The sequence below is a fragment of the Gavia stellata genome, chromosome 4 (genome assembly GCF_030936135.1).
Source record: "Gavia stellata isolate bGavSte3 chromosome 4, bGavSte3.hap2, whole genome shotgun sequence".
In the NCBI taxonomy this organism is placed as follows: Eukaryota; Metazoa; Chordata; class Aves; order Gaviiformes; family Gaviidae; genus Gavia; species Gavia stellata.
The window spans coordinates 8,691,962-8,763,463 of record NC_082597.1 but is presented as its reverse complement, the minus strand read 5'-3'; the positions used below and the strand labels follow the sequence as shown (position 1 = coordinate 8,763,463).

Genomic DNA, 71,502 nt, shown 5'->3' with positions numbered 1-71,502 from the left:
TCCAGAGGAGGACCAGGCATCTCAGGATGGGACCAAAACAGCCAACACATTGCCATCCCAGACCGAAAACGTGGCAGAGCTGTGCCTCTGTTTTACCTGCATTTCATTACCTGCTGAGGGCTGGAAAGATTTTTTTAAACCCCTTGTGAGGCTATGCATTAACTCATCCCTAGATATTACCGAGAAATAGCGAAGGTGAGGGCAAGGTGAATCATTAGTACCTCTGGCTTTAAAAAATACAAACATTAACGTCATTAGAAACCCACAGACCTGCAAGAGATCAGACTGAGTGAATTTGAAATTAACCTTGCAAAGTGAATAGTGTGTTTGAATTAATCTCTAAAAACATGCTTTACCATGGAGGTAAGGTAAAATGTCAGCCTGAAGTTAAAAGCTTTGTCGAAGCAATCTCTGTTTTAAGACTCAAAGTGACCCTTGATATTTATCAAGGTAATGAAAATACTACAGGTCTTTTCAAAAGCTGATGAGAGGTTGTACTCAGCTCACCCATCGTAATAACTAGGTGTTTTTGCCATAGCTGGACAACTCAATTCTCTATCACTTTCCCACATGCAGGGGCAAATCCTGCAGACTGATTATTCTTATTTCCTATCATATTTCTCATAAACTTCAGTGTTAATTAAATATACATATATTTATTTTGTGTTTATATTATTCTTATTTCCTATCATATTTCTCCTAAACTTAAGTGATAATTAAATATAGATATATTTATTTTGTGTTTATATTTAATTAAATTTTATATATGCAATATATAACATATACCCATACATATTTCTGATGACTGAAGTGGCTAAACAGAGGTAACCCAGCTGACCCCCAAATGCTCCAGATGACCCGGGAGGCAAAGATGCTTTAAGAACCAGGGATAACAGAGGTGACTCAGCCCTGTTCCCACTGTGTCACAAGCAGCTGAGCAGAGACAGACGTCACCTCTGCACGCGTGGGCACAGGCAATGAGCTGGCCGGCTGAATGTCCAGGCTGCTGTTGTATAGGTAATCCATTAATGCCTGAGGCGGATGACAATAGGTCTTTGATTTGCTGAGCACAATACAAACACAGAAGACAAAAACTCGTGAAGCCAAACTGCAAAGAGGTCCCATGTCAAAAATATCAAATGAGTAAATTATAATTTCTTTCCAAATACAACACTTCCCTGTCTAGTCAATGCAGCTGGCTTATACTGCCAAGTACTTTTCTTTTCCTCTCCCCAGGAAATCACAACAAAACTTTCAACCCCCATTTGGAAGAAAACAAGGAGAACAAACCACATGCTTGTGTCCCTGATAGTGAGGCAAAATATAGACAGACATTTTGTTGGCACTTGTGTAAGATTAACTGGGTGCTTCATCCTTCTCCAGTTCCAGTTGTCCTCTCTACATGGGCACCTACATGAAGATCCATGTTCCCAAAAGGCTGCTCTCCGTGGGTACCCCTTTGCGTGTCTCCAGCAAACACAGGTGAATGGGATTTCACAAACAAAGTATCAACCAAAAGCGAATCATCTGGAGGCAGTGGAAGTACAACGGGGTCAAAAATCCCCCAAATCCTGAAGGTTTAAAAGTAGCACAGCTGCTGCGAAGTCTGATTCCGCTTTTTGCCACCCAATGCACTTGGGGGTTTGTGCTAATGGACTGTAAGCCTGGATGAAGCCAGCTGACCAGGACCTTCTCCATCTGTAGTACATTCACCACATAATTTTCAGACATCTCATTGCGAGTGCAGAGGTAACTATAAGGTATATTACCATTTATCTTTTGATATGTCACTCTAATAACTGATTTCTTATTTTGCATTTTAGTAAGTGATGCTCATTTTACTCTTACCTTAAAGCTTCCTTAATCGTTTCAGAGATTTGTAAAATTCTTGGCAGAGTGTCACCCAGGGAAGAGCAATATTAAAACAAAGCCAGCTCGCCGTGCCAAATATCCCAAAGTGGTGTCAGGAGTCCCCGAAGCTGGCAACTGCGGAGCTGCTGTGAAGCTGACAACTGAGTTTACAGAGAAGGGGCTCTCACCAGCAAGTGTTAACCAAAGCTGCTCTAATATTCAACAAGGCTGTGAGGGGAGAGATCATGGGGTCTCCATGCAACCATAGCATTGAGTTTATAACACATATTTAGTAAGTGAGCTAAGAATATGAATGTTTTGTACCAACCGCAGTTTTGATTGAAAAAGATTGTGGGATGATTGTTATGCATTGAGTTATCGAAGGATTTTGTCCTGTTACACTGATTTGCTAACAATAGACAAAAGCTGTCTCTGATTTTTAAGGTGGAGCAGGCAGAATATCAAGCGTTTCAGAGCCATCTGCTGCACATTTGGATTTAAATGGCTTATTTCAGACACCTGCACTAAAATAGGACGAATGACGTCCAATAGATACCTATTTCTCTCCACCGGCTAGAATGGTCTAGGCAGCTTCTTGAAATGCAGGTGTCTCTGCTGTAGATATACACTTGCTCAGCAGCATCCCAAACTAGTGCTAGTTTCAGAAGATAATTAAAAATCACTGACAATGCTAAGAATATTTCCACTTGTTACAATAAGGATTAAATGTGACGCTACAAAGCTCCTAGAAAGTATTTAAAAGACTGAGCCCATATCAAGATTGTTGTTTTCACCGAGATTGTGTCCAAACATGAGGTTATTTCTCCAAGCCAGGGTCCACAAGTCACAGCACGGTAATGGAGAAGCTGAACGGCCCCGGGTCCAGCTCTGAGTGGAATTCCTCATTCTCCAAAACTGTAAAAACCTGCAGCTTTTCCCACAATAAAACTGAATTTTAAATGCTTTACAAGTTTTAACAATGCTTTGATTTTGGGGCAGGAAAAAGGGTCCATTTTTTTGAGCAGAAATGCAAAGCTATCATGTACAATTTATGTTAAACTAACATGCTCCGTTGACGTGATACCATTATAGAGGATAACTGAAAGCAGAGCCCTTGCTAATCTTAGAAATACAGGTCTGGAAGCAATCTCCAGGGCAGTGGATACCTCATCCACATTCCAGGCACTGAAACACCCGGCCTCGTGCAGCGATTCTGGGACCTGCTTTTATGAAGATCATTATCTTTCTTAACCTCTATGCAAAATTCATAGAAATGGAGAATGCTGAGAGCCAGGATTCACTTTACATCAGTCATGGTAATAGTCTGACACTCCTGAAGTCCTTATTATTCCATACAGCAAAGAAAAATACACACAGTTTTCATTTTGATTTAGAACAGACAGGACAAATCCTGGCTTAGAGAACCAGTCCTGCCTGCTTAATTCATAACATTGTCCTGAGAGAATCCACTTTTGTCACCCAAAGAAGTTCTGCCTTTAATCACGTCATTAGGAGAATCACCTCTCAGATCTGCTGGAATGCAGAACTGCCCTGGATTGCCTCAGAGAGCAGTTTTGGGCAGAAAATAGCATAAACTGCTCTCTTAGTCTTCATTGTAACCCTGGAGCATAATAACAACATTTCTTCGTAAAATAAAGTAGAGGTAAACCCGCAGACTTACAAATTTACTGAGCTGTAATTCTGGGGCAAAGAATAAACAAAGCAGAAGCAAAGCTGATGAGGACGGAGCAATGTTCCTCCTGTGTTTGTTTGATAAAATAGAGTGGTTGTCAGGAGAAAAATACAGAAACAGTGATCTTAGGCCCCTTCACAGCCAACTGATTACATGAGCAGAACTTTAATTTTGGGTGGAGCCCCACCGTCATTTTCATGGGATAATTCAGCTTATACATAATTTCAGATTATTATTAAAATTATAAGAGAAGGGACTTCAATGTCACCCTGTTAACTGGGATTTGTTTCCTAGCTAAGCCCTGTCTATAGTGATGCTTAAGGACAGTCATGATTTCCTGCTCAAATTTTGTTGTAAGCGTAATATTGATGAATCAAAATATATAAATCACATGAAACCTGTTTATGCCCTAGTGTTTTAATCACGGGGAATCAGGGGCTTCCAAGTTCTGTTTTGGAAGGTGCAATAAAGACTGGTACAGAGATGGACAAGTTACCTCACTAGGAAGAGTTCTGTGAATCAAGCTAGTTTTTTATTTCTTTTTGGGGGATTTTTAGGAATTACATAAGAATTCATATGAATAGAATTCCCCCTAGATAAAACTGAAAGGAAAGAAATCTCAATGCTTTCACACAGCAAAATACCATCTGCTTCTATTTAAGAAATCCATGATAATGGAACCAAAACACTTTGATCAAATGTTTAATATGACTTTAAGAGTTTTGAATTAGTATTTCAGATCAGCCTCGCAAAAAGTTGTCAGCTCCAAAATTGCTTCTCAGCTCCTTCCCATGGTGACTGAGAAAGAAAAAACAGTATTTCATTCTCTGAGAACAATAAAAAAAGACTTCCCCACAAATTTGATGAGTTTGTTATAAGCACAGAAAAAAACCCTGACGTGTACTCAGAATGTACGCAGTTATAAACACCAGATTTGGGTCAGACCAAATGAAATGGCTCGTACTCTGAATCATCTACTTAAGGAGCATTTAAGAGTCTCTTCCTATAGACTGCAAATGGGAATTTAATATCCCAACATAGTAAGACTGCAAAATTAATGCCCCACAAAATGAAGATTGAGTAGAAAGTTAAAATGGCAGAAAGATGTCTCTCTAACCCCAAAAAAAGATTACGAACCTCAGATACAATTTCATGCATTTCAAAATAAATGGCTATGCCTGACTGCAGAGGCACTGCTGTGACCTTGCAGGGATTTCTTCAACTGTGGTAGGACATGGCCAGGGGAATGGAGAACAAAATCTGGTATTGCTTTAGGCTGGGTCAGAACATTAGACATGCTTAAGATTAACTCAGAAAGCTGAAACAGGGCTCAGTCAGAGGCAGGAAGGTGAGGCAGGCCACCATGAAGGAGCTCAACTAAGAGTGAAGCAGCTTCAGAGACCAACGGGCTGAGAGACCTGCAACAAGGGGCCAAGGCAAGGTCATGCTGTCAGGGCTAACACCGGTTTGTGGCAAAGGCAGGAAAGAGGAACCACCTTAAGATGATATCATCCTTAGGCAAGGACTCAGCAGGACCTTGTTTTGGGTAAAGCCCTCCTTCTCCAACATCACCACCGCATGCTGTTGCCCTTGGGCTGGTGTAGCCCAACCTTGCCCTTCTGTAAAGGGACTGTGCTCTTATTGGAGGTGTCCAAGCTTCTACAGATCTTCAAGATGGAAAGTCTCTATACAGTGTGGGCAAGCATATAGCATCATAGTATCATAGAATGGTTTGGAAGGGACCTTAAAGATCATCTAGTTCCAGCCCCCCTGCCATGGGCAGGGACACCTTCCACTAGACCAGGTTGCTCAAAGCCCCGTCCAACCTGGCCTTGAACACTTCCAGGGTTGGGGCATCCACCACTTCTCTGGGCAAGCTGCTCCAGTGCCTCACCACCCTCACAGTAAAGAATTGCTTCCTAATAACTAATCTAAATCTACCGTCTTACAGTCTAAAACCGTTACGCCTTGTCCTATCACTACACTCCCTGATAAAGAGTCCCTCCCCATCTTTCCTGTAGACACCCTTTAAGTACTGGAAGGCTGCTACAAGGTCCACCCAGAGCCTTCTCTTCTCCAGGCTAAACAACCCCAATTCTCTCAGCCTGTCCTCATAGGGGAGGTGCTCCAGCCCCCTGGTCATGGCCCTTCTCTGGACCCACTCGAGCAGGTCCATGTCCTTCTTACGCTGCGAGCCCCAGAGCTGAACACAGTACTGTAAGTGGGGTCTCACGAGAGCAGAGTAGAGGGGGAGTTTTGAAACAAGCAGATTTCCTTGACCTCTTTGGTGGGGAGGAATAGCCCTTTCATAGGAAAAACAGATTTTCTTGTATTTAAATATTCCATGGTCAGTTCTTCATGGTCATCTCTGGTGGTCACAGAGGTCACAGCAAGCTTTCTTTCCAAAGATTGTGAAACATGGGCTGGGTTGGGTAGATGAGAGTGGTCAATGGTTCTTCTTACCTGGGCAGGGATGGTGAGGGATCCAGGAGAGCATCAGAAACTCTGAAAGCATGGGGGATCCTGGAGGGGCCCCTGCATTTAGGACTGTTGGTTTCTCTAGCTTTTTCCTGATAGTATGGATGGATTTGACTTAGGGTCTGCATTACGGCAGAAATGTTTGCTGTTCCTTAGGATTTATAAGGAAATGAGAGATAGAACAGTGACAAAATCCATTACTTGTACCCCCAAAAGAAGAAAGCAATGGACCAAAAAGCTAACAAAATTGCAAAATACGAAAAAGTATTCCATAGTAAGTCATGGCACACATTCCTTTTCACCTTGTTTGTCTCAAATCTACCGGCAAGATACATATGTGCCCTTAAAAATATCCACTAAAAAATGCAAGCTTTGTATGTGTTCATGTGTTTCCCTGTATACATAAAAATATATCCAAAGCTGTAGTGTAACATAGAAGCTGGCAACATCCCTGTCCCCTTCCGTAAAAACAATTAATTCCTCTCTCTTGTTGTTGAAACAAGTTTTTTCCTTCAGTAAACTATGAAATTCTGGCTGTATCAGTCTTTATTATGTGACATTCAAAAAGACTTCAGAAAACATATTCTAAACTACAAAAATCCCAGGTTCCCAAAATGTTAATATTCAGATTTCACATATTTTTTCGGTAGTTGTCTGGAAAATAAGGGGTTAAAATCAAACATTTGTGAACTACCCAACTCTGGGACAAATAAACCTTTTAAAGGAAAAGAGCAGTTAATACAATTTATTCCCTTTACCCAGTTAAGGAAAAGCTAAATTAAATTCATTTTCTAGATGAGCTACAGTGAAAAGCAAATGCCATATGGTTTTCCCTAGGATTTGTTAACCTATATTAAGTGATAATTGAAATCAGATGACTTTTAGATTATTCAGCCTATGTTATTTTAAAAGCATGTGGATACGAGTACATTTTAAATCTTGGAAGATATTAGCAATCCTGCCCTTTCGCCTGTGCATGATGTGCATGATGAGGAAGAAATGGCCGCTTTAGATTACAATGGAAATGAGATGTCCAGCTCCTACCTTCAAATCTCATCTCCAGTACCATTTCTACCCCAAATACAGACATTTTCTGTCATAGTCGTTAATGGGATGCTCATAAGCTAACTAAAGCCCCAAAAAAACACTCTCTGAACCATCCAGCTGCTACAGCATTTAATACAGATATCAAAATATCACCGATCAGACCAGACTAGGTTTATTCCAATTCTTTCTGTCTTCCCCATTTAATTTGTACACTTGGCACTCTCTCAGTATTGCCCACTTTGCAGCTAGTTTGTACAGGAAAAATTACATGAGGTGTGCATTTCAGTGAACCAAGGCACCTGGATTGAAAAAGACTGTACCCTTGCCAAGACAAATAAGCTGATCAGATGTAATCATGAGGAAATTTAAGAATGTCATCTTTAATTCCTGTGAAATATACCTTTGGGTTTCCCGATACACTGAACGCCTTCCTATAAAAGCCTCAGGGAACAAATAGAAAATGGTGAGGTTATTTCAGCCTGTAAATAACTGTAGCCTCATGAAGACAAACTCACTCTTTTCATTTGCCCCGGCTGCAGAATTGCTTCCAAATCTGCCTAGAATCTAATAAATCATTCATATCATCTTTTTTTTTTTTTAATAGATGAATATTCATGGTGATGATTTGTAATTACAATTTGTAGGACGCTAAATATCTGGCAAAGTTTGCACAAAAATAACCAGTTCCTTTTTGATTTTAACTATCACACATCTTTAAGGCACTTGTTGAAACTGCCTATAGGAATTCAGAAGAGTACTGCCAAGTAGTGAAACTCAAAGTGTGCAGAGCGTGTTGCTAAGAAAGACTCAGGTGAAAGGTTTGATAGGAGAGAGAGAAAAGGTTAGAGGGGAACTCCCTCTTCTGTTTCTCATTTCTTTTTATCTTTCCTTTTGGATGTCCACAAAAATTGATGCAAGCAAAGTTTAGAAGCAGGCAGAGCTGCATTGTCATCTCTGGCCTCCTCGTGTGTCATTCTGGCATTCCCAGCTGTGTAAGCTTTCCCCCATTTGGCAAAATAAAGCCTGAGCCATTTTCTCCTCTGGGAATAAAGCAAGAAGCTGAACACCAGGCTTGAAATAGCTGCACACCAGGCATGAAATTTCTCTTTGGTATGAAAGCTAATTTGTGTAGAGGAAGCATCTGTTCAAAAAGCGATTCTGCCCATCTCTACTCATTGGAGTACTGATGATGCGAGTTGGGTGATTCAGCCCTTTGCAGATGAGGTCTCCAGTGGGGTGCTGGCTCTATAGACAACCTACAGCTTCCTCGAGGCCAGCTCTGCTGCAATCCTATTGAAGTTAGTGGAGGTGCACAACACTGAAAATGACCTTCTGGTGCAACCGTCCTGAAGAACCTCACCTGTTCCCATCTTGTTCTTATGTAGTTTTATTTAAGTGTAATCACATTTATTGTATTGGAAGCTTCCTCATTAAAAATTAAAAGAATGCAATAGTAAAACAAACACTTGTGCTTTTATTTGGGGCTGATTCTTAAATCTCAGGTCTCCTTGTACAGAGCTGAAGTATCTATCACAGGGCTTTTCATGTCAGCTCAGGTTCTCTGCAATTTTCTGAAGGCTAAATACTGAGATTTTATTAATATTTTGACCCTGTAAAACATCCCAATGGCATTAAAACACCCATGAAACTTAAACACAAGTTTTGAGTGAGTTTTCTTCCATTTATCCAGTATTGTCCTTTTGGGCATGGCAGGGCTCTTGCAGGATCCACATGGCTCCTACTCAAAGGTCAAGTTCAAACACAAACCTGCCTTTTTCTTCCCCCTTCTTTCCCTCCCCCTTCTTCCTCCCTTCATCTCCTTCTAAATCGTTAATACTCTAAATAGGATATAAATGCCTGGACTATAAGTGAGTGCTCACTCCAGGGTTTGCCAGAGAATTAAGCTATTTTGTCTCCTAGCAATAGAGTGACAATCCAGCCATTTTTGCAAAAATTTGTACTGCTGCTGTGGACTGATCCCATCTTCCTCCTTCTGAACCCAGCTCTGCTGCTCTTGCAGCCCTGCCTGACCCAGCCTGCAGCCCAGCCACAGCGCGGTTCAGCCAAATTAAGCCCAGGTCACATCGCATTGATTCAGCAAGTATCGATGAGAAAGAAGAGGAGAAGGGAGGAGAGAGGAGAGGAGAGGAGAGGAGAGGAGAGGAGAGGAGAGGAGAGGAGAGGAGAGGAGAGGAGAGGAGAGGAGAGGAGAGGAGAGGAGAGGAGAGGAGAGGAGAGGAGAGGAGAGGAGAGGAGAGGAGAGGAGAGGAGAGGAGAGGAGAGGAGAGGAGAGGAGAGGAGAGGAGAGGAGAGGAGAGGAGAGGAGAGGAGAGGAGAGGAGAGGAGAGGAGAGGAGAGGAGAGGAGAGGAGAGGAGAGGAGAGGAGAGGAGAGGAGAGGAGAGGAGAGGAGAGGAGAGGAGAGGAGAGGAGAGGAGCATCACGTCATTAACTCACATCAGCATGCAGAGGTATTGTTGGCTAGGAAAGCGGTTTTTAATGCCTAGAAGTTTGAAAGTTGAAGGAAGATTATGCATTTCCACACAGGCAGCTTGCAGGAGCTCATGACCATCTTTGCTGCAGATTCACAAGAAAAGACTGAGCATTTTCAATAGAAATCCCTTGCTGGATATGTGCCCTGGAAATGGAAACCAAATCACTGTCCCTCAGCCAGCAGGTAGGACTGGGTCGGGTCAGGATTGCCTGTGACTGGTGAAGGAAACAGAGGCAACTGTGCCTGAAAGATTGTCAGGGCAGAAATTAGCAGGGTATAGACAAAGCAACAAAGAGTCTTTGCGACTGCTTGTTTCCCATTTCTTTTTCTTGACTGTTTAATACTTCTCTGAAAGCCTACACTGACAGCACATTGAACTATCTAGCTGTTAGCTATTTGTTCACTTAACAAATGTATTGACTTAATGTGTTCTAGAAAATCTGCATTTTGGAGGAAGCAGTCGAGCTCTTTTATGGTCCTAAGTCAAACCATGGGCTGCTTGGAGCAAAAATTGATCCTGCAGGTCTCTTCAGATCTGTCGAAGAAAACAGAAATGTGCAGTTACATTCCAGCAAGGATATTCCTGATGAGATTGATTTCTCCATACACAATTAACAGAACTCTAATAAAAAAGGAGTGGCTTTCTGCAGCTCCTGAAATCACAGCTCTTCAAGTTAATTCTGATTCCGCATGGAGATTACTTCCGTAATCAAGATGATAAACATTTCATTCAATGCATGGAAACTGCAGTGCTAGGTGTCCCCGATTCTTCATGGCTATAAAAGATGTACGTGTAATGGTTTATACCTTTCCACAGAATATTTATAGGGTTAGACTGTCAGCTCAGCCATAAACAGGTATTTTCTGAGATTGTGAAATGGTGGAACTAAAATGCAGGCACCTGAGACCCCAATCCTGTCTGCAATTGAAAAAAATTAGACACATAATTAATCTAAGTAAGTCTGGAAAGTATGTCTCACAGAGAGAGGGAAAAGATACCCCTTTTGCCCCATTTATTCAAAGAATGTTAAAAGGTGCTTTGTGTACAGGTGTCTTGTTCACAGCCTGTACGAGAAACGTATTTTGGATTCTAGGTAGTTCCTTCCCCCAGAAAAGACATAATGAGAATCAGCTCCAGCTGGAAGCTGATGCTAAATATTTTCACATTAAAAATAAGATAAGGCATAGAAAGGTGACAGGAAAGGTGAGTCATGGAACAACGTGTGTAGGGTTGTGTGGGTTGTATATTACCAGAAATCTTTAGATCATGGCCAGATACTATTCTGAAAGGTCTGTTACAGCTGAAACAGAATTTCCTACTCCATGCAGAAATTACTAAGTGGGATTCAGAGGTTTGTGCTATGCAAGAGGTGAGTGAGTTAGAGGCAACAACAGACCCTTGTAGCTAAAACCTGATTCTGTGACACTGCTGAAAGTAGGTGTGAATGCAAAATGATACCGCTAACAACAGGCACATGAGGCCTCAAAATCTAATTCATAAACTCTCATTGAGCAGATGATGATACTCAGCATAGCACTCACACCTCCAGGAGCAAAAGGCTTGATGGGGAGAACAAGAAACCTGCCAGCAAAGGTTGTTTTCAGCACACTGGACACTGTATGTTATGGTGACTGTTTGCCTACATCCACTTTGTAAGTCAAGAAATTCTTTCTCTCTGCCCCTCTCTCCGAGTACTGTGGAAAGGGGAAGTTGATAAAACCTCCATTGCAACTATAACAGAAAAAGATCAAACAAGAGCCAAAGCAAACAGCAGCTGGCTCAACAAATATGAATTACAGGTAATGGTCATAAACAACAGGCTGGAACTGCGGATGCTAATAAAGTGAGAGCAAAGGTCAACTCTTTCTTTTTAACAACATGGTTTGGTTCAAAACAACAAATAAAATGAAAGCTTGGTCCACAAAAAAACCCATGTGATTCTGTGAGTAATGCAGACAACTCCTCCCCACCCCAGCAGCCCCTCAGTTCCTAGCATGTACAGGAGTGGTGCCTCCAAACAAACCAGCAACAAAAAGGCACCTGGGAGCCTGAAATTGCTGCCGATCCTGCTGACCGAACTCCCTGTTTTGTAGCATTCCTCAGTCTGTCGATTCGCATCCACCTGCCATCTCTTCTCTGATAAACAGACTGTAAACTGTTTGGAGAAAAACCATCTTTTTATTCTTTCTTTTTGTGGTGGGTCACACAAGGGGATTCTGGTCTTGGCTTTGACACTTTGGATCTATGGAAGCAGTTGTAAAAGTAATAGATAATATTTCATCCTTAATCACTAATGTACAAAGCCCCTGGAAATAAACAGAAGAACTCACACTGGTGTCCAAGCATTGATGTTTAGGGAAGAGATTCAGCAGTTACACCAATACCGAGGATATTCATTCATAGCAGGTCAAAACCCAGGGAAGGTCAATCTTGGTGAGGTCATTGCTGGAGCTGGTTTCTTCCCCATCTGCTTATGTGAGATTTAGGATACAGCTGTGCAGACACACCGGGGACAGGAAGCTGAGCTACACGCATGTCGATACTGATCCAGACTCTCAGCTCCTATGAGAAGCATTAGCTCTCAGATAACTGTAAGTAATAATAATCAGATTTCATGCCTATCACAAGAAAAATCCCGTAATTGTCCTAATAGCTCTATAAACAATTTATCCCTTTATTTATTTCTCTGTTTGCCAATGCAGTAACATGAACACAGATGGCCAGGAAATATTTTTTCCATCATGTGACATTTGGGGTCTATTATCAGCTTGCTTTCTGCACCGTGGAGCAAGCTCATTTGTGAAAAGGTAGAGGAAAAAAAACATCGGAATAGCCAAGAACTTCATATTAAATGTATTCACTTGGGCTAGGGGAATGTACCTCTGAGTCCAAACCATCCTGAAACCAGCTACTTCCAAGGCAGAGATATCTCTGACCGACCCAAGGAGTATTTAATTGAGTAGACAAAGTGTAAAAGATCTCACAGGAGAAACTAAGAATCACGCCAGGGAGCCAACAGCCATGGTGTCCTGGGTATTCAGGAGGCAGGCTGAGATCCGGGTCACTGCCCTGAGTCTGGATTCAAGCCTGGTGCTGTCACACACCTACTCCTTCATCTATTATTTTTCTCCTGTCTCTGCCACAGGGAAATTTTACTTTTGAAACTCAGAGGCAAAGACAGCCAGACATAAAGAAGCTCTCCTCCAGCTTCCCGTGCTCTAATGAGGATTGCGGCTCGCAAATTGTGATGGACAACTGGTCACACAGCCATACATCCTCCACAGAGTAACTCACATTATTCAGCCCTGAAAATGATCTCAGACTGGCAATGGCTATATAAGTGGCCATGTTAGAAGGCAAAATTAAAGAGGCAATTTCAAATTCAAGAAAGAAATTAATACAGATGTTTGCAAATTTTGTAGTTTGGGGATATTGCATCAATGTTAATCAAATTCCATGGCATTTTGAGACAGTAAATAATGTTCTCCCTATCTCAAAAATGGAAAACCTGCCAGGCTCACATTGATGAGAGAGAGGGGAAAAAGGTGCTAAAACACACCTGAATATGACAGTGCTTGGACTGCCATTTAAAATTGGTCTTGCACTTTGAGTGGAACTAAACTCTGCTATAACCATGTTATGAAACTGTGAAAACTTGTATAGGAGCCCAAACTGGGATATGTCACACCATGAGAACAGCTGTGTTACACCTGATGACCCAGAGACTAATGTATTTTAAAAGGACAGCTCAGACTTTTCCTTTTTAGAGAAAGGAAAATAATAATACATTTTTTTAAAAAGGGTATTTTTGTTTAGGGTTTTCTTACTGAAAATAGAGCTTAAAACTTTTATTTTTTGTGATCAAATAATGTTGTTACCAATAACAGTTTGATCAACAGCTTTTTTAGAGAAAAGCCTCATTTTTGGAAAAAGGGTGAATTGAAAATTGAGTAGTTCTAATTTTCAACCAGGATGAGGCATAAGTACTCCATGCAAGGTTAAGCAGCAATGCAGAAGCAAAATGAGGAGACAGAACTCCTGGCTCCCTGCTGTGTGTGTGGCCCTACCACTATACCACACTTCTTTCCATATATTTACAATAGTCAGGGATTTCCTACATACAGATGCAGGATGAAATGAATTTGCACAAAGCTGTTCAAATCAAAAGGTAATGATTACCTGCAATGAGCAAATAGAAAAAAGAGAAATTTCTAAAGAAATCTGTCTGTCTCTCATATATGCTGCTGGGCTGTTGGTGAAATTTTTCAGGTTTTTTTTCTCCTTGCGATAAATTTGACTCAGTTTTTTCTTCCTGCCAAAGCACAAAATAGATATTTTTGTTAATTTACTAAGAAGTACTAAGAAGTTAATTCTCTTTGCAATTTTTTGAGACTAACCAATGTAATGAAGTTGCATAGAAATAACTTCTGGGAAAATACATCATGCTTTTGTCACTTCTTCAGTGCTATATTCACATCTCTCTCAGCTCTTTGTGCACATAATGGAGTTATTACACACTGTGAGGTTAAAAAATAGCTGCACAGAAAAAACTGAACTTGACTGGCAGACTCCATCAAGGTCACAGAGCGAGACGGACTTCACACAATTTCACATGGCACTCAGGGAAAACATCTTATCCTACTAAATTTAGACAGGGGTCCACATCTAAATCCCTTGATCTGGGATCAAATCTGGGAGAAGGCTGGATGTAGATATAATCTCTACAAGTGGCCTTTGCTGCCTCTCAGCCTTGACTTCAGATATGAGCAGCTTCAAATTTAGGAAATATTCAGAGCCAAGTTTGGAGCACATTGAAAATCTGCACCCAAAACCTAGTTTTTAATGCCAGAGTCTGACTTTCTTGCTACCCATGAACAGCGTCTTAGAGCTAAGGCAATTCCATCAGCCTGAAAGAGCAGGATATAAAAGGCTAGATCCTCTCTAATGTCAATTAGAAGGACTTCTACAGCCAAATCATCATTAGAAAGGGAAAGACAGAGGAAAATGCCAGGACGCAGTGTGCAGCATCCTGCATCAGACCTGAAAGACTAACCGGCCTGACTCACAGCTGCTGCCGCAGCAGGCAGCAAACAGCTCTGAGATTAAAGGCACAGTACAGAAAAGCAAAAAAGCGAAAAAAAACCCTCAAACAACACTCAAATCACTGATTTCAGCCACATCACTGCATACATATCAACGGTATTTATTTGTTCTTTTATTGAATTAAAAACTGCAACATTTACTGTCAATTGAAACGTACTTCTCTTGCCTTTGTCTCCATATTTTTCCATTTACTCTTCACAACTGCATGTGACGTCTAATACACACTACAGGGATATATGAATTATTAAAAGCTATCTTTCCAAGAGGGTTGAGGTGCTATTAAATACCTGAAAGGGACAATGTTACAATTGACATTCTTTCAACCATATATTCAGTCCAGGCATTTTTCTAGATGTTTTCATATGTGTAACCAGAACTGATTTTTTTTCTGAAAGAATTAAGAGTTGCTAGGCTTTCTAATCGTAAGGCTGTTTGCCATAGATCTCTGAGACACAAGAGACAATATTTCTCAGCGGGAATTTGCAGAGAAAAGTCTAAAAGAGATTTGTAATATTTGTGCAAGGACCTCAAATTCAAGCTCTTTAAATTCTATGACTCCCTGGATTTCAGCCATTCTGAAAAGGGCCCTAAATACCCAAATATCGGTTAAAAAAATTGTGTAGCATTGGCTCCCAACATGTATGTTCCTGATGTAAATTCATAGAACCAGTCATGACTGAAGTTAAGAATATACTTAAGTATTTACACGCTGGGAATCCTGAAGGCTGATATTTTTCTCAGCAGGACTATGCTGAAAAAGATGAAGCTCCTGCAGATGCTGAATGCACATGTTTCCTCCTGCTCATGGAAACATAGAATCATAGAATCACAGAATGGTCTAGGTTGGAAGGGACCTTTGAAGAGCATCTAGTCCAACACCCCCTGCCATGGGCAGGGACACCTCCCACTAGACCAGGTTGCTCAAAGCCCCGTCCAACCTGGCCTTGAACACTTCCAGGGAGGGGACATCCACCACTTCTCTGGGCAACCTGTCCCAGTGTCTCACCACCCTCACAGTAAAGAATTGCTTCCTAATAACTAATCTAAATCTACCCTCTTACAGTTTAAAATGGTTACACCTTGTCCTATCGCTACACTCCCTGATAAAGAGTCCCTCCCCATCTTTCCTGTAGACCCCCTTTAAGTACGGGAAGGCTGCTATAAGGTCTCTCTGGAGCCTTCTCTTCTCCAGGCTGAACAACCCCAACTCTCTCAGCCTTTCCTCACAGGAGAGTTGTTCCAGCCCTCTGATCATTTTCATGGCCCTCCTCTGGACTCAGTACAACAGGTCCACGTCTTTCCTGTGCTGAGGACCCCCGAGCTGGACACAGTACTCCAGGTGGGGTCTCACCAGAGCAGAGTAGAGGGGCGGAATCACCTCCCTCGACCTGCTGGCCATGCTGCTTGTGATGCAGCCGACGATGCAACTGGCTTTCTAGGCTGCTAGCACACATTGCTGGCTCATATTCACTTTTTCATCCACCGATACCCCCAAGTCCTTCTCCTCAGGGCTGCTCTCAATCCACTCATCGCCCAGCCTGTATCTGTGTTTGGGATTGTCTTAAAGGGAAGAACATGCAAGAAGTGGATCTCAAGACTACAATCTTAACATTGATGACTTTCGTCTATCTTTCCAAACTAGCTGATTGATGACAGACTATTTTAATTGGCATATTGTTCATTTGAGCAAAAAATAAGTGATTTTCTAGTTCCTTTTTCTTCTTGTCAGTCCTGTGAGTAGAGGTGCCTTTTTTTCGTGAACACAGATTTTTCTGATCCCCGGTGACATGCCTCATCAACGGCAGAGATAAAAAAGAATTTCCTACGCAGATAACTCCGAATCACCTGTTAGAGGCAGACCAGGTGTACTTTCACCATTCATTAGATTGATGGCTAAAACTGGTTTTTTTAATTATATAATGCCTCATTTTCTGCCGGTAGCTTTGCCTTGTTATCAATGTTTGAAAAATCTGCGTTTCTGAGTTTCAGAAACATTTTGGATTTAGTGAGAGAGGGAGACAGAAATACAGATTCTGCTTCTAGCTGAAATGTCCCTTCCAAATTTCTTGGTGTCGCTGACTGACCTCTGTCATCACCAGCACCTCCTTCTCCTGTGTCCCACTCCTTCTAGATGACGACTTGCACTGAAAGGTGCCCTGCCAGCAACCACACACCACAGTTAAAGCTTTGTGCTCATTTAATTTGAGAACAAATTCATCTCAAAAACAAGTGAGCAGATGAAAAGAGAAATTATAACGGGAACCAGGAAGCAGGTTGCAGTATAGCAGTCACTGCTACAATACAGGAAACGAGCCATATGTTCGCGAGTGTAATATTTTGTGCTTTATTTTAATTCTGGTTGGCTCAAGATGGTTAGAAAGCTTTTACAAATGAGTTGAAGGAATGAGTCTTATATCTGAAACGTAAATCCTGCTCACTTCACTAGTAAGAGTGGTCCTACTGGCTAACTCCATCAGTTTAAACTGAAAATCTGTTGAAAAATACTGGACAGATTCTGACAAGAGTCAGCCAGGTGGGATAAATCCAGGTTTACAGCAGTATAAATCAGGAGGCTATGACCCACCTGGCATAAAAAAAAATAAATCACATAATGAAAAGATCTTCCAGATGCATTCAAATCCCTGAGAGGATCACTCCTTTCCACTCATAAAAGTGAGAGAATAATGTGTTTCAGTCCTACAGAGAGAAACTGCCACTATCAAAATGATCATAATGAAGAAACTCATAATAACACAAATCATTGTCATACTTGAAGCAAAGTTTTCTGCCTGGGTGTGATTCGATTTCCACTGCAGACAGCATGCTGACATTTACTAATGGATTAGCACATCATTCTGCGCCACATCAAATATACTGCAGCAGTATAACCTCTGGCCCCACACATATGGTTGCTATTTGATACCAATGTGACTTGCATGAACCCTGCAGCTGTGGCAGCCCTCGGTGAGCTGACATGTTTGTTAACGCCTACCAGAGGAGAAAGCTGACTTGTAACTCGGACTTGGAGGGGTCACTTGAGAGGTGGGTCATGACTGCATACCTTTCACCATAACCACAAGTCCCCAAATTGCTAAAAACATACATCATTGAGCTTAAAAAACAACAAACCAACACTGTGGGGTCAGAGTGCTCCACAAGGAAGCACAGCTACGTACCCATCTACAGGTACAGACTGGGCTGGGAACTAGAGGATAACCCATGATTAGGACAGTCCTTGGTCACCTAGCTGATCAAGATAGTAGGAGGGAGTGAGGTTGGAGTACCCACCATCCCTTTGGTGAACAGATCCCTGAAGTTGTTTTCATCTCACAGGGTGAGAGTAGCCCAGAGGTTGCTATCAGCAACCAAGCTGGATAAATCAGCACCCCGGGAATGAGGAATTTCTCTTGCAGCCTAAAGTCATTTGCACGACCATTTACCTGAGCTGGGGGATTATTGCTGGAGCACAAGCAAAGGGCAGGACTGAGATGTACTAAAGAGCTGAAAGGCTTTTTGTTGCCTAGAGCTGAATTCACGGTCCAGTTTCTCATTTGATAAATCCATAGCTGTCAGCTACAGACACTTCAGGGCAGATTCGTTGCGTAAGAGCACAACATGCCATACCCCCAACTCCGATCTTGGCAGATATAAACGTGAAGAGTCAATTTCTCGCTCCTTTGTTTGAAATGTGATTGTCTGTAAATTGGAAATGCTGATCATAAACTCATTTTCTGTGACATCCATGTCCTCATCCTTTCCCTCCACTATGTAGGAGAAAAGTATCTAAAATGCACCAGAGAGCAAAACTGGTCATATGGTAAAGGTGGGATGTACGTTGCATGATGATGGCATATGGGCAGTTCTTGCTCCATCGGAGCACAACCTAAACAACTCAGAAACGACGTCTGCAGTAAAGCAGAAAAGAGTGTGCAGACAGACAGCCTGCCTGCATCTGGATGGGACAATCTTCCTACTCATTTGCTCTATGTGGAGTCACATCATTAGCTGGTCTAAATCTGCACAGCTTGGCTGACTCCACTGCAGTGGAGTGGGTTTACAGCAGGTAATTATTCATCCCTAGAAAAGTAAAAGCTGTGGGGACCACGGAGGAGCAAGTCCATCTGTAGCCTGAAGAACTGGATTTATCCTTCTGACTTCTGCAGAAACTGCTAAAGCAAAAGGCTTAATGAAGAAAGGGAAAAATTAGGCACAAAGCATTGAATTAAGTGTGGGGAAAAGACCTGTTGCATCATGTAGTCCTCCCACCAAGGCAGCAACAGGTACCAAAATCAATTAGTTTTCCAGAGAATTCATTTCACCTTTCATTCAGAGGCAGAGAGCAGACAGCAGAGTGCAGACTAAAGGGATGAACAGCTGACAAGCACCTGCGAAGGATTTAGATCTGGTAGGTCTTGAACAATCCTTTGTGCCCTGGAACACATATTTTCAGCTGTGGGATTCTGGAAACTGTGCTAGAGACAGAAGAGAGGGGCTCCTGAAAATGCAGATGTGGAAGCCCAGTCTGCATTTTCATGTTGGGCTCAGGGCTCCCACTGGTGACTGAAGCTACTGATGGCAGTTTCACCGGTAGAATAAATTCAGGAATCGTGCCCCCAGCGAGCAGCTTTAAATTAACCTGATTATTTCATCCCAGCTCTTTGACAAATGAGTCTGATTTATTTAGCTCATTTGAAACAAGTTCATTTTAATGAAGTTATTTATATAGCTCTTTGATGCCATTAGCCAGATTACATGCTGTCCAAAGGGCATAATGCATGATCTCATTTACAACTTAAACCCCTTCTATTTCTTTCATCCTCTAACGTAAGTAGCAGGAGTTCAGAACATGTGTTCTTCCATTTTCTCTCTAGATGGCAAAAAGTCATTTGACAGCTGCCAGGTAGTATTATCAGCTCATTTGGTCACTTTTTCTCTAGCCTAGGAAATCAGATTAGAATGTGAAACATATTTCTGCATGGAAATACAGGCCTGTTTAAGGTCCAGAAACATATCACTCTGTCTCTTTTGGAAATAGATAGTATTATCCTGGCCACTGCCCTGTAAATTGCCAAATTTGATTTACTGCTTTGATTGCTTCTGAAGATTATTCTCACCAGTTTTTGCACATCTCTGATAGGAAAAAATAGATCAATTGTGGCTCGGGTTTCAACCCCTACCCTGGAATGAATTTTCCAAGAGATTAACTTCTTGCACTTGTATCCAACCTCCTCAACATCAGTGCATCAGCATATGGGCACAGAAGTCCACTCTATAGAGCATCTGGCATGTCTAAGCCTTGCTCTGAACACATCAGAGAGCCCAAGATGATGGATATGGGTACTTCAAATCACCACTGAAATTGGGCACAGGCACTAGGACTTGCACTGAGACTCCTCGATTATTTGTGACTTCAGATGGAATTGCAATCAGCAAAATAAATGTACCTGAAGAACTCAGTCATGCAGGATTGGACTGACATTATTGATGATATTTATGAAGTGTTGAGTTTGAAAACTACTACCTGAGGCCCAGATATGCTTGAACATCAGAGGCCTCTCCCTGGTCCTTCTGATGTAAATGCAGACATTTCTCGAGGTGTTGGAGGGGAGAGAAAAGTGCCTCTGGAGATTTTTGGAGGATGATCCTGTCCGCTTAAGTTAACCTCTGTCTCTTCTTGAGTGTGATGCCTCCACAGGACGCGTTAGGCACCTGCATCCTAAGAGGACTCATCCACCTGGCCATCACCTCAGAACAGGTCCCTAATGGACTGGTTTCTTATTAAAAGGGAAGAACATGAGAGGAGCACTGGTGCTCACTTCTTTTTGCATGAGAGCTGATGGCACAATCCCTGTCCCAGGAGCTGGCAGGCTTGTGTCAAGGCTCCTCTGCAACATGGGGCATGGGTCCATGGGCATGGTCTCCTCAACAGTGAAGCCATCTAAAGAGGTTTCTAAGGTACTCCTCCTGCAACCACTTCTGCTCACATGTCCTGCAGCCCTCTCCTGTGGCTTTGTAACAGCTTTGTGGATCTGTGCTGAAAACTGGGTCACTGAAAAGATCCAGGGCAAAGCAGGAAAACAACAAAAAAATACCTATTTTGGACTTTTTTCTTAACCCAGATCATTTCAGTCATGTTGCATTCTGGCAGGGATGGTGAAGGGGAGGTGGGGCTGCTCCCTCTCTTCTTACACAGAGCCTGACAATGAGCCCAGGGTAGCAAGCCTGATGCTCAGCTGGGCAGGACAAAATGGGGGTCTCACACCCAGCTCCCTGGAGTCTGTAGGACTTTTGCATTACAGCATCAGTGGAGAAATCTGAGGCTAGTGACAGAAATCCTTGTTTGGCTCCAAGTGTGCTGGCTGCTGGAATAGGATCTTTCTTTTTCTTGGTGCTTCTGGTCTTCAGCTCTAGCATTTTCAGCTGCTCTCCGAGAATATGGGTGCAGGGCTCCAGGGACCTCTCAAGCAAAGCAAGGAGACATGTGACGAGTTTAAGCAGCTTTTGGACAGCAGTTCTAGAAAGCAGATGAGGTCTATCACTGATTTTTCAGCAGCTTTTTAGACCTTTAAATTTAGAGATTAAGTAGGCTGATCCTACCCTGCACTAATTCCTCCAAATTTTCTTTTATTCAATAGAAAACAGGTTTGGGTTTGGTTTCTTTGTTGTTTCCCAGAAAGAAACCACTGAAAGAAACCTTTCATCACACTGTATGTTGCAAGAAAAACAAACAGCAATGGGCCACAGTATTAAGCAAGCGATATAAAAAGAAATATTAAAAACTGGGGCAGAAGTGACCCTCAGAGGCTGTTTAGGTTGTGTCTCTGGTGTATCTACTGACAGAAACTCCAGTCTACTGTTGAAGGGAGGCTGCAAGACCAGCATAGGCCCAAAAGGCAGGTTTTGTAAACACAAGAAAATCCTGCGTTGAGGGGAATAATGCCATGAATAGCTTTTCTTCCAATGGAAAGATTTGGGTTTGGAGTTGAGTTCTGCCTGCCAGCTCTGTGCTAATCCAAAGAGACAAAAATAAAACTGGCCGACCTGCTTAAATAGTTGAAGTTGGAAGCAGAAAAACAAAGAGGAGAGGAATTTCATTTTGTAGTAAAACAAATTCAGGAACAAACCAGAATAAAAATAAAAAGTAGATGCTGCTTGCTGACATCCCTTCTGAGTTGAAGAAGCTGGTTCCCAGTTCCTGGATATATCACAGCACCATCTGCCAGCAAAGAGTAGAATTACATGATAAATGGTACATTTTGCTTGAAGAAAACACTTTGTCCTCTTCAAATGCATGGGAGCTTTGTCATTGCTTTCATGGTAATCACCATCTGGCAAACTGTCAAAATGCTGAACCTACATGAAAGCTAAATCAACCTGTAGGTCCAAAACAGGATGCATTTTTCCAATGTGGAATACATTACTCTCCTCCCACAGCTCCTCGAAGAGTTCAAGACCATGACCATACAGCTCCAATTACTGGGATTTTATGGGTGACATAGGCCAAGGAATCAGCTCTTGTCCCCTGTATTGTCCATCCCTACCCTGCACAGCTGCCGCTCCCCTGCCCACCCAAAGCCCCTGCACACAGTCTGTGTACGATGCCATGCAGAAAGCACCTGTCCACTTTTGTCTGTCCCTCCTACAGCAAGAACTATATCTTGCCACCCTCTCCTCATGCCTCCCCCTGCCATCAGCATCTTTGATTTCGGTGGCACACTGTAAGTCGCTTTCCAACTGGGATCCATCTGCTCCTCCCATCTGCTCTGTCCTTTTCTCTCCCTTCTCTTCTGCCAGTGATTCTGTGAAGACTCTTTCCTTCTCCTCTTCTACTGTCCACACACCCATCCTACAGAAATCGGTTCCTCCTTCCTGGTCTCCTGGATATACCCTCCAGCCACCAAATCCTTTATGGATACTGTGAATTGCACAGCTCCCTTTCTGCTATGCTCACCAGCAGGATGGATGCATCATCCCAAAGCCACTGGCAGCTCAGACCCATGTAGATCTTGATGGCAACTTGCCCTCTTCTCACTGTCTCTGGGACTCTGTTCCTTTTTCTTCTTCATATTTAGCTGTATTGACACAAACATTGCTAGTCTCAGGTTAGGTTCAGTGGGATCGTTACTGCTATGGGCCCAGTCTATAAGGAGAGCTGGGCACCTCTAGATGGCAACCCAGGTGGTAAGGGTGCTTGCCTGTGCAGCCTAGGCTGACTGTGATCATAATTTAAGTGTCTCAGTAGAGGTTTCAGGAAAAAAAGAAAGGAAAATGCCCTCCTTCCCAGCTCCACAGACTGTGTATCGAGGCTCCTGAATACACTGACATTCTCTAATATTTTCCAGGATTCTAACAGAGGGTAAGATCCTAAAGGTCTTTTCCAACCTAAATTATTCTAAGTGACACAGCAGGCATTCAAAGCATATCACCAGAGGCTTTCAAGGTGGGTCAGTCCATTACAGCTTCACTCAGGTGTAAGTGAGGAAATATATGAGATTGTCACCAAAGACAAGGTCTCAAAATGAGTGACCACTTTCTATAGGATTCTTCCTAGGCCAGGCCCCAAGGTAATAATTTTTCTTACAGGAGATTGACTCTGCAGTGGAGAAGCCACACAAGCTCGCACCATGTCCTGTTACTCTTTCTCTGTCATTGCTCTCTTTTATGGCAGCTCTTCAGAGCCTGAGCAATCCTCTATAGCCAGCACCTACCAAATTACAAGCACATAAATGAACATGTGTTATATTAGATTGTTTTTATATAAAACTATATTTTTTCTATAAATAAGTAATGAATATATTTGCTATACCCATATGTAATTAGATACATATATATACAGATTGAAATCTATGTAAATATGAATCATCTCATAAACAAATAGGAATCAGACTGTTTGCAGGATGGTGCAGTGAGGAGAGGTGTCTTTCTCTCTGGGTTTGTTCCCTCCAGCTTGTGCCAACCACTACCTCCGCTCAGAAATTCCTTGCCCTAGAGAGTAACATCTCCATGTCTGCAACAGCAAGATATAGTTCCTTGGGAAAGGATGGAAAAACCCACGTACAAAGGCTTAGTCAGGGATAATCTGCAAGAGATAGTCCAGCCCTTCTCTGTGCACTTGCCTTTTGCTTGGAGAAAAATTTTTACGACTGACGTGAAGATGCATTTTTGGAATGCGAATCCCGAACTGCTGCTCAGCACCCCGACAAGAATAGAAAACCAGTCCAGGGTCTGAACTGGGACCAGTGCACCAGACTGCATTAAGCAAGGCACATCTTACATACATACCGAGGCAGAGCAGAAGGACCATTCCCCTGTGAGTACCAAAGCTCCTTCTCCTGCCAGTGCAGAGACATACAACCGAAGACCTCCCTGGTGAGATCCAGTCCACTGAAATTAGTAGTTCCTTCTGCACTTAATCATTTCACGTATAACATGAACTTCCAGAAGTCGAAACCCTTGAGATCCCCATCTTTTCTGCAGCATAGGGAGTGGAAAGCCATCTTGACTCAGAAGCAGGAGGCACAATGGGGCAGGGTTTGAGCAGCTGGGCTCTGCAGGTGCCCTGCATGGGAGGAGGCTATAGCCTGCACTGGGCCACTTGCAGGTGCTCCTGCTGACTCTGAAAGCACTGTAAATGAGCCGTTGTGTGCAAAAACACCAGCCAGCCAGGGGAGCATGTGGAGCCCCTGCTCAGGCAGATTTAAGCAGAGAGGGAGCCGCAAAAGGAGGAGATAGAGGTAAAGAGACACACGAAGGGAGAGACAGCTGAGGAGACATGTGGCTGGAGATATGCTCTTGGAAGGAGGTGTTCCATGCCAAAGGGGTGCACTCCCAAGGGACTATGGTCATAGGCAACCCACACCAGGGCAGGGACACACCTGAGGCACTGCAGCCCATCAGTGACCCAAGCTAGAGCAGAGGAAAATCATTAAGAAGCAAAAAAAGCAGCAGAAAGAAACTGTTACATACCCGGTAAGAGCCTGCTGCATTGTCACCTTACCAAAGGCACTGGGATGGCCTGAGCATACGTAACCCACGGGGCACCTAAGGGAAGTTGAGCCTGCAGAAGGGGGAGAAAACACGTTTAACTAAGTGTTTGTTTGATTGTTTATGTTCTTTTTTGATACCTGAATCAGTGATTAGAAGTTGGTGCTAACTGGTAGTAAATTAAGTAAAGTAAGAACTCCTCCAAATTCAAGCCTCTCTTTCCCACAACAACTAGGTCCTCTGAAGCTCCAGGGAATGGTCCTGTACCGGTCTACTGCAGGAGAGGGCTTACCTGTTGGGATGTTGGTGCTCTCTACACCAAAGGAAAGGAGCAGCTTTGCCCCCAATTTGTTTGTCTGAAAGTGCATCTCAGTGGAGCTGAGAACGAAAACACTTCACGTATCCCTGGGAAACTAAAGTCAGGAGCCTAAAGGACTTCCCAGACAGGGGTGCCCTAAGAAGTTAGGTTGATCTGAAGCATAAGCAGTCTGGACAGCCCACTGGCATCTGCAGGACTTCAATGTTTAAAGCAATTTACGTAGGTTTTGGGTATGCCAATCCCAGCCAGTTAACATGAGAGAGAAAGACAGAAATAAAAGAGTTGTGCAAAGTATCTCCTGCACGTCTGCTAATTGCTCAGACTTGACATCAGGGATATCCCTGTGTCAGTTATCCGTGCTACCTGCCCACCCCTGCAACTGCTCCACCAGCCTTTACTGCCCCTGGGCCCTTAGCTGCACATCACCTGGCATGCCAGTCACCCTAAGCCGCGAGGCAGAAGGCAGTAAGCGATGTATTCATACTCCAGCCCATGGATTTGATAATATAACCAAGATCTATGTTTTCCCTTCCAGCTACCTCAAAATCTGCCCCAGGGCTTCCTACATTGATTACTACACCTCTGTGTCACCTACATCATATTTAGACCACACACACTCTTACAGGTCCGTTCAAAAGCAAGCTGCTAAGGCCAGCCACACTGCTTCTCATCTTGCACATCATCCACCCTGCCCACTTCCCAGTATTTAATACATATAATTCAAGGCCTTCTCTAACTTCTACTTTTTGCTTTTCTTCTCTTGAATCTTGCAGATTAAAACTTTTTTTTTTCTATTAAGAAAAAGGATCTACACCAGGCTTTCAGTCTTCTATACTTCCTGTCACCGTCCACATAATCACATTTAGGATTATTAAGAGTTTATGCTTTGCTTTCGGGATTTCCTGAGCACCATGGTGAGTCATCAGTAAGTTGATGATCCTCCATCTCACATCTTCTTCTTATCAAGCAGTGCCATATTCTCACTTTTCCCCTAATGCCTGATGAGGAGTGAGCATACTGTACCTACAGAGCAATGCTAATTTAGCTTTAACTTCTTTGCAGCAAAGGGAGAAAAGTTCCATCTCTGGGATGCAGCAGGTGGGTCCAGAGCACGCTGCAGTAGAGACACCTGGTGGCTACCAGGAACATGGGCCCTCTGGAATAAAACTGTATGAATGAGTAAAAAACTAACCGCTACTTCAGAAAAGGGATTGTTAGGTCCATATCAAACTGCATGTTTGATTCTTTCATCAACAGAAGTAGGTATATATGCATGTAACTGTTCCCTTAACACGAGACAACTCAGGATGCATGAATCCCATTTGCTCCACAGAACAAGAGTCCATTACAGAGTAAGATTTTATCCTGTTAATGCAACACCAGAGAACTCCAGTCATCACTTTTTCCACACATACCTTGAACTTGATATAAAGTAAATGTTCCCGACTGTGGTTTTATCATGTATCTGTGAGGAAAGTGGTACTATTTCCACTGCACAAACAGCAAATGGGGCACATACAGGGGTCATAATCTCAAAACTATGCAAAAAGTCTTGCAGATCTGTGATTAAGACACAGGACGCTGGCATACGGTTCCCGGTGCCCCAGTCCACAAAGTGCTGCCGCATGATCTGGCAGCAGTGGTTTATCATCATTGTATCTCACTACAACACATCCTAGAATAACAATACTATGTAAAAGGAGGTACAGATTTTGCAGGTAAAATATTGTTTTCTACAAGGTACATCCAGATAAATAAGATAAAAAGGGAGTAAGGAGAAAGACTTTATACCCGGCATGAAAAATGCTCATAACTGAGGGCATAATATATGGGGAAAATAAGCATGGTATGGAAGGAGTCCTCTTCATGTTTGCTGCTTACTAGGTGAGGTCTTTCTAGAAATTTTCACATGGTGAAGACATATATGAAATGTCAAAATTGTTGCTTCCTGTACAGTCTGTACTCACCCTCCTGATGATGCATTTTGGTACAGCTCAACTAAATGATATCCTGTTATTTTTACAGCAAGATCACATCTGCCTTGAAAAAACAAAACAAAACAAAACAAACAAACAAAAAAACAAAACCAAAGCAGAGATGTACCTCAAAGAAGGCGAACGTAGGGTCCGTGCTTCATTTGCTGCAAAAATTCGGGGGAAAAAATCAGGGAGCTACAAGAGATCATGGGCTGGTAAGTCCAACAGCTGTATGCAATCCTAGAAAAGCGAATCATACCTCTACTTTGGCCAAGGAAAGCCTAAGTGCACTTAAAACAACCTTTTCCCTGCAAGTCAACTACTAGACATGGAACTTGAGATCCCTGAGGTTTGATGTCCAGAAAGACCAAGTACACAGACACCAGAGTTAATTTAAGTGTGCTTCAAATGAAACGGATGCTATAAATCCTGCTTTCAGCTCCTTATCCCAGCGACCTTCTTGTCCCAGCCATGCATTTCATCTCCATTCTTTCACCACCATAATTTTACGTGCAATGTCTCGTTCCTAGCCTGCTCTGTCTCCCCATTACAATTCTGAGTCTTAGCCCCTCTGTTCCCATGTCCCAGCTACAAGCCTTTGTTTTACAGGTGCAAATTCCCACCCTTTCCGCATGACTATGTTTTAATCTAGAACAAGAGACAGCAAAACCAAGCTTCATAGAATCATAGAATCACAGAATCATAGAATCGTTTAGGTTGGAAAAGACTTCTAAGACCATCAAGTCCAACTGTGAACGCAACACTGCCAAGTCCACCACTAAACCATGTCCCTAAGCACTTCATCCCCGCGTCTTTTAAACACCTCCAGGGATGGTGACTTGACCGCCTCCCCGTGCAGCCTGTTCCAATGTCTGACAACCCTTTCAGTGAAGAAATTTTTCCTAATATCCAGTCTAAACTTCTCCTGGTGCAACTTGTGGCCATTTACTCTTGTCCTTCGCTACACTCCTTTCCACAGAACCTCCCTGGGAAGAGCCATGCAGGCAGGACCCTGTTCGCCCCAGCATCTCTAAGCTGTAGCGTGCTCAGGGCAAACAGAGCAACCCGAAACCTTATGGGCAAGTTGCAGTTGCCTAACCATAGTCATCTAGCCCCATCTGAGATATCCTAAACTAGCTGGGGCACCTGTCCTGCCTTGCCTCCCTCCAGTTGCTGCTTCAGAAGCGCACAGGGCTCCCCTGGTCACGCTGACCAGTCCCCTGCAGGCACCTTCGACGCTTTTAGGGTTTTAAGGTATTAAAAGGCACCAGATCTTTAGGACAACTGAATCATGGCTGGTGAACAGATTCTACAAGCCTCTCCCAAGGCTTCGGGATGCTTACAGCCCGTGAGGAAGGTTTGCGGGGAAGCTGTTCACAGGGGATGAGGGCACATTTTAAAGCTCCCAAGGTTTGGGGGAGGACGCGGCTGGAGGTCCACTGCGTAAGTGAAGATGCCAAAAAAGGGGCTTTGCGGTAGAAGCGTAATGAGGTTTTTACACATAAAATTGCGCGTAGGTCATGCCACTTGCCCTCTTGCCCTTAGCTACCCCGTTTGTCTGTGAGGAAGCGCAGCGGGTGACTTTTTTTTGGCAAGGGTCAGCACGCCTGCAGGCACCCAGTCCATGAGGCAGCCACGCACCCCTAGACGCTTGTTTACCCGCGGTTTTAAGGCTCGTTTTTGATAATATGCAATCTTTTTTTCCGGTCGTTGGGCAGGAGGGAAATGAAGAGCGAGACATGAAGGAAGCGTGGATGGCAACAGAGGCTTTTCCTCAGGGCCGAGCCTGGGGGGGGGCCCTTCCCACCTCCCCAGCAGAGAGGAAAGGAAAGGCCCCGTGCACTTTGTGGCACCACCGCCGCGGCGGACCCCGCGCCGTGCGCTTTGTGGCGCCGCGGCAGGGCGGAAACGACGGGCCGGCGGGCGGCGGGCCCTTCCGGCGGGCTCGCGGGCTGCCTGCGCCTTGCCCCGCCGCTGCCTCCGCCTCCCCCACTCGCCGCTCGCTGCCGCTCGGCGCCTCCATCCTGGTACTTGGGAGTCTCCATCCTGGTTTCTCAAGTGCCCGGACCCAAAACAGGAAGTAAGTGCGCGGGGGCCTGCGGGCTGACAGGGCCGGGAGCGGCCGGGCAGCGGCGGCGGAGCGGAGCGGGGCGGGCTGAGGGGATCGGGAGGGGGAGGCGGCCATGTCCGGCCCCATGCCTCAGCCGCGGCCGGGCTGGGCTGGGCCGGGCCGGGTTGGGCTGGCAGCGGAGCTTGCAGCGGTCTCGGCCAGCGCCGCCGCCCGCCGAGAGGACGGGAAAATGGCGGCGGCGGCGGCCCGGGACCAAATGGCGGCGCTGGCGGCCGGGGGGCGGCGGGGGGGCTGAGGCGGGCCCTGAGGCGCGGAGCCGCCGCCTGCGGGGCGCTGCCCCCGCCCCGGGGGCAGTGCCGGGGGCTGGGGCAGGGCCGCTGCCTCCCGCCGGCCTTCTGCCCTGGGCCGTGGTCCGTTGTTCCCCGCCTTCCCGGGGTGCTGCCGGGCGTCGGGAGCGCTGCGCAGAAAGACATTTGGGAAGGGGGGGGGGGGGGGCGGCAAAATTGGGGAAAAACCTGGGAACTAGCAAGCCGCGGCTGCCTTGGGGGGGACAGAGGAAGGGGAGGGCGGCGTGCTATTTCTGTTTTAAACTCCCTTCCCCTTATCTTGATGTCTGTAATAAAAGGCCACCTGCACGAACACGTTTAAATCTCCCAATTTCCCCTCGCTGGGTCTGCGGTTGGGGTATCCTAAGCTTGTGGCTTTTATCTGTTTTGTTTCATAATCTTTTTTTCCAGCGAGAGTTGTGATTTGAGGTTGCTTGGGGCTTTATTTTTAAGTGGAGTCTGAAGTGAGTAACTTTGCCAAGATCAGGGGTTTCATCTAAAAGCAGTACCAGGCTTTTCTGCACTAGAGTTACACTCTGTGTCTTGCCAAAATAAAGGATTCTGGTCGCAGAAGTCTTTTTTTACTTCCTTTTTTTTTCTTTTTGAGGTCTCTTTGTTCTTGGTTGTGCACTTGGGCATGGTGAAGCGTATTACGCTTCTACTAGCTACCTCTTTAGCTGACAGATAGTATTTGTATGTATTTATTCACAAAGAGTTACCATTGTTCAGCCCCACCTGGCCATTGTAAGTTACGTGTTGAAGTAATCTAGAAAATGCTCTTTGCTTGCCAGCACTGCTCTGGCCATAGATGTAAGTTGGTTTCTTGACAGCATAGTTAAAATCCCTTTGCAAAAGCAGGAGATGTAGGTTTTGGAATGAGATTGACACATGTCATTCAAATTCTGATTTCCATCAACCTACATGACTATAATAATGGCAACAACTTCATGCTTGTTTTCTGGACACTTACTGAAACTTCCTAGATGATGTTTTATGACTTACTGAAAAGACTGAACATTAATTAAAACTCCTTAAATAGAATGCCTAAAAATACTGATTTTTGGCTTAACCACTCAAAATTATAAAAGGTGGCTGTACAAGCATGTCTGTACTGTACTTTACATTTTCTAATAGTCCCTTTTTTATGACCATTAGTTCTGTACTCATCTGTCCATCAGAAAGCAACAGAGCTGTGTCTTTGCTTATCAGTCTTATGCCTTGTACAGTTAGGATAATGATCAATTTTTCATAATTTATTGCGTGCTAAATTTCTGCCTCTTTTATAAAGGTGAAGAAGTTACTGGAATGCTTAGGATGAAACTGGATTTACATGAAAGAAAAAGAAAATTTATTTTAGTACATATCATATGTATCAAGATTTTTATCCATAGTCATAACCTTGTGCCTGAGAGCCATTTTCTGTTACTGAAAAAGAAAACTTGGAACTTTCTGTGTCTTTTCTTTTGAAAGAGCTAGGACTTAACTTTTTTTCCCCTTCTCCCCCTGCCCCTCCTCCCCATGTGACATTTAAAGCATGCTCAGTGCTTTTTATTAAAATATCAATGAATAGGCTAGAACCCATGGAGTTCTGCCAAATTTGGGTCAATGCAAATGAGAACAGTTTGTCCCATTGTGTCTCCCATATATTCCATTTCCGTGATGGCCCACTTCTCTAAATACCACTGACGAGTAGAATGTAACTGTTTCTAAAGGGCTGTAATCTCGTGCTGATAACAGTTGTATAAATCTTTGTCTGTCTTGAACTCAGGTCTTTGGGTCCTTCTGTTTGATATCTGTCCAGTTTGGTCCCCTCTTACGTCCATTGTTGTAGCTGTTAAAGACAATTTCTGTGTGGTGGATTTTTAGATTTGAGTGGAAACCATTTGGTGTGGAGAAAAAGTTTTTTTGTTGAATAATAGCATAAGAGAATTGGCGCTAGTTGAATAGTAAAATATCCTAAGTATTGACTACATAAGAGCCATGGTATGGAATACACTAAACGTTCAGGCTTCCTTAAATATGAGGTATATGGGGTCCTGTAATGACTTTGTTTCCTTTGTGTTACTCTTGAATGAATGCCTTGAAATCCCAGTGCATCCCGTGTGATTGTTCCAGTTAAACGCCTCAACAGCCAGAAGCCTCCCTTAATAAACTTAAATTTTTGCTTCTTACAGGATTTAGTGAAATACATTTTTACTTTTTGCCTAGTGCAGAGAATACACGCTTTAATACAGTTTCGTGTAGAAATTTTAAAAGATTGACGACAGTCCACAGAAGATGAGCCATAACATTCAGTTAATAACTAGGTGTAATGACAGAATTCTGTCTGCAAGGGTAAAAATACTATTTCTTAGAAGTGCTTAATTTTTATAGCCCACAGAATAATTGAGCCCATCTGCCTGATGAAGATGATTTAGAACTACAGGAATTTTGTATAAAAATGTTAAATTTTTTTTGCAACTTGGTATGAAATCAGCTTTGTGGGGGTTTTTCTGCCTAAATCTGCTGCATGTTTCCCAAATAAATAAGAACTGCTGTATTATGTGGCTTTAGTGGAAAATTTATGTTGGAATTCTATATTAAATGATTCTTGTAGGCAAAGTATTTTCCTATCTGTTTGGTTGCATGTTGGAACCTGTTCAGGATTGTAATGCAACTCTTAAAATGTTGGATTTGGTAAGTGCACCCAAAAATCTAACAAGCCAAAAAGCGCTTATTAAATTTACACTGATTTCTAAGCTGCTATCTTAGAAATTTAAGTTTATGCTATCTTCACTGCATTTTGTAATATGCATCCACACGTTAGTTTATGTGCATCCAACAGTGTTCCCTTCCCCTACAAGCTAACACTCTCCTCGTTCAAAACATAAAATATTAGTGGTAGATTGGTATCAGTATAAAGAATGTGTTTGAATGAAGGATTAAAGAAAAGTCTTGAGTCGTACATTTAAAATTAAAGCAAGCTTTTTGTTTTAAATAGAAAGCAGTGCATTTTCAAAAGCATACTTAGTGAAGTTACAAAAAGGAGGTGGTATATAGGAGGTGATGAGACTACTCATGTCGTAATTCTCACTAATTAAGAAACATTGGCTGTCATTAACTTTGTATTTAACTTCTTCAGGAGTGGACGTGTAGTGGATGTGCAGGTGTCTGTATTAAACAGAATTTGCATGGCACATCCTAAAAGACCTCTGTGGTGGTACGGCATTGTTTAGCATGGTTTCGGCTGTCATCCTGTGATAAATCAAGGACATTGGGCGAGTACAGTGTCCCTGCAGCCAGTATCAAGCCTGCATCAGAGGGCGTTGTCTCCTGCAGCAGCACTGTGCTTTCTCCACTGACCTCACCATAAACTCCAAGTGGTCCCGTCATATGTTGTATTTGATGTATCTTAAGCATACGTGGTAGTTCTGTTATTATTTAAATGTAAAGCACTGATTTTTGTAAGATCTGGAGATCGTTTCCTATTCACACAGAGGAACCACCGCAGTTACTTGAGATTATTTTTTTTTTTCTCACCTTTTGGTCACTAATTCACGTCTTTGTGGGTTAGCGCTCCCACCCTGGTGTAAATGTATGTTGAAAGAACAAGTTTGTTTGTTTCCTTCAGTTTTTCTGTATGTGTGTAGTCTAATGAATAAAGAACAATGTCCAAAATATGCATTTGACTTTGACTTGACTCCTCATGTTCTTTGCGGTCGGTTTTCAGTTGAGGTCCAAGGCCGTATCCGTTAAAGTTGATGGGGATTTTTTCCAGTCAAATCAAGGATTTGGTTCTTCCTAAGTTTTTATCAAAGCTTGGTTATGATTACTACCTTTAGTCAGAAAACTTGAGATACACTAAATCTCAGGTATCTGACACAGAACATTACTGGGTTTTTCTGGAGAGCCTGCACTTGCTGTTGGAATAAACCATTCTTGGGAGGTGGGCAAAAAGTTATAAAACCCTGCTCAATCCAGGAATTACATTGAGGAGTGCTTCTTAGGAAATCACAGTTCCTTGAACAACGTGCTGTGCACAGTTTTTGGTGCTTTGTAAGGAGTACCTGGCAGCTCAGGCAGGCAAGTGTAGACGTCTAACTTGATCAGAATAATCAGTGCTGCTGTTAGATGTGGTGCCTCAGCTATTGTCTATTTAGTCCTGTCACAGCTCTTTGCATGGAAGTGTTAGGGTAGCAGCTGTTGATCATGGTGTATCTTCCTCCCCACCTTTGACGGAGATGCCAGGTTTGGATGTACGGACCCCTTTATGCTGTATCCTTTTCTCCTCTAACATGGCAAACCAGGGAGGGAGAGAATGTAAATGGACAACCCTAGTTACTCTGTGTTTTTGACTTGGGAGCCTAATCCTATAAACATACTATTTGATTCTTAGCAAATCCTGAGTAACTGATGAGAATGGCCCAGCTTTGCTATTGCTGTATTGGCTTTTCAGTGTTCTTTGAATAAAAAAGGAGGAATGGTCTTCTGAGTCTTCTGCTGTGGATGGTGCTATAGTTTCCGCTGCTTCTAGATCAGCTTTAGGTGAAGTACATGATTGACATAATGTTTTATAGAAATAAATCTCATGTCTTTCAAGCCTTTATAGCGGTGAGAAGAAAAATAGGCACTTTCAGCTGATTATAAAGAAATAAGTGTTATCACTATCTGTTTGCGTAAAATTAAAGAAGAATCCTCCATGGCATTTCAAGTAACTTTGTGAATTTTTACTACAGCATTCCCTGCACTAAAAGTTATTCTGAAAGTACATATGAACATGAAAATGAGAATCTGTCTCTTTTGGCCCTCCAGAATTATCCAATTTGTTCACTCCCAAGAAGCTAAATGAGTAATTCTAAACTGGGTTGAAGAAGTTACAGTCTGCTAATTTAGCTGTAGCACTTTGGATTTCTTTTGTCATGTTTTAGAGTTAAGGATGCCTCTTTTGGTTCTTAAAAATCAATACTATAGCCATGCAGCAAACACTGCTTCTGGTAAAGGATAGGGCAGAGGCTGTAAAACTCAGAAGCAGATGAATCCCAAGGAATTTATTGCCTCCTACACTTGCATGTGGCAAGGAGCTGTTGCTGATGGTAGATATGAAAGTAAACTTGAGAACTCTCTGCTTTAAAATGTCAGTGGTATCTGAAATTTTTGACACATTCAGAACGGTAATATCACTTCATTCTAGGAATCAGTCACTACATGTGCTTAAAGATGTGCCAAATCTTCATCAAGCTTGAGAGGTGATAAGTAGTTTTATTGAAAGACTGGCAGTAGTTTTATCCTTCCAAGAAAACACTGCTCTTGGGAGTATTTAATACCAAAGAGCATGTTTTCTGATTAAAAATTAAATCATTTCCTGATTAACAACTTAAGTTAAAATCGTTGATAACAGTATTTTGGCTTTAAAATAAAAGTTACAAAGTAATTTTTTTCTGTTATTGACGTATGAGAAAACACATAAAAAGGGCTGAGTGCTTCAAGGAGAAATAGATGATATTTGCTTTTTACAAAGTTCTGCCAAAGACAGTCACCAAACCCAGGTGCTCAAAACTGATGAGATCATTGCAAAGCTTCTGGGTATTTTAGATGTGATTTCTATTTAGCTTCTGCGGCAGAAAAGGTTACATTTCTTTGTATTTGGTAGGTTAGAATGTTTTTGTGGGGTTTTGTTTTATTTCAAAATTAGTGCTACTTTACACTGAAATTCTTAGAAGCTTTGGGTTTCTTCTTAGTACTTTTATAGTGGAGATGAGATTATCAGAAGCACTTTGTATTGCCCAGGTTCACTGACTTCAGTGTACACTGCTTATCCTGGATAACTTATTTTCTGAGTAATTTTTTATACTGGTGATTGCCTGCACCCAATTTTTCTGTTGCTCATGTTGTTTCAATGGTAAAGAAAAAATACTAGCTTCACAAGTTAGGTATGTGCATGGAAGCAGAATAAAACTTTGCAACTTAGCAATCTATAAATAGTGCAGCTATGAGTAGTATGACACTACAAAAATATTTCTCAGTCCTGACTAGCTTTAGGTTATATAACAGTAAAATTATTAAATGAGCAGTGGAACAAATATTACTGAGACAAAAAATACCAGATGTGAAAAAGTAATAGCTTAGGTTTGTGTTTAAAAAAAAAATACTAGTAGATTGCAAATGCTCCTGAATGGGGAGTTTAGGTGCTATTTTTAACTGGAAAAGTAGTTTTGAAGCTATCTGATGTTACCTTCTGCGATGTGTAAGTATGCAGGAAAAGTAAAGGCAGGTGAATGTCTTAAACCATGGAATTGCATTGTTCATGTGGAAGAACAGACATTCGTCATTCCCTGTGGGAGTTTATGCTGGTTGTTTGAGATAAAGGAAGCAGCATTATGGTCGAAGTCTGACTGAAGGAAAGTAATCTGTGTATTGCTTTTTCAGGTTTGAGTATGAGCACAGTTGAAGAAGAGTCTGATACAGTGACAGTAGAAACCGTGAACTCTGTGACTCTGACTCAGGACACTGAAGGGAACCTTATACTTCATTGCCCTCAAAATGGTATAGAATTGTATTGCATAGTATTTTTTCTTCTTTTTTCATTGATCCAATCATCATACTTCCCTGCCCCCAAATTCTGTGAGCTACTTGGATTCAGCTTACTGTGCTACAATTTGTTCTGTTTCAGTTTAAAGGACAAAGTGTCAAATTAGGTGTAAATCACAAAATTATGTATTTATGTCACTAACAAGGATATAGCTGTTCTGATTTATTTCCGTGGAAATGGGTTCTTAGAGCCAAGCATGTACCCAAATTCCTGTAGACTTAAGGGGTTTGTTTGTGTGTAATGGACTGTGGATGGAATTTATAAAGAAAATCTTACAGAAAATGTTTGTTGAAGAATTCATGTGAACTGCTATTGCCCATAGCTTATGCCAAGTTCCTGGGGAGTAGTAAAGCACCAAACCAACCTATCACGTTTGCTTCTACCTTTTGTTTTGGTCCACTTTGTTAACAGAACTTGGTCCAAAGCTCCACTTTGTTAACAGAAAGTAACCTGTGTATGTTTTTGTTGTTAGAAACTGATGAAGTAGACTCTGAAGACAGTACTGAACCTCCACACAAGAGGCTTTGCTTATCAGAGGATGATCAAAGCCTTGATGATTCCACTCCGTGCATTTCTGTTGTTGCAGTTCCAAGTAAGTTGTTTTAAGTTTATGTACTCTTGTAGCAAATGTTTCTGTTAGTAAAAGTTAAAAGTGGACTCTTTGGATCACATTAGAATATTTTGCATGTTTTATTTTCAGATTTCATTAGTATACTTAGGTATCATCTTTACTTCTCAGAGCCTTGGATGGTTTCACAGCAATTGATGTTATCTATACAGTCTTGGCAAAATAAACCTGCCTTACAGATAGAGGACTGCAGGCACAGGTGCACTGAACAAGTTGAAGGATAAGTGAATGAACAACAAACTAGACACTCCTCCTGCAATGAGTGATTAGGTTTTTTTAATGATCAAACAGTATAGTTAGTATTTCTGTGATTTGTAATACTGACATGTATGGTCTTTTTAAGGTAGAGATTGTTGTACGAAAGGTAGGCTGAGTACTGAATTAGTCTTAAGGAAGTTGATTGAATATTAGATGGTTCCATATAATCTCCAAAGGGAGGCAAAACGAGATCTAGCAAGTTGAAATACCAATTTACAATACCTAGAGCAGCTGTTTATTTGGTGGAACTTAGTAGAAACTCCTTAGAAGTAAAGGCATTATCATGTTGAAGTTGAAGGAAAACTGGGGGAAAAGAATGCAGCTGAAAGATTTGAACGTTGTGCTTTAGTAACTGGAAAATACTGAAGATAGGGCTGGAAAGGAAGCATTAATACAGTACCAAATGTTTGCACAAAATCAAACGCCTTTTATTTATATGTTTTACATTAGGTCTTAATTATGGTCAAGTGTAAAACTGAATGTTTCAAACCCCATGTTTAATTTTTATGAAGAGGAACAGTTGATAATCATCTTGATGATTATCCTGTGTCAACAAATAAATACTGAATAAAGCCTCTTTAAAATTTTCAGTGCAAAGGTAGCAATTTATAAAACGGGTAGCATGCATAAAAAATGTTACAGGAGTAAGGTGTACAACTAACTTACCTGTTCTGAAGTTTCAGAAAATGATCAGAGCTTTGAGGTGACCATGACTGCTACCACAGAGGTAGCTGAAGATGAGATTAATGAAGGAACTGTTACTCAGATTCAGGTACAGTAATACTTCAAAATTGACCTATTTGATGTACATTTTTATTTAAATTGACATGAAAAGGGAAACAAATAGCAGAAAGGGCTTATTAAATGAATAAGATTATTTTTAGTATGAAATCAATGTATTTAAGTATGAATCTTGTTTGTAAAATGTTCTATAAAAGTGCAATTGAGTAATTTTATATATGAGGGAGGTTATTTGTAGTGTAACTTCCTGCCCAAAGAGCAACACAGTAAACAGTAATAGATGTAACCCTCCACTGATAATTACTTGCTCTGTGGTGATTGCATAGAAGACAAGTTTATCTGTTATTTCTGTCATTCTTTGATTATAAATTAAGCTTTATAACAGGCCTACATATGCTTTGTCTTGTCACCAGTCCTAACAGTTACGTACAGTTCTCATTGTGGGTGTACCATGTTTAAAAGTTCTAGATTGGAGATGCTGGACACAGTCCTCTTTCCACAAAAGGCAGTGAGACTCTTCGTATTCACTGTACATTAAACAGGATGAAGAATGTTATCTAATTAATTCTTACAAATTCTGTATGTTAAGGTACTAAATCTTACTCAGGCGTTTTAAGAAAGGTGAATGTACTTTTAATGCCGTATCTAAAAAGTGGCCCTTTCTGAGCAGTCAGCAAGGTAACTAGGTGTGCTGATTTCATTTTCCTTCAATTTATGCCTCCATGTTAAATGCAAGGTGATAGAAAGAACTGAAGATCTTACTGGATGATTTCATTTTGGTCTTTTCAAGATTCTTCAGAATGAACAGCTGGATGAAATCTCCCCAATGGGCAATGAAGAAGTGTCAGCTGTTAGTCAAGCCTGGTTCACAACCAAAGAGGATAAGGATTCTCTAACAAATAAAGGTAGGCTATTTCAAATGCAATTCTCCCACGCTATAAAAAGGTAAGCTATTCCAAATGTCTCAGAATGTTTTGCAGGTTGCATAAAGTAATCTCTGGTTTGGCGTTTTTAGTAAAGATATTTGAGAAGACTAATTCTAAAAATGCTGAGAGATTTAATGCATTAAGTCTTCACCATCCCTCTTACACTTTGTATGCAAGAAGGAAGTTGGAACTCCAGATACACTTGGAGAGAAGAAGGGGCCACGCTCGCAGTGGTGACAGTTGGGTCTAATGGCCGTGGTAGAGAACTGCTGTAGATAATGTGTGTTGGCACATTAGGCAGTTGTGTTTGCACGTCTACCTGGTTAGGAGATGGGAAACTGCAGTCAGGGGCGGGTACACCAGGAAAAAATGAATCTATGCTCAGGCTAATACATCTTCCTCTGAGTAGGGTTTATTAGTGTGGCTACTGTGTTGTGATTCTTATTTAACAGTTTCTGGAATGGAGTTGCTTCAGGAAGAACGGGGATTATGTAGAGAAGCATCTACTGAAATAATCACTGCTACTCCTAAAACTGCCACCCCATTGGCATTCCTCCCTTTCAAAATGTACCTGCACAATCATGTAGTAGTTGTGAACTTTAGAGGGGGCTTTTTTGTTTTGGGTTTTTTTTTTCAGGGCAAGTGCCTTTCTAAACCTAGAGTAACAACTTAGTGTGAAATGAAGACATGTTGTCTCTCCAGTTTCCTCAGTCTCTCCACTATTTTTCTTATCCTGACCTTACCTCTTCTTAAGGAAAAAAAAATAAAATCTCTTTCAGTCAGTCTAAAGCAACCACCTTTTTTATTAGAAAACTTTAGGGAAAAACGTAATGGTGTTCTCTCACAGAAGCAGATGATCTTTTACCCAGTGAGTTCTACTCCAGAGAGCTGAGTGTACTGCTGAGTCAGTGAAAAAATGTGGGTGGGGCACGCAGAACCTTGGTGTTGGATATGGATAATTCGGAGAAAGGGAGCTGAGCAACTCTGTCAATGACCATTCACTCACTGATCCCAAGTGTGCACTAACAGTTGCTTCTGATAGCCAATAAATAATTTCTCCATTTTTTCTGTGTCCTTATTTATTAGATTTATAGGGCTTCAAAGCTATTCAGTGTTCAGTCCAAGGTCTGGGGCAGAGATGGAATAGCAAAGAGATTCCTTTGCATCATGGCACTGAGGCCGCTGGGTAGGAGTAGCGAGAAGTGATGTTGCTACAGTTGCTGTGCTCTAGGGTGAGAAGAAGCACAGAGGCTGTGATCTTTCCAGTAGCTGGTGGTAAGGGACTTTGGCTGGGAGTAGCACGTTGTCAGCTGTGACGGGAGGAGTATGTACTGGTGATTTGGCAGAGAAATTACTGTCTTCCTGTGACTTGGTGGCCTCATGTTTGATGCGTGTCTTGTTAAATATATTAGAAACTTACTGCATTTGTAGCTGTCTCACAGGCATGTCAAGTGACTATCACAAGTGGCATTTACAGTTGTGAATGAATGAGTGCATTAAATCTGGAGATTCTAATTAAGAAATTAATCATTTGAGGAAGACATTTCCAATAAAATACGCTGAGAAGAATATTTGAGAATCCATACTAGCTGAACTTCCCTTGGGGTCTCCCTGTTTTGTCACAGAGATCAGCTGTGGAGGAATCTCAGTATGTGTCTCCTTTTACGGTAGCTAGGAGTTTGACATGTGTTGCCTGAGCTCATCATTTTATAGCAGTCTCCACCTGATAATGCTTTCTTTGAAGACCCATGGGCAGGTTATAATAATCTTGGCACTGAATATGCAAACACATGAAGTGCAAAATATACTGCCTTTGCTAAAATAGTTGGATATTAAAGGTTATTCCATGTAAAGAGTAGCAGTGTCCCTTTAAGTCAGTTCGGATGCTTGGATAGAGGTGTGAATCACAGCTACAGTAGTAGACTGTTCTGGCTCTGTAGCTTTGGAAGAAGAGATTGAAGCCATCAGGCACAAGGGAAGAGTTTTCTCTCATCAGTTCTGATGGAATTGGTAGTAATGCTTGTACTTTTCATTATAATTGGATTTGAGTAAACAGTCTCTTTGGTATGTTCTGCCTCTCAGCTCTGGTAATTAGCAGGCTGAGAAGGAAGTACCCTGATTTTTCTGAGCAGAGATGGGCAGGTAGCCAGCACACACCAGTATGTAAACTAGGTCACCAGCATAATCTTAATTACAAGTGATCGTTAATATTAAGTATGGTATAAGCATGAAGGGAAAAAAGAGGACTCTATATATAAATTTAGGGTAGGAATGTTTTAATGTTTTATTGATAGACCTAAAGTTTGAAATTTTCTCTCTGAACAAAGTTGATTGGCTTTGCTTTTAAAGTTTAGCTGGCACTGTAGTTACTAAGGGCATAGACAGAGACAAAGCACAATGTTTGTTTCTGTTGGTTTGCCACTTTTATCTGGGAAATAAAACACTTACCATGAGTCTTCATCTTGACCGTGACCACTGGGCATTATTCCCAATGCAAAAAAAAGAGAGAAAGGGGGACCAGATTGTCAAAAAAGACTAGGTAGAGCATTTACCTCTATGAAAAGCACTCACAGTAGGTAGCGCTACTCACATGTTGGGAAGTGATAAGGTGTATAAGAGAACCCCACATTGTTGCCAATTCCTCAAGTAATATTTTGAGTCACATTTTAAGTCCCAGCTTCTGGAATCATTTGAATGCATGGAAATTTTCAGTTTAAAGACAGAATTTTTCTAGTTGTGGCTGAAGAGAAAGCCTGAAAATGTGACTTGACAGCACATAGAGGAATCCATGTTCTGTTTTAAAAAAATTAATGTTTTTGAAGAGGGGTCTGACTCACATTATTTAAACATTAGTTGACAGTTACTAAGGATTGTTTGTCAGTTCTGAAATAACATCTGCTTAAAATTAATTCCAGTTAGTTTAAGTAGCTAAAATTACTACTCTCTTTTCTTTGTTAATTGCACTAATGAGGGTCGTGTTTTTCTGATACTTTTGTTGTTGTTGTTTTGCTGACTTTCACTTCGGTAATTAGTTTGTCATTTCTGTTTTCAGGCCATAAGTGGAAGCAAGGGATGTGGTCAAAGGAAGAAATTGACATTTTGATGAGTAACATTGAGCGTTATTTAAAGGTACGTGTTAGAGTGTGTTACCTGCTAGTTGGCGAGGTGATGCAGCCCCTGCTAGAAACCAACTTTATTTAGTACTTCCCAGAATGTGCAATAAGTGATTCTGATTGGTTCGTAGTAGAAATGGTCGTTACCCATTTGAAATACATAAGATAATTGTATGTATACACAGGATTTAAGACTACTGAATGTAACATTGCTTTTGATTTGTGTACTAAATATAACCATTTTAAAATTTCACATCAGGGTGCTCAAGTGGCTTAATCTCTTTCTCTGAATATACATCACTCGTGAAATCTTTGGTGAAGACAGAGGGAAAAATTGAACTAGGAATAGAGATAATTTTCCTTACAAAGCATTCAAATACAACTTCCATATTTCTTTGATGCCATATCTGTATTTGTTTACTACACTAACAGGATGCCTGTATCGGTTTTCTTCCATTTAACATATTGTTGTCAGAGTTCAGTGTAAAAATAGGCATGCAGTTAACACATTGACAGTGATAATTGCCCATAAGTCATATTGGTGGTAGGCTTACAGCTGAGAATGTTTGAGCTGAGTGCTTACAGCTGAGAATATATAGCCTGGATATTACAGGTTCACCATCCTTCATTTGTGAATCAAAAAAAGCCCTGAATTTAGTCTTCATTGGTATAAAAATCCTCAGTATTAGTTGTAGAAAGTGTGCCTGTCCACATGTGTATTAGAATTTCTGTCACAAAATCATTCATAGGTAATACTATTTTTTAAAACTAGAGAAGCTTTTTTAAGCTAGCTAAATCACTTTTTTGAGTTACTGATAACTCATCTGATTCATTATTTTCCCATTTATCTGCTTTCTTGTACTGCTTCAAATAATTGAAATATAGTGATTTTTAGTTTAAGCTGAAGTTAAACTAAAGCTTTCCTTTTATACTTAACTCCAGTGGTTTTGTACCAGATTTGCTTTTAGTTTCCATCAGAACGAGAAGAGTAGTTTAATTGAAAAGAATTGCTTTCTGATAAAGAGTATCTAAAATTATGTGATAAATTGATATGGCACTTTTTGACAACTTTCCACTGGATAACCGCAGGATATTTCCACCAGACTATATTTTCCATGATGTTCTAAATGGCGCTTCAGTTTTTGATCTTAAAATACACATTGGACAGATTTTTTTAAATGTAGATGAAAGTTAAAGCTTCCATGTCTACCTGGACTCCAATGTTAAAAAAAACAAAACAAAACAAAAAAAACCCCACAGTGTTCAAGGATTTGTATTTGAGGTAGCTAATTCATAAATACTCGGTTTAACTTTTGGACTGTAGTATTTCAGATACACAGAAAGTTGCATAGTAGTATGCTAGGCTTTAATTCTTCAGTGTTCTACTGCTTGATTTCTAGGAGACTTTATCTAAGGGGTTTTGTTTGTGGTTGTTTTTTTTTTTAAATGCTTTCTTCTAGGCCCGTGGAATAAAAGATGCCACTGAAATTATATTTGAAATGTCAAAAGATGAAAGAAAAGATTTCTACAGGACAATAGCTTGGGGTCTGAATCGGCCTCTCTTTGCTGTCTATAGAAGAGTTCTTCGCATGTATGATGACAGAAACCATGTTGGAAAGTATGAAAACCTCTAATGCTGCATGGTTTTATTGGTATGACTAGGGTCATGTATTTAATGTTTGACATGTTATATGTGAGACAAAAGATTCTAGCCAAACAGACCTAGCTTTTCTTAATCATAAGTCACCTCTGCTGAATTCTGGTAGATAACCTTCACAATAGTTGTGTTAAATTGACAGTATCCACAACTTTAAAAAAAAAAAAAACAAAACAAAGGTGAAGAGAGGATTCTGATAGACACAAGCACTGATCTGCTGAGATGTAGTTTCTTTCTGTAACTGTGACCTTGAGCTAATTGATCTTCATGCCTGTGGCCTTAGTTTGCCCATCTGTAAAGCAGCGAGTATGGCACCATCCAGAAGTGCTCAAAAGGATATTAGGTTTTAGTTTTTAAAGGCAGTTGAAAATAAAAAATACCATCTCAATGCTGGTTTTTGTTTTTTATGGAAAGTCAGCCTCATGGGGATTGTGAACTGAGACAGGAGGGAAAAAATAGCTGTTTATTTGAGAGATGAATACACAAAATTCTAATTCTGTTCTTAGCAGTAAGATCACAGAGAACGAGGAATTTGGCTGGCAAATGAGAGGAATGTTAGACCAGATAACCTTAGAAATGCACTAATGTGGAAAATGGCATTTGTTCTTCATGCTCTTTCGAAGCTTTCAGTCAGATTGTTTTTATAGCTGAAATTCTTTAATCTCTTGTAACTAAATGTGTACTGTGTGGTTAGTAAAGCAAAAATATTTATGCTATATGTTTTCTGTTTAAAATAATGTCTTTTTATTGACCTGTTGCTTAGGTATACTCCTGAGGAAATTGAAAAGCTTAAAGAGTAAGTCTTTTTATTAACAAGGTCACATTATCTTATTTATATTTAGTAGCTTGAGCAGTTTTTACAGGTTTTGTTATATGAAATCACTGAAAAGTTACAAGTAAATTTGACTGCTCCAACTCTGTCAGGAAATAGTGGTCACTAAATTAATTTGAAGAGAAATGAAACATTTGGATTATTTTTTTATATTTTCTAATGTGTATTCAGGACATAAACAGTATGCAACAAAGTTCTAAAGCAAGCCTTCTGTTGAAAGTAGTAATGTTTCAGATTTTTACAAGCACAGTCAACATTTGCAGTTACGTTTCTGAAAAACAGAAATTCCCTTTCTTTAGGAAACGTGAGCAAAGGTTATTTCTAAAGAAAGTGGCAGGTCAAGGGTAGGATCTCTCCTGTGAAGTATTAGAGAGATACATAAATTGTCAGTAAGGCTCCTTGATTTTGACTATGAACCTGATAGATCAAGGAGGAGGGGCTGCAGACTTTATCTCTTGCAGCTTTCCAGGGTTGAGCAGTTTGAAGAAACCATGTTGGCCTGAAGGAAGGAAGGGAGTATATTTCATTGTGTTGATGGATATGCTTGGATTAATTTAGCTGGTTTGTGTCATCTGCAAGGTGCCTGTGGTTCCAGATGTGTCAAAAGTAGCCATGGCTCAACATGTTAAGCAACCTGTTGTCATATGTGGGAGGAAAATAATAGTTAAAATTATGAACACGATTATGCAGTGATTTGCCTCATGTAAATTGTAGGATGCCTGGCTTTTCATCAGGCATCATTTAGATTTCTCAAGTGATCTCTATACCACCTGAAAATCCTTGAGGAACTTGTGCAGAATGGATGTTGGCTGTTTATCTAAACATTCATATTGTATTTAAGACAGTAATTAAGGCTCACAGCATTCCTGCAAAACAGTTAGATATTAAACATTTTATAAGTTAGTATTTATAAGTTAGTATCCTGTGGCTCAGCTGGCCCAAAAGGCTTCTAGAAACACATAGAAAGATTAGCAGTGATGATAGAAAATGTTAATACTGTAGTATCAAAGTGACTCCCCATTTGGTCTTTAAGCCTGTAAAGTGCACGTTTATCCTGTTTTTATTAGAGCATATTTGATATTTCGGTAATCTCCTAACTGGATATAGTGCTAATGAGCATGTTTCTATTTAGGCTGAGAATGAAGCATGGTAACGATTGGGCCACAATAGGAGCTGCACTGGGGAGAAGTGCTTCATCTGTAAAAGATCGATGTAGGTTGATGAAAGATACCTGCAACACAGGTGAGGTAAATGCTGGTGTCAGTAATGAATATTCTAGTTAAAACTCTGTCACCTTTGCCTTTGTCAGTCGTGTTTTCAGAGACGTGTAACTCTGAACTTACAATGAGGAACTTACAGTGTGAAATCTGGGGACATTTTTAGAATGTATTTGGTATAGGTTTCTCCAATTTCACTTTGTAAAAATCAGAACATTCAGTTCATTTTTGCAGTCCATTATCCATCATACGTTTATGCCACTGGAGCATATGTTATTGAGGTGGATTAAAAAGTACTTTCCCTTGTGTTTCATGTTTATAAACATACACTGTATATTTGGTGTCAATTAAGAGACAGATGCACTTTAGGAGTAAAGTACTGTTTATTTTGTAGTGTATATATTCAAATGGAAGGAAAATTTAGTCAGACCTCACGTAATTACTGTATACTAAATGATTGTGTGGTTAATTTACTTCAACTAATACAATTCAGGTAGCTTGGACCAGTTTGGTTTGGTCAGTGTTTTGATAAGTTCTGTGTGGCTTCATTCATCTGTGAGAGGAAGATAAGAGAAAGAAACTTGGCAGCAAAACAATGGAATTATGCATTTGTTAATCAAGAATGGATATAATATAAATTTTTAGCAAGAACAGTTACATCATCTTCGCAAGTCAGTATTTGCATCTGGAATAAGGTGTTAGGCACTGAAGATACATGTCTGTTGACACGTTACGGATCAGAATAGAGGGCATCTGCTGTTAGTTAAGTTGGAGGGGTTTTCTCTCTTGCAGGAAAGTGGACAGAGAAAGAAGAAAAAAGACTAGCAGAAGTAGTGCATGAGCTAACTAGCACAGAACCAGGTGACATTGTCACACAAGGTGTATCCTGGGCTGCCGTAGCAGAACGGGTCGGGACGCGCTCTGAAAAGCAATGCCGCTCTAAATGGCTCAACTATCTCAACTGGAAACAAAGTGGGGGCACTGAGTGGACCAAGGAAGATGAAATAAATCTGATCTTGAGGTTTGTTATTTTAGTTACTTTCAAAGGTTCATAATACATGACGCTAGCAGGATTCCATTGGGGTTCCTTTTGCTGGTTTCTTAGACACTAAAAACTCTAGAACCCTCCAAAAATCACTTTTTTGTTTACAGTTCCCAGAGATTTATTATTGAACATATTTTTTGTTTTTTTGTTTTTTTAGTGAATTTTAGTGTTCGTGAAAGGTGTCAGATTGAAAACCCTGGAGACTGAAGTCTTCTTTATTCCACAGAAAAGGTACAGCACAGGCAGCGACCCTGCAAGCTTCCCACACGTTGCCCCACCAATGCGCTTTAACCCTTAACTGGAGGGTAGTTCAGTCTCCCTGCCCGTTCAGTCCTTGGCCTCTCTGCTGAGATGACCAACAAGGGTCAAGTGTGGTGGTGGTTTCTGTGATGTGGACGTCTTGTCTACAAAGAACTAAACCGAGACTGCAAATTAATTTCATGTAGGCCACCAAACACTGATTGGATATCAGCATCTTTGACAACATTTCAACTGGCAACCTGGTAGTAACTTTGGAAATCTTTTGCTCTCTCCAGTCCTCCTCCCATTTTGAATGCCTTTAACTCAGGCTTTTTAGCCAGTGGATTTTTATGGGCTGATAGTTTTGGGTGGGAATAAAAAGCCTAGACATACAGGGAATCTGAACATTATTTACAGAGCAATATTTACTAATTTACTGAAGCTGTTTGACTTGAACTCAAAATGAGGAACCTGATTCCACATTTCAGAATGTGCTGGTTATCTGGTTATAACTCTTAATATTTCTGTAGAAATGGTATCTGTTTTGGTCTGTCCAGATATCCTTAATTCATCCTACAGGGTTGTTTGGTTGTTTTGGGTAGCTTTTTTCTTTTTTTCACTTTTTGGGGTTTTCTTTTGGTTTTGTTTGTTTCTTAGCTAGCAAGAGTATTCAGTGCTATTTCTTGCTTTGTGAAGAGGACTTTTCTTCAAAAATCTTTTCCCTCTCACTGTTCACCTCTCTTTCGTATGCTCCAGGTACAGATGAGCTGGAGGCAATTCAGAGATATTTATAGTATTCAAACAGATTCTGCTAGAATCCAGTATGTGCATAACATCTGCGAAAATTGTGTGAAGACTGTCCCTTACCTGGAGAGCCTAATGGGACTGATTTATGAGGAACTGTTTAACATTGTAGTTAACTTCATCTACTTTGGCTAAGAAGCATCTGAGAGGAGGCAAAAATCTATGTTAAGGACGGATGAGTGTTGTTTAGGAGAAAACAAAAGTAAATGTCATAACATGAAATTAATTAAGTGAAAGTTCAGAATGAATCTCAGAAAGTATTTCCTGCCTTGGAGATGTGTTTGGGGAATGGTTTTCCAAAGAGAAAAGATGCAAGTACCATCATTTGGAATGCTTCACAATAATCTGATCAAAATCCTAATGTATATGTAAATAAGGAGAATAATCCTGCATGGCAAGGAGATGGACTGGATCATCTAACAGGTCTAGTCCATCTTCTGTTGTTTATGATTCTGCTTGACCTCTGGCAGCGTGGAGCCTTGGAAGCCTGTGTCGATTCATGAGCTCTGGTGGACTATTCACTAGCATGCCATTTTGCCGCTGTTATGTGTGACAAGACCGGAGATGTGCAACACCCCTTCCAGTCTGGAGGGTAGTTTCTAACAGGTAAATATTTTCTGTATCCTGCCAGGATAGCGGAACTTGAAGTTTCTGATGAAAATGACATCAATTGGGATTTACTAGCTGAAGGATGGAGTAGTGTCCGCTCACCACAGTGGCTTCGGAGTAAATGGTGGACCATTAAAAGGCAGATTGCAAACCACAAAGATGTTTCATTCCCTGGTAATGTACTACTTGCACGCTTCTCTTCTGAAAGGTCCTTTTACAAATGTCAAAGGAATAAGACTGCATTTTGTTGTCTACTTACAGCATTGCTGGCCAAAGAGCACATTGCTCCTTTGCTGGAAGTTACTGGCCCCTTGGATCTGCTGGCTGAATTGCTCCTACAAGCAATCTGTTTCAGTTGAAACAAGCCAAGCTGATGTATACAACTAGACAGTAGATTTTGCCAACTCCCCTCACTTTGGCTGAAGTGAGAGCATGTATATAAGCAGCTCAGCTGGCAGATCTCAGATGATGATGATCTTTGGTATGGAGGGCAGTGACCTCTTCAGGTGGAAGAGGATATGTATCTGCAGCCTAACAGTATCACCTCAGGTTAGATCTGTTACCTTTAAAATGTTAAAATGTAATCTATGTGAGGTGCTGAACCTTAGCTGTAGAGACAACATAGATCTACTACTAGCTGCACAGTGAGGAGGGGAGGAATCGGGAGTGTAAAGCTCCCCAAATACATCTCTCGTAGCTCTCATTCTTGGTCAGAGAAACTAGCGCCTGAGACAAAGGGTATATCAGTCTTTGTGACCTTCAGTCCTCCTTTTCTGTGTCTTGGGGAGAGGAAAAAAAATCAGAGATTAGTCACCTCATAATGAAAGGTGTAATTTAATGGACACTTCTGCTGTGGTCGCCAGTGTAGTTATATATTAGTCATGCCTGGAGGCTGCAGTAGAGAAGGTAGCCCTGTAATGCTTAATATGGTATAGACCATGTTAATAAATAGTTGTTGCATCAAATAATTGATAGTTTAAATACACCACTGCATCAACAGGATCCACTCTCTTTCCCCAGACAAAATGTCATGCTGTCAAGAGTGGGAGATGTTTAGCAGTTCCCTGTATTGAGTGATACAAAAACTGAGGCCTCTGCTTTTCTAACCTTATATATGTCAACTACTCCCTCAGTGGGACCAGAGTGATCATAAGGAAGAAAGGTGGGCAGTTTTATTGGAGTAGTGCCACTTCATGCACAGACAGAGAATTGCAGTGTGGGCACTCAGAGATTAATTCTGTCTCTTGATCCCTATTTCCAGTGACACTTCTGTCAACCTCTTGAACAAATCCACTTCCATCTTTTGTAAGATTGGAGGATTTATTTCTGATAGCAGCATTACACAACTAGTGATACTGGCACTTGATTGTAACTTGGGGATATACCATACATGTTTTTAGAGAGGACCAAGATTTTATGAGCTTTTCTTTTTTTTTCCCCGAGCATCCTAAAATGTCTAGGTTCCTTGAGAAAATCAAGTTCACTCTAGTAGTTGACTATAAACGTGTTTTATCTATGTGCTAAATTTCTACTCGATGTAGCTCTATAAATTGTGTAGGTTCCAAATTCAGAAGGATTTTGGTTACTTTTTTCATCTTGGATAAATCTCACATACAGCATTTAAAATGTGCTTCTTCAACACGCTTTAGCATGAGTATTCTTTCTCTCAGTGCTGATAAAGGGTCTTAAACAACTCCATGAGAACCAAAAAAACAATCCAGGGCACCAGCTTTCGGAGAACAAATCTGGAAGTGGATTGCCAAACACTAATTCCAGTTCGGGGGTTCAGCATGTGCAGATTCGAGTGGCTCGCTTAGAGGAGAACGCAGGCAACGCACCAAGCCCTGTGGCAGCTTTGCAGATTCCAGTCCAGATTACACACGTCTGTAAGTAGCTAAAATGAACAACTTGCTGTCCTCTAGGGAAATGTAAAACTTTCTTTTGTTAAGATGGTGAAGGAGGAGTGGGCGTGTCTTAAAGAATTTTATTAATTCTGCTTTGGTCTTGACATAACTTCAGATTAAGGGTTTCTGGATTCCATTTGCCTGTTTCTAACTTTGTTAGGCAAATGTAGATTAATTACTGTGACAGCAGTACCAAGAAACTGCAATCGGAGCACCTGGACATAGGGGTTGTCGGTGTCTGCCTGTGTGCATGCACACAAGAGCTTGCCATATAACGTGTTCTTTGAAAAGGCTTCAGTACACAAGCCTCCTAATGAAGATGCAGTGTATGTGTTTATTCCTTGAGATTCTTCTGGTAGCTCTTGTCCAGAACAGTGAATATCACGTACGAGATCTCCTTTTGTAAAATGCATACACTGCTGTCCCTGAGTTCTGATGAAGGATATCGAAGGGAAGGTATATAATGTTTTTTCTAGTCCTGCTCTGTATTATGCAGTTATTTCTAGGCACAAACACTCTGGAAAGTGTTGGCTGCTGAGTCACACTGATGTTCAGCTGATGATCTGCTCTAACCACGGTATTTTTTTTTATTTTTTTTAAGTTGATACTTCCCATCGTGTTAAGGATGAAGTTTGCTCATTATAAAACATTTATTACCACGTCTACTTTGGTTGTAGTGCTTATTGTTTGGTTTTGTAACTAATCATATTAAGTAATTCCAATCACTCCGATCCTGTCACCCCTGTTATCTCCATTGTCTACTATTTTGCACTGTTTGTCACTTGTGAATTTTATTTGGAAAATTTAGTGTTTCAGTCTTGGTGATTACAAAATTAGTTAATCAGGCTAAGAACAGATTATTCAGACTATGACTAGATAGGCATTTGGTAGAAAATTTTTTGGTTATAATTTCATTATATTATCATATCTTAATCTATTTAAGTCCCACCTTCATTTTATCTGGTTTATTTCTTAATTAAAACGTCAGACAACACCAAGCCAAGAACTTTTTATCTGTAGTAATACATCAGTGGTCTCATACTTTCAACCAAGCTTGGTCAAAGTTATTGGGTTTTGATGAGCAGGCAAGAAGTGCTGATATTCTGTAACCTTTAGTCCTTCCTGAATTGAATCCTGCAGTCATTACTTTGTGATGTCACTTGCCCCTGTCTGCCTAACAAGCCTCTTTCCCTATTTTAGTCTGCTTTCCTGAAGAATTTCTGTTTGTGTAGTCCAAGTGAGTTTTATATAGTGTCTTTTCTGTCTGTTTCCCAGTCTCGCGAGAGCTGAACCTGTTAGCCAGTTTCTGCTGCATTTGATAGAAGGCTCAAGGTTTCAAAGGGGTAATTCCTGTAAGCTTTATGAACATAACTGGCTAGGTAACAGACAGGCCACACTTTACAGCTGTCTGCTACTAGGTGCCAGGAAATCTGCTGCAGGAAACCTTGAACATGCCACTACAATAATAAAAGCTTCAAAATCGGAGCTGGTATCTTCTTAAGAGACCAAAATTACTCTACTTTGAAGCCACAGAGTCTGAGATGGCCAAGTTTCCAGTGCTTGGAACACTGCTGTCGTCGTGTAGGTCTTTTGCCCTTTCAGTATTTATGGAATTACTGGATAATCCCAGGCAAAGTATTAATTTGCCTCCAGCTTCCTGGAACTTCTGAGTTTTTTAAGAATAAGTAAAAACAATAATTATGGTTCTAAATAGGTTTTTTGATACTTATAAAGCTTTGGGTATGAGCTGTTTGGACCTGCTGATTTTGAAATGTCTGATACATAAACTGTTTTCAGTGCTTCTCTTTGTTACTTTAAGAATCAATGGAGATGATTGCATAAATAATTACACAGTTGTAGTAAGAATACTTACAGCTTTTACACAGTGCAATCATAACACAGGGTAGGCAAATATCTTGTGGAGCATCTGATGTTTCATCAGTGGGGGACATACTGTGGAGAGCAGAAGTGGTTAAAAAAATACAAAAAAAAGAAGAGAGGACTGTGGGAAACATAGCAATATTAAACCTGACACCAGTTTAAAACAAGTAATACATGATCCGAAGGATATCGTTACACTAGAACCTCTTACAAATCTCATTACTAAAAGTAATTAGATCAGGTCAGATAACTTTATTTGTCTGCTTTTATCCCTGTGCACTAGAACCATACTTTCTTTCTTTTGCTCTTTTGGATTGTAGAATGCCCTCTTTAAATAGTATTGTATCTTGGGTACCAATTAGAGAACCTTGTCATTAGGATTGCAGCCAGTTTTCTTTTTCTTATTACTGGAATTAACAGTACCCTGCTATGTAGTAATTATAGTATGTTACACTCTCTGCAGGGCTGAAACATTTTGGTTTACATACTTTCTTTTTCTTTTTTTTCTTCCTTTTGCAGCCTCAACCGATTCCCCTGCTGCGACTGTTGACTCTGAGACAATAACACTAAACAGTGGAACACTACAGACCTTTGAGATTCTTCCAGTAAGTAACAGAGAACGTGTTTATTCTTTTAAGCACAGCTACTTCTTAGACTATGGAACAGGGCATTTCCCAAAAAAACAGTTCTCAAGTTGAAAGAGGAGATTAGGAGATCTAAAACTTAAAAGTTCAAGCAAAATGTATTTCTAAAAGTGTAATTCATTAAGGCTGTGGAGTAAAATGTGAATTACAGTTAAATGGTTTAAATGTCTTAATGCCTTAGTGCTATGAAGTTTTCCTTTGTGCTTGGTTGGGGTTTTTTTTGTTGAAATCTGACATAACGGAGCTAGAGGAAGCTCCCAGCAAGTAAAGATTCTCTCAGTTCCATTGTACTGTAATTTATAGCACAGTTTCTCTTTCATCTCAGTGTTATGAGTAAGTTGAATTTGTTCCTTTCTTACATGCTGTTGTACAGCATAATACAGTCCTGCTTGACTCTTAGCCTTAATACTTGTCTTGATAGCCTAAGGCTATACCTGGGTTTCTTTCTACTTCTTGAGTGCAGTACAGAAATCAATGCAGTAGGGATTGGATTTGTTTGTTTGTGTTCCAGGGGAGTTACAGTTAGGCTAGTTCATGTAAATAAGCATGCTCTGAGTGCTCTGTGCGGCCCAGGAAGACAGTTTGTTTGGCTATTAAACTTGTGTTGTCTTTTGTAGTCTTTCCATCTCCAGCCGACTGGAACACCAGGTACATACTTACTACAGACAAGCTCAAGCCAAGGCCTTCCTTTAACACTGACGACTAGTCCTACCATGACCCTAACGGCTGCTGCTGCTGCTCCAGCCTCCCCAGAACAGATCATTGTTCATGCCTTATCAGTATGTATTTTGAGCAGTGAAAAGACTGGAGTTTGGGCCATGGGGGGAGGGGAAGATAATAATGCAGGACCCTGTATGTGCATGTTAAACTTGTTAAAGCAGTTCTTAAGTCCTAAGAGTGTTACTTTGCTTAAAATACAGAAGAGTGAGAATTTCAGTTTTTATATTGTTTTTAAAAAGCAAGTTGCTTCCAAACTTTGCTTAGTAAGCAACTTAGCTCTTACGGTGGCTGAACATGATGTCTCCGTCTAGTGGCTTGCCCCAGCAAGCAAAAAAACATACTACTGTTTCCTGATGTTCCCAGTTACTCTCACAAATGAATATCAGTGTTCACAAAACTTGTATAGTAGGGACAGTATTACTTTTTATGAGAGGGAGGGAGGGGGAAGCAAACTGGATGTTGAATAACAAAAGTGATGCAAAATTCAGGAAAAAAAGCTCTGATCTTTTGAATCTACAGCAATCCTCAGCTGAACAGTTACTTCTGTTTCATATTACATATTTACTTTATTTGTGAACTGTAGAACAGTTGACACCAAATTCAGTTTACAAATTCATTATTTAAGGCCAGGAAAGGTCAACAGATAATCTGTGATGACATACTATACATGTGAAACTCTAAATTACCCTTAGTAGTGAGTTCTTTGAATCCTTTTGCTTTTATTTGCTGAAAGATTTGAAGGTACTTGGAGGAAAGTCTCTGACATTTTGGGGTTTTTGTTTGTGTCTCTTTTTGCAAATACTGCTTACAGCCAGAACACTTGTTAAATACAAGTGACAATGTCACAGTGCAGTGCCACACACCAAGTGTCATAATCCGCACCGTTGCTGCTGAAGATATCTCCTCCTCTGTCACTCAGGCAGAACTTACTGTTGATTCAGACATTCAGTCGGCTGACCTGACAGATCCTCATGATACCCTAGAAACAAATACTTTCCCAGATGATATCCATCAGTCCAAGCTGAGTGACGAAGAGCAGTCAGCCTACAATGAAGATGATGCCTCCAAATTCAGCAGCAGGAATAGTAGTGAACTGATGGATGGAGTTATGGTAAGAACTGAGGAGGAGATTTCAGATGCCAGCCTGAAACAGGAAGAAGATTCTCACTCTGACTTACCCAGCACTTATGTTACTGAGGTAAGGGAGTGCATGATACTTGTTATTTTCCCCATTTCTGCGTGGAGAATAATTTCATTGCATCTTTGAGCTTTATGTTAAGCTATTCATATGAAATATGTCAGTGATTTCATGTATATTGTAGTTCTTTGAGTATTTTGTTCAGACCCTCTATCCTTGAGCTTCATTAATACATTATGGGTGTGAAAGTGATAGCATTTGATTTTGTACTAAGGCTTATATTTGACTTCGTCGGGAGCATTGAATAGCTTACTAGATGTGGAGTTGCTTCACTACTCAGGGAGCTTTTGCATGATGACTGTGGAAAGCAGGAATACTAGCAGCACCAAACAGTTGCATTCATCCGATTACTATTTGATGCTGTTGCTTTAAACTAGGCTGTTAATTGTCCAACACACGTACTTTACAGGTAGCTAGACTGTTGAGCAAGGGAGGTGAGGTAGAGTATTTTGGTTTTGCTTTATGAATCTAGTAACATATTTCGAGGTGCACCACAGTTTCCATTTTTGAGGACTTCTATTAAGCATACTACTCCAGTTAAGTGTCTGTTAAATTGGAATTTGAAGCATTTAAGCTATTTCTCTCACTGACCTCAGTTTTATTCAGCTCCTACACCTGAGATGCAGAAATGCGTTTATCCAAACGATTTCAGGCATTTGGATTGTAATGGTAATGAGTAAGTCAAGGAAAATAGAGATGCTAAAAAGAAGATAACTCTTCAGTGGTTAGAAAATACTTCTTTCCTTAGAAGCTTGATTAGGTTAGACTGTGGGAAGAGATGAGTTAGGTTCAAATACCCCATCCTGTTCTCTAAATCGCTGTGCTCTACAGTTGCTGCAGTTCTGCTTTATCAGTCCTGAAAATCCATTGCTGATATGCTTTGACTTTGCTAGACTTTCTCTTTGAAAAAGTTTGTAACAGACACTGCATATCCATTATGCTCTTACAAAGAGGAAGATCTTTGTTGTACGTCTCAACAGTCTGCTACTACAGAAGCATTTGAATCCTGAATACATGCGAAGCTGGGGATTATTCTTCCATTTTTCTCTTTCTTGTCTCATAGTTGACATAATTGTAATTAGATTCTCAACAGTTGAGACAGCCCATCAGCTTTCTCCTCTCAGTTTAAAATTTCAGCTTCTCAAGGGTAGAATTAGTAAACTTTTGCTATAAATGTAGTTCCTAATTAAACTTTGTAGAAATTTCTTACGGCTAGCAGGATATAAAGAGGTACTAAACTTTTTTTCTATGCAGAAAAAACAAACTGAGTTTGTAATTCTAATTTGCCTTACACTTCTAGTCAGATTCAAGTTTGACGTGTATTTAAATTCTAGGAAATAGTGAACTGTCTGTGAGTGATTCTAAATGAAAAGTTACTCTAGAAAGACATGCCTAAATTTTGCTTTCTTTAAGTCAGTGTTATTTTTATGCACTTGCCAGTATTGTATTATGACTGTGGGTGTGGGTAGTGGGAAGCAGGCAGCAATGCTTGCAGGGTTTTATTATTTCTGGCTGGGAAAGGTCCCCATTTGCCACAATGGCTTCTTTAGTTCTTCACGCCTCCTTTTCCCAGTTTCAGGCTTTGCGACATACTGCTTATCACGGGCAGATATGTGCTCCCTGCAGAAAGCTGCTTTTGCAGGTCAGGCATACTGTGCCTTGCATGAATGGGTACCTGTTTGGACCGAGTTTAAATCACTGAGCTGCAGCAAAGGTAGTCAACTCCTTCAGCAGCACCTGGGAAAAGTTTTGCAGGCAGCTGCCTTTGCAAAAACATTGTGAAACTATGTAGGAAAGTAAGTTTTGCTGTAACTAGGTGGAGGAACTTCAGGATTTTCTTGAACAGAGAGGGCTGTAACCTCTCCCAAACATTTCCTGCGCCCTCTGAAAAGTGATAAATCCAGGTATCTTCCATTCTACCAGTAACATTTGCTAGCGTTCTGCATCAGGGATTCCTGAAGCTCGAACAAACCTTACACATGTTACAAACAAAAACTGGAATCCAAATATCTCTGCTTATTTTCTGGCAGTACTATCTAGGATGTCTTTTCACTGCGTTTGCAGAACCAGGCGTCCACGGGAGTGTGCTGTGACACTGAGTCAGCCAGATGTTATTACTGCCATTCCAGTACTACAAGAGCCAGGGAAGAGGCAGCAGCTATTATGGGACTGAAAGAGAGCAGGGGTATTGACAACTTGTACCTGGAATGAATAAGTGTGTTGCCAATTTTTTGATATAATGGAAAAAAAAGTTTAGAGCCAACCTACAGTTAGCAAGTCACAACCAAGGCACAGCAATTAAAATGGGTCTTTTGAGCTCTGTTCAGTAGTTAAAACTTGACACAGAAGTTGTGAAACTATTAAGTTCAGGTAGAGCTATTGTGTTTGTGGAGGTGGTAAGTACTATAAAGGTGTTGCTTCAGTATCTCAGAACATCTAGACAGCAAGTAGTAGAAAACCTTAATTATTCCTCTTTATAGACAAAACATTTGACTTACAAGAGACCATTTTATCACTGCCTCTCCCCCTGCCCTTGTACTGCTCACAGGGTAGAATTCCTCTCATCTTGTTTTTAGATGCCTGCACTAGGATGAAACATGCCCTATAAATGCTGCCATAAACTAGCTCAGACACTGACATTTCAATTTAATGAGAGAAAATTAATCCAGGGGGTCTATTGCTTACTATGGAGTATGGCTGAGCAAAGCAGGTTTTCCTGTTTATGCTACCAAGAATACACTCTCATGTCCTGTTCTTCTGTGTTGTGCAGGACCTGGGTTCTCCAACGATAGAGGAACAAGTTGATCAGCCTACAATAGATGATGAGGCTGTGCTTATTGTTCCTTCTTCCCATGGTTTCATCCAGACAACGGATGATATAGACAGCGAATCAGTCTTACCCCTGACAACTCTAACAGGTACGACAGTCCCTTCATATGGTTGATGCTGGAGCTAGGATTCGTTAAAGCGGTATGGCACTTTTGAGTTCCTGTAAACAAGGCTTTATAGATCCTTGCTTTCTCTTAAATAATTTTCCATGTCATTGCTATGAAACTTGAAGCGAGTTGGTTACCCAACTGGTATAACTAGAAGTGGAAGAAAGTTCCACTTAACCTTATGGGAAAAGCATTAGAACAGCAGCTGCTTCATCACTTGCTGAGCCATTTCCATCACCCTTGAGCCTTGAATTAGTACACATAGGCTAATAAGTAACTCTTTCTTTAGTGTGCATTTCTTCATGCCTTGATGCCTCTCGTGGTGAGGGGCTGGGCTATTTGGGGGTGTGTTTGCACAGCACTCACCTGGACGGGCTTGCTAGCTTGTGCCAACATTCCCAATGCCAAGAGTCATCTCAGACTTGGAATCAGCACAGATATATTCTCCCACTGCGGCACCTAACAGATACTCCTTTCCAGAGGAAGGATCTCCTTGCAGAGCCATCAGAGGGTCAGCACTAGGCCTGATATAGTAATACCTGATGAATCCAAATGTGAGTCACACCTGTTGCATCCATATTAGTCATAGCTTACCTTGAAACTAGAAACTGAGAACTACCTAGTTTGAGCAACACTGCTTAAAACCGGTTAAAATTCCAGACTGTATTTTCTGTCTCCTAAGTGTGTATTTTATATCTTGTTATAATGGCACAGTAAATAATAGTTCTAATGTACTATGTCTCTTGACAGATCCTATCCTACAGCATCACGGAGATGGGTCACACATTATTGGCTCATCGTTGGGCAGTCCTGACTCGGAAGATTCAAAGGATGTCGAAGATCTAGTGAGCTGTCACTGAGAAGTAGTAATCAATCATGTCCATTTTCTATTGACGGTGTTTGCATTGTGAAATTAGTTACAACCCTGTGCCACATTTCCAAAGAAAGCAGTCAGTCCATGTCTTTAAACAGAAACTTCCAGTTTGATATTACTACAGTGCACTTTCTCTGCTCAAGCTATTTACCTCATTTGTAAAGGGTTACAGAGCAGCCAACTGAAGCCTGATGTACTACGTCTCAGCCGGGGTGTTTCAGCGTTTTAACGAACTTCTGTTGCAGTGCTCGCTGCTAGCTAGATCCACATGGTCAATTCTGATCTGACTTGTTACTGGTGTGCTGAACTGCACATCTGGAAAACTGGACAGAATTCAAGGATCGTGGACTGTAGCCTCTTAGTGCCGCAGCAAGAACTGGTTTGCACATGTTTCATGAAGAATGGGTGAGGATTTCTGCACTTACTGACTCTTGTAATACACAGAGTAAGAGACTGTTACATTTCAGGAGGAAATGCATTCCATCAAAGACTTCAGGGAGCATGGGCAGCATCATGAAGAAATGGTCTGTATTCCCATCTCCTCTGGCTTGTTAGTACGTCTATGGCATAGGAAGAAGACACAGATGCTTGTGGGACTTGCCTGGTCTGCTTGTTCCTGAGGAGTCCGTTGCTGGCAACGGACAGAGCTCAGAAAGATCACTTGTGGAAAATATTTTTTTTTCTTTTTTTTCTTTTCCTTCATCACTACAGCAAGCTGAATAAAAAGGGAAGAGCTATGAGAAAGGGAAGCTACTGGGACCCACCAGCCTCCCCCCACAAGCTTGTAACTTCTTTGAAGATCGTTGTGAGTAGGCTGGAACATTTGTCTCTCTCGCTGTTTACATGACACTACCAGCCACCTCTCCAGAGGTGATTTATGCAGCAAGTTAGTAGATGGGGGGTGGTGTGGAGGTGGCAAAGTCTTGGAGAAATCACTCTGTGAGAATTTGGGCACAGGGCCCTGAGGCAGAGGAAGCCAATTAATTCCTATATTCAAGGGTTTGAAACAGACACTAGGCTGAGCAGCAGCCTGTTAGCTAGGGATTGAGAGAAAAAGCTATAGAAATTAAAGACTCATGTATAAATTATTTTATTTATTTCTGTAATTAGCTCTTCATAATCAAGAGTTGGTCTTTTTCAGTCTGTGGTTTTGTTAATGTGAAAAATAAGTTGTAGTTTCAAATGGTTGCCTAGGGAACAGAAATAATTGTATATTCAGTTTAAACAAAATAAAGAGTATTTGTCTTACGTAACTGTAAGATGCCATTTATTTATACTGCTACAGATCTTTGCAATGCTGCAGTTTATTTGTACAGTAATAAAAAAACGCAGTTTTTTCCAAAATGAAAAAGCTTGTGCCGTTCTGAAACATCAGTACAACTGGAATGTTCATTAAGTGCAACAGTAGCTCTTCAAAAAAAAGCAGAATGTCACATCTTATGGCAATAATTCTCCCCAACAAGAGGGACATTACATATACATTTACATGAAAATCATGTACTGATTTATCCTTGCCCAACCCACTTCTTTCCTCTCAGGCTGATTGTCCTCACTTAAATGTCTCAGGCTGAGCTGAAAGCATTCTGACACAGTAGCATCATTGCTGGGTATTCCCATTGTCCATCATTTACCCACTTCATGGAAGTACAGGTTGGCACAGATACATAACATGACAATAGAAAATAAAATATAGTAAATTAGGTTCCTAAATTTAGGTTCCAGGTCTCCTTGTCGATACCAGTAGATCTAGAAGAGAGAAGGAGCTTGTATTACTTAAAAATGCCAGGTACTTCTGAGGAAACTTTCTATAGTAACTGAACTGGTAACTTCTAGAAGTTGGGTTTGGTTTTGTTTGTCTTTTCTGTAAAAAAAACTCAGCTTCATCTGACTAGAGAAGACTAGGTGTAGAGTCCAGTTAATTTTCTTAACAATTAAGAAATACCACCTCTGTTTTCTTAGCATGCTTGTGGAATACACAAGAATTTTGCAAGGTGTTTCTCCCCAAAACAAGGCTGGTTGGTTGTGCAGCTAGGGTGCCAGGTTAGCTATGAAGACAGGGGTTGTCTTGTCAGCTTTGTTGAAGAGAGTGGGGGGGTTGGGTTTGTTTTTTTTTTTAACACTCAAAACTGGCTACACCCTGGTTGATGCGGGCAAATGTCAGGTATTGCACTACACAATCTGTCTTGGGCAGAGTCATGGCTACCAGCCCTAGAACCAGAAACTGGTACTGACCAGGCAACGCAGAGCAACTTCCCGGCAGTGAGGGGCAGGGGCTCAGGGCTGTGACCGTTCCAGGTCACAGTTGGGGGAAGGAGAATGCTCTAAGTATGAAAAGCTACAGCAGAGGAAGAGGCCACTAATGTCCCTGCCCATGGCAGGGGGGTTGGATTAGACGATCTTTGAAGGTCCCTTCCAACCGAAACCATTCTGTGATTCTATGAACTCTAACATGCCAGTTCCCTTTGCCACCGCTTGGCACCAACTCTCTTGGGATGCTGCAACTGTTGAATAGAGGAACCTCTGCTACTACCCTGATGAAATGCCACCTGCTGTAGCTTCCTGCCACTGTAACTCATCCCCTGTGCCTAAAAGGTCACTGACTTCTGCCAGTGCCTGGCTGGCCTCAACGCTTTGAGTTCAAGTGTTCTGCCCCGCCCCTAGTCTTCTGCAGCACAATCCATCTCTGCATTCCCCTCTCACTGCTTTGCTCCCTGGTTTCCTACTTTATGTCTCCACTGGCAGCTACAGGTGGCATTGGCACAGAGGTGACAAGTCTTGCATCACAGCTGGTCTGCAGAAGTTGGCTTGGTTCACACGCTTACTCTGCAGTAAATACGAAACTGGTTACCACTCTTTCATTGTCAACTTATTTTATGGAGGCAGGAAAGCTTTTCTACGAGAGCATAAAAAAGAAGGCGGCACTGCGTAAAGCAGATTTTATTCAGATTGCATCTTCGGTCATAGACTCAAAAGTTTGCACGGCAAATGTGGCGGTACTTACAAGTATGCCAGCAGAAATGCAACACAAGGAGATGCAGAAAGCAAAAAATATATTCACAGGTTTTGGAGGCAGTTGCGGGAAGACGAAAGCACTGATTAGAGTGACCTGTATGGAGGAAGACAAAGATGAAGACTTTGCTCTCGCCTGCCGTCAGAGCTGCAATGAGAACAGGCTTGCCCCGACAGCTGGTGTACTGCAGTGCTTGCATCCAGCTCTGCACGCCCCTCCCTGCTCTTTAACTCCCACCCTGTGAAGAGCTGGAGGGAAATGTAAAATTCTGGAGGAAAATCACTTTGACGCAACTGCAGACTTAGAGAGGTGAAAAAAAAAAATTATGAAAGCTTTGCTACTCCAGCTTGTTGCTGGAAACTGTCCTCCAAATACTCAGAGACCCAGCAGGCACGGGGGTGCATGCTGCCCGTGGAGGAGCATCCCTTCAGCCAAGCCTTCCACCAGCTGGCACCTTGGCTCTCCCTACCGCCGCCCTGCACCTCGGCTCTCAAACAATGCTGCCGCTGCGGACCGCAGAACTGATGCCCTCCAGTCGCAATGGTGCTGGGTTTGTCTTTAAAGCTTGGGGGAAGCATAGCTCGAGACAAAGTGACAAACTTTGGAAAAACTCCTATAAGCCATAAATAGAGGGAAATAAATCATAAATAGAAATGAAGAGAAGCAAACACGTTCTCCTGGGTCATAAGCACTTTGTCATCTCACCCAGCCTCCCGTTCAGCCAGGATGGATAATCTGTCCATGGATTGGGGCTTTTTATTGCACAGCCAGATCTTAAAACATGGCTTGAAGAAAGGTATTCTTCTGTTGTCAAAGAGTTTCAAAAGACAGATGGGCCCCAAACTACAGCCTGTTTGGTCAGTGAAGTTTCACCACCTGTTTTGGAGAGGAACTCTGGTTTTCACCCCGTCACCTAAGGGAGACACAAAATGCACGATGGGATGGGGGATACTTACTGCAAGCAGCAAGGACGTTAAGCCGCCAACAACTAGATTGATGACTCTGTCCTGAAGAAAACAGAGGACAGTTACACACACGCCTTGCCAAAAAAACCCAAAAAAACCACATAAACCAGCGCGGTAGCCAACAATGCTGAGAGCACCGCATCAGCCAGGACCCACGTTATCCCCAGCACACCCAGCAGCACCATCAAGGCTCCTCGCTCCGCTCTGCCACGCAGGAAGGTTTCCCTTCCTCCAACTCCATGGATCTCAGGGAGGTTGTACTGGCCAAGTCCTTGTGCAGCAGATTTGCTCATTTGCAATTGGCTTCTGTGTCCGAATCGATTACAATGGTGCAAATCCTTTTGTAAATTTTTTAAAAAGTGGGAGTGCACAGACGAAGGTTGTCAGAAAAAGCTTATTTTAGCCTCAGCGCCTGAGAATGAATGGCTTGATAGTGTCTTAGGTGGGCATTTGTGGGCTGCTGGCAAGGAGGTGAAGTGTTCCCTGCACCCCAAATGTTCACCCCTAACACCAGCAGACCTGAACACACCCCAGAGTGGCCCTGCTTGGATGGACAGATATCCCCCCCCACTTCTTTCTGCTGCTCCCCACCAGTATAAAGCACTTGACTGGGAGGAGACAGCCTTTTTGCTTCTGGGAAGAGGTATCCCTCGGTGTCAGCATCGCAATCCCACCCCAGATGGCATCAGGACAGGGACCGGCAAGTGACACGGGGCTGTGCGACAGTGGGCTCAGAGGAGTGCGCAGGACAGGACCCCGTACCGATGCACTTGCTGGAGTAAGAAACAACTTGATGCAAAAGGAGAACATTCCCATCCCTGCCGGCATACCTGCCTCCTCTCTTTCTTCATGGTGCTGTTCTGAATATAAACATCTATTGCCAAAGATAACGCACAGCAACAGCGGGGCAGGAGGAGAAAGCAGAGAGCAAAGAGGAGGAGGCAGAGAGCAAAGCGTGCTCTTGCAGGAGAGCACCAGCCCTGACCTAAGGCTCGGTGGAGCTCAGGTGCCCGAGCCTGCGGTTCAGTAACAGGCAGATGCTGTGCCCTGGTCGTGTTCATCCCCAAGGGAAAGGACCACAGCAAGCAGACTCTTTAAAACCTCTTCTGTTACTCCCCAGCATTACTCCTCTACGTAAAACCAGACCGTTTATACTCCTACAGCTCAGAGACCCCAAGCTGTGGGGGCACAGCAGAGGCTGCAGCAGTGGGAAGGGACCCACCTCCGTCGGAAATGGTCACCGACACCCCCTGCGCAAGGTCCTCGCCAGGCAGGCACAAACCCCTTCTCCTCACCGGCGTTTCCATGCACAGTGTTGGCGATACAACAGCAGCCTCTGGGAGCCATCTACGAGGTACCCACCAGCAACCCCAAAAAATGAGCTGAGAGAAATAACTCCAGGCAAGTAACAGAAGCAACAGGGCGAAATGCAAGCACGCTACCTCCACGAGAGCATATCGCGACAGCTCAGCTGGGCACCTCCACCTAAGCTAAAATAAAGTTAGTTTTGAGTTCTTTCACTAATTCAAGCTATATGATATGCAGAGGGGTCCCTACCCCCAAAAGCAACTCCGATATCAGTCCCTGCCAGCAGATAACGGCAGTTTTGCTCTGCCCTTGCCCTGCAGATCCGGCTGAGCCCGCCAAGGCGATTTTACGGAGGGGGACCAGAGTTTGCCTTCGGGCTTGGCTCCCCAGGGCCAAAAGGGGTGGCAGGAGGTGAGCAGCTGGATCCCTTCTCCCTTTGTGCCGTGGGGAGATGGGTTTTGAACAGCAGAGGAAGGGGAGGGAAAGCCGAGGAGCCAGCTGCAGAGCAGCAGTGCGTCGCCATCCCGTACAGCTAACGCGGTGAGCGCACCATCACAGCCAGCTCTCCGCAGACAGGCTTGGAGGGACGGACACATGGTCGCATACCTACGGACAGGATTCACCATCCAGAAACTCAGCCGTGATTAGGTTTCTCCTAAATACCTGGAGACTTGGAGGGTGGCCATTTTCAGATGGGGAGAATTCACCCATTTTGCCAGGACAGAGACTGCTCTGCCAGGAGAAAACGAGGGGGTCAGACTCGGCGGTGACTGCAGAGCATTTCTCTCTGCCTGTTTTACGGGGTGCAGTAGAGAGCATCCCCCCAGCACAGGGACCTCTCATCTAATGCCGCTGAGTGATGGACATCACAGCGACAGCCGGATTGGGTACGGATGCCAGCAGCGGAGCGGCTTTGCTGTGGGGCTGCCAGTCCCTGCGACTCGGGGCATCCCCTTCCCCGTGCTTAAACACGCGGTCACTAAAATTTTCCAAATGCGCCGCCAGCAGAGGAAGGTATTTCAGGATCTGGGGATTAGAGCCACTGATCCTGAAATCCCAGGCTTGGCAAAGCGGTGAGAGGCTGTATTCCCCGGTGCCCACTGACACTTCAGACCCAGGCAGCTTATCACAGCGAACAGGTTAAAAATACACAAGCAGAGGCCGAGACGGCTAAAGGGATTGGGGATGACGGAGCCTTTTACCTCCGTGCCGTGTCCGAGCACACAGCCCAGCCCAGGCAGACACTCGTGGATACTGGGCACGCAGAAATGGGCTTTGACGAGCCACGTGTCCTACAAGCCACGTCACCCAGCTGGCACAGCCAGCTCTTGCAACCAGCACAGCTGATTCAGGGAGGATTTTTCTCCAGCATCACTATGTATTATGATTAGCTGCTAAGGTAAAAAAAAAAAAAAAGCAGCGTGCACACCAAAACAGTGAGGATACAGGCTGCTGGAGGTCACCTGCACTGGCTCAGGGTGCTCACACACGGACACTAACTTCTGATACAGCCCAGCAGCGTACGATGCGCTGATGGGAGTCTCCGTTCAGCCAGCCGGCAGCCGAGATGTAGCAAGCTGTTCGCCAGACAGGCGATGAATTCCGTGTTTCAGCATTGCACAAGCTGCATTTCAAAACAGGAGGGTTTCTGCCCTCTCCCCCTACTCCGGGGAGAGCGTTGCAGCGGCTGGAGGCACCAGGCTGGCCCCATGGAGCTGCTGTGGTGCAGAGGTCTCCCTCCAGCTGCCTCTGGGCAAGGGAAACGAGGTCAGGAAGCAACAAGCCCTCGCAGAGCAGGAGGGCACAATCCAGGGTCCTTCGGGATCTAGGTCAGGGTTACTCTGAGCAACAGGGAAACCGAGGCAGGACTGAGGGTGTATCTGCACCACTGTGCCCACAGCACGGGCTTTGACTGAGCGACAGCTTTGCTCTTCACCCCGTTCCAGCTCAGCACCTTGCATCCTCCAAGATAGCGGCTTGCAGGCTGCGCCCACGGGAACAAGCTCCCAGCAGACACTTTGCCAGGACGGGGGAACGGGCGGGTCCCCCGGAGGGTGGGTACCTGGTGGCATCTCTGGAGGCATGACGGAAAAGCCATTTTTATGCCTTACATCAGCAAGTCCAGATGGTCAGCAGCAATCGCAGCGAGACACCAGCCCGCTGCAGCCATAGGGGATATCTTGACCTAGTGCCACATTAAACTCCATGGAATAGCAGACAGTATATGCTGTATGTGAGCAAAGCTGCGTCAGGACCACGCTGGGCAACCTCCTGCTTCAAGGCATGGGGAAATGCTGTTGTGCCCTCAACGGCTCCTCATTCCCATTCTGGGGGCTCAGCCTCTCTTCTTATTGCCTTCCGCTTCCAGCCCGCAGCAATTAACACCCACCCGTTTATATCTAAATGCTCCCGTCAGGGAGGAACCCAAGCAGCTTGTACTTTCGACTTCTTTCCCAAGAAGTCCTGCATCTGTGATGCTCTGTCTCCTCTGTCACCTTACCGCTCGTGCCTTTGCTTTGCGTCATCTCATACCCACTCGCTGCCAGTGCTGCATCCCCAGTAACCACAGCTCAATCCACCGCGCCTGGCATTCATCAGCACCATCCTACTACGCTCTCCCTTCCCACCAGAGACCTTTTTGGTACCAGCTTGCCTGGTACCTCCGCTCGGCAGCCGGCACAGGAGGGCGAACTTGGCAGGAGCAGCTGGACCACGGCAGGGGAAGGAGCCCGATCCCACTGCCCGGTTCCCTTGTCCCCACAGCCTGGCTTTAGCCCCAAAGCCACCAGCTCGGAGAGCAGGAGAGTGTAAGAACAGGGCATCCCCGTCTCTGTATCCATCTCCAACCGCCAAGACCCCTGATTTGGGTGCAGGGCTTCCTGGGGCACAAGCGCTGCCCCTCCCCGTGGCCTCGTGCCCAGCCCAAGCAGAGGGTCCTGGTTTGTCGGAACCAGCCATCGCTTGCAGAGACCCGAAAGCGGAGCCAGGGCACGGGCAGATGCGCTTCTCCCAGCAGAGCTGCTCCCATTTTAAGGCGAAGTTTAGCTTCACCATTTCCAAGATTGAACATTTCCAGCTCCGGACCTCACCAGTGTCTCTCTCTAAGCAACCCCAGCGAGTCACAGAGAAAACCATCCCAGGCCAGCACAGCGATCCCTTGTCCATCGGACACGGGTACGGCAGGGAGAGACCCTCGGCCGCTGCCGGTCCCGTAAGATGGGTTTCAAAATCAGCCAGCGGGGCCACACGAGAGAGGCAGGGGGTGATGTGCAGGATCCTGGATCCCTGTTTGAGCCTGGGAATTGGGATTAGCATCCCGTGTTTATTATTTACTGCTCTCCTTTGCGAGCGGAGCTGCAACCAGAAAGGGACAGGAGGTCAGGGTTCGAAGGCTTGACCTGGGCTGGAAGGTTTGGGGTTTGCCTGCCAGGATCACTGCCCAGCTCCGATGGCACATCCTGGTCCCCAGAAGTCCCCATCCCTGGAGGAGTCCCAAAATCCCCAGCCAAGGAGCAGCCACCGTGACCCCCGTGCAAGGCACTGTGGTGAAGGTCCCCTCGCCTCCAGCGCTCCCCATCAGGGCTGGCACCCGCCGGCGGGGTACACCCGTCCCCCCTCAATTCACCCTCTCAGGGGTCCCGCCTGACCTCCTCCTTTCCCACATCATTCTTTTTCTCCCCCCAAATTTGGCTGGTACCACTTCATTTACGTTTTTACTAAACATTATCATTTTAGCAGCATTTCCAAGTATTTGGGGGAGAGGGGACGACGCATTTTACACACTTTTGCGAATAGCTCAGCACAGTGTCCGCCTGCACCCCTCCAAACCCGCACGGCGATGGGTAACCTCTCCTAACAGGGGACAAGCCCCAAGCCACGAACCGCTGTCACCCCGCTGGAAACGGGTGCCCGCTGCCGGGTATCGTGATTCCCGAGGGATCTCGATGCCAGGCAGCGCCCCGGGGAGCCCCCTCCCCAGCACGGCCCCCCGAAGCAGCACCGACCCGCAGCAGCGCCGAAAGCTGCCCGGCTGAGCGGCTTACGGGGGATTGACACCTGAAGAGTCGGTGCCACACGTCAGCCGCTGCCGCGGAAAAAGAATTAATTACCAGGAGGGCACCAAAGGCAGCCCCCAGCCCCGGCAGAGCAAGGAGCCCCCCCAAAATTGGTGAGATGCAGCTCAGGGTGCTGCAGCCCTCAGCCCCGCTTTGGGGGGGCTGCGGGACAAGGCACCCCGGCTGCGCCCAAGCCCCTTCAGAGGGTCCCCCCGACCCTGGGGCTCCCTGCACCCCGAACCCCTGCTCCCCGCCGGGGATTGGGGGAGGGGGGTTGGTTTGGGGGGGATTATTTGGAAGTTTATTTCTCTGGGGGGAGGAGGGGTGTTTGGGGAGTTTCTTTTTTACTTGGGGAGGGGTTCGTGCTTTGGGGGATTGTTCTGAGGATGGGTTGGGTTTTTATGCCAATTTGGGGGGGTTCGTGTGTTTGGGGTGGTTTTGATGGATTGTTTTTGCTTTGTTTTGGGGTACTGATCGGGAAGGGTTTGTTTTTATTTTATTTTGGGGTTTTTTTTATAATTCTGCCAATTCAAAGGGTTTCTCTCTTTTGGAATTTGGGGGGCCTCTTTTACAGTTGTCCATCGGGGTGCAGCTTTGTTGTGGCTTTACTAATTTTTGATGCCGTTTGGGGGGGGCTGGGGATACGCTTTCTTATTTTATGGGATTTTTTTATTTGCTTGCAGGATTTGGGCAGGTTCCTCTCTGCTGTTCGGCTGCCTGCGGTGCTCTCCGCGCCCGGGGGAGGGCTGCCCTTATTCGGGGGGGGCTGGGGAGGGAGGTTCTTCGTACCGGGGGGCACTCACATTGGGGGGGGGCTTGCTGCTGCATTTTCCTTGCTGGGGTTTACTTTGCTGGGGGGGTGTTTTGGGGGTCCCCCTTCGGGTTCCGGGCAGCGTTTCTCCCTTCCCCCGCGAAGCGGAGCCGCAAAACCGCCCCCCCGCCGCAGCCCTTACCCTGGCCGAGGTCTCCCCGAAGAGCGGCCGGTTGTCCGGCCCGCCGGTGCCGTAGCTGCGGGCGGCGAAGCCCTCCATGGCGCGGGGGCGCTGGGGCGGCCGGCGGGGGGCGCGCCCTCATGCTGCGCCCCCGCTCCGCGTCCCGCCGCGCCGCTCCGCGCCCCGCCGCGCGCCGCCGCGCCACGCCCCCCGCGCTCGGCCACGCCCCCGCCGGGGGTAGGGGGGCGCTGCGGCGGGGCCCGCTGGTGTGGAGGTATGGGCGAGTGTCTGCGCATAGGCGCGGGTCTATAGGCGCACGGGCGTATGGTTACGCCGAGCCTTAGGTGGGCGTGGCGCGGCTCGGCCGGACCTCCGCAGCTGCGGAGTCGCCAGCGCCGGCCCTGGGGTGGAGAGGAGTTAAGGTCACCGGTCTGTTACTTACTGTATTTATTTATTATTCAACAAAGTCGTGTTATTTAAGCAAATCTCATTATTGACGTTGATATTGTGGTTTGGAGAAATTAAGCTGATTTATTTTATTTTATTTTATTTTATTTTATTTTATTTCATTTCATTTCATTTTATTTTATTTTATTTTATTTTATTTTATTTTATTATTTTATTTTATTTATTTTATTATTTTATTTTATTATTTTATTTTATTTTATTTAACATTTTATTTTATTTTATTTTATTTTATTTTAATACATCCGACACTGGCAAAGCTGAAAAATGAACCTACACGGTCTTCCCGGTCACCTACATGTGTTATCTACATAAACTAGACAAAAGGGAGTGGTGATCCCCGGAGCTGGGGTTGGCGGCAGTGAAATATTTTTGCTCTATCCATGAGCCAAAGTTTTCGCTCAGATTGACCGAGTGCAATCCCGCGTGCTGCCTCCGCTTCGCCTAAAGCTTGCTGCCGCTTTTTCAGAGCTGAAGGCGGGCCTGCCTGCGGGAAAGCCTGGGGATTTCTTTATTTCATTTATTATTCATTTTCTTTTTTCTAACTACATCACTTGGTCTCACAAAATGTCTTTCCTCATGGATATCCCCAGACCATCATGGCTACAACGTTTCTCCAAATGCATTTTAGGATGAAAATATACCAGTTAAGATGCACTAAATGTACATCTCTCAGGACAGATTTTACTTTTTCGTTCAAACTGGCTCTGTTGTTTCCTCCCGACCCTGTTCTGCCCCACCACACACCTCTCCACGATTCCCAGGAGGCTTCTTGCCCTGAAAGACAAATTCCACTAAATATCAGTGGAATTTTGCAGAAATAACATGGGCATTTCTTTCTTGCTGAATAGAAAAGATTTAGAGGCCAGATGTGTAGGTAAAAAGACCAGAAAAAAGAAAAGCAGCTGCAAATATTAATTGTCTGTGCAGTTGTTCGGTTGGGGGTCAATTCCTGCTCCCCCCCAGTCATCCAAGACCCCCCTTCAGGCCACTGGTCACAGCTCGTTGGAGGTCCCCAAGTCTTGAACCAGAGTCCAGTGAAACCAGTCACTTTTCTTGCAAAACATTTCAGTCGTTTTAGATGAAAAGCAATGCCGCGGCTGCTTGGCCTCCGGGCACGTGCTGTGTACGCAGGGCTCCAGGTGCACTTGATCTCCACTCAGCCTCCTGTGGTCCAACATGCTTGAAGACCAAAGTACCGTAACTTCAAAGATGAAAGGCATTAAATTCAAGCAAGGCTGGAAAATTATCAAGCTTTTGATGAGTTTGACTTCGTCCTGAGCTGAAGTACTGGGTGGAAAGTCATAGAGACCTCCTGTAACCCTCCAGTGTTTGTTCCCACACTCACTGTTTGGTGAAGAAGGGTCCCCAGCACCCAGTGGAGAGACCCTTCATGTCATCTTAAGCCACTCAGAAAAAAAAAATCCCATGGGGTGAAGGATGTGGCTTCCTGACACACAAGTGCTCTTGACCTACAGAAACCTTACGGTTGGTTTTACGCTCATTTTCAGCACTTAGATGTATTCCTGAGCAGTCTCTGGCTCTGCCCAGATTCAATACTGAGGGTTGCGTAGGGTCCGGTTGGGGCCAGGGAAGCACTGGGTTGCTGGAGAAGGCCAACCGTGGGAGTTCCCTGCGTTGCATACTGCATTTATGCTTGGAGTTACGGCTCAAAGGGAGAAATGGACACAACCTTCTTCAACAGCTATAGACTCATTACCAGTAATTAAGAACAAATGCAAAACACAGGCAAAACCCGATGAAAACCACAAACCATTACTTGAAGGTAGATAGCACCAATAAATAGTTAACAGATGAGATGAACACGCCAACCGATGGCGCTCAGAAATACACTCTACAGTAGCCGGGTTTCATAAGACAAATAAAACCATTTATCTGTCGTTTCGCCAGGGGTTTCACTTGTGTAGCTCATTTCAAGACTCCTTTCACGTTTCTGGCCAAGGGGGGTAGGTTGTGCTTGTCGCAACCTCTTTAGGACATAAACTGACAAAAACTCCTTTTCCATTGCTTCCTTCCTTACCCGTCATCAGTGCCGCCAACACTGGAAGCTCTAAGATTTTGGTATGAAAGGTATCTTTTGGACTGGTCAGGAGTAAGAAGACCAGACTTCATCCTTGGATCTCTAGAACAGTATTTTCCATTATTGAATGCCATTAGATAATAGCCATTAGTTTGACCTCCAGGATGCAGCAGCCTGTGGTATTCAGAGATGGGTCACAGCCCCAGTGAGCCGGTGCCATGGCAGCACCGAAATCACAGCTGGGCCTCAGTGGTGGTGTGGGACAACCCTGTCTCGTGGCCCTGGGACCAACCAAACACACCTTGAAAGGGATGAAGTGCTCGGGTGTCCGTGCTGAGGTCAGAACAGTGGGGTTACTCAGCCCGTGCTGTGCTGTGGTATCTCATTTTTTAAATGCTACATGTCTTCTCCACTTAACCGATCTGCTTCTCCTGCCTGGACCACTTGCTTGTGGATCAAAATGCTTCTCTGGGTGACATGTTCAGTGAGTAGGCAGCAATTTTAATTTGATGAGTGAAAATCTGATTGAGCCATTAACAGATCAGCACCAGTAGATAACAGATTTAGCAGTTGACTTGGCCAAGCATCTG

At 43.0% G+C, this 71,502-nt stretch overlaps 2 protein-coding genes across 2 annotated transcripts; one reads left to right on the top strand and one right to left on the bottom strand.

Moving 5' to 3' along the window:
* Positions 1-28,911: 28,911 nt before the first annotated feature.
* Positions 28,912-59,378, top strand: DMTF1 (cyclin D binding myb like transcription factor 1). The gene is made up of 17 exons (XM_059816516.1): positions 28,912-29,024; positions 35,747-35,863; positions 36,382-36,501; positions 37,473-37,567; positions 38,327-38,441; positions 41,515-41,591; positions 43,036-43,193; positions 43,996-44,028; positions 45,197-45,306; positions 46,074-46,302; positions 48,002-48,153; positions 49,650-49,865; positions 52,284-52,369; positions 53,026-53,187; positions 53,940-54,326; positions 57,097-57,244; positions 58,013-59,378. Exons 2-17 carry the CDS (start codon positions 35,755-35,757, stop codon positions 58,120-58,122), a joined length of 2,307 nt encoding a protein of 768 aa, XP_059672499.1. The 5' UTR covers positions 28,912-29,024; positions 35,747-35,754; the 3' UTR covers positions 58,123-59,378.
* A 381-nt stretch (positions 59,379-59,759) lies between these two features.
* On the bottom strand, positions 59,760-68,505 carry TMEM243 (transmembrane protein 243). Its single transcript, XM_059817231.1, has 4 exons — positions 68,428-68,505; positions 62,103-62,153; positions 61,138-61,242; positions 59,760-59,882 (listed from the first exon to the last, which is right to left on the bottom strand). The coding sequence occupies exons 1-4, from the start codon at positions 68,503-68,505 to the stop codon at positions 59,760-59,762; spliced, it is 357 nt and encodes a 118-aa protein (XP_059673214.1).
* Between the last annotated feature and the right edge of the window lie 2,997 nt (positions 68,506-71,502).

What these genes read in the sequence shown, in the direction of transcription:
- DMTF1 (XM_059816516.1), top strand. Translation starts at nt 35,755, where the DNA reads ATGAGCACAGTTGAAGAAGAGTCTGATACAGTGACAGTAGAAACCGTG. An exon ending in GGATTCTCTAACAAATAAAG is followed by an intron (nt 38,442 to 41,514) that starts GTAGGCTATTTC and finishes TTCTGTTTTCAG; the next exon opens with GCCATAAGTGGAAGCAAGGG. An exon ending in ACATTGAGCGTTATTTAAAG is followed by an intron (nt 41,592 to 43,035) that starts GTACGTGTTAGA and finishes GCTTTCTTCTAG; the next exon opens with GCCCGTGGAATAAAAGATGC.
- TMEM243 (XM_059817231.1), bottom strand. Translation starts at nt 68,505, where the DNA reads ATGGAGGGCTTCGCCGCCCGCAGCTACGGCACCGGCGGGCCGGACAAC. An exon ending in TCGGGGAGACCTCGGCCAGG is followed by an intron (nt 62,154 to 68,427) that starts GTAAGGGCTGCG and finishes TGTTTTCTTCAG; the next exon opens with GACAGAGTCATCAATCTAGT. An exon ending in TAACGTCCTTGCTGCTTGCA is followed by an intron (nt 61,243 to 62,102) that starts GTAAGTATCCCC and finishes TCCTCCATACAG; the next exon opens with GTCACTCTAATCAGTGCTTT.